Consider the following 72,089-nt stretch of genomic DNA (forward strand, 5'->3'; position numbering starts at 1 on the left):
AAAGGTGTTTTGTAACATACATCAACACGAACCAGGAGTCACAGGATCTGTTTACTGATTGGTTGCAGGTCCTCTCTGACCGCATTTCACCAGTAAAAGTTGAACTTTTCCCAACTTTTGTTTGGCCGCACTTCCCCGCATAATCAAACGGCCGCACCTCGCTGAACTCGGAGGCGGCCGCTGCAGCTTTATATTGCATGGCAGTTCACCGCACTGGTGTGAATTTGGCATTGCATTTAAGAGACTATAGTCAAATTTATTTTTGAAATATTCATCGAAAGCATTTTAGGAAGAAATACATTTTGATCCTGAATCCAGTTGTATGAACAAGGTCCCACAGTTTCATATTTTGCAGTTGCAAGACATATAGTCAAAGTTATTATTTGGATGATCACTATTTCAGCAACTGAGAGTATTTCCGTGAAAAGCTCATGTATTTAATATTAGAATGATATCAACAACAACATAAACTCTCACACACTTGTTATGAAAGGGCCATAAATATACAGTACATGGTAATCATGCTGACATGCTTTTCAAACAACAAAACATTTCAGTGGCAACTACATAAAGCAACCCGTCTTTGGCCAACTATTGTGTTTGTGTCAAACAACTTAACATCGATTTGTTATCTATTTAAAGACATTCTTCTTCTCATGTTTGCTTCACGTTTCATTATGCTCTTCATTTTCGTATTCTTCAGAAATCATTTCATATCTGGATGTTATGTTGCATTTTCATTTAACGTAAAACCACCGTGTGTGAGTCACGTTCAAAACACTATTCAAATAAAATGTAAAACATTCATGTTTTTTATTTAATCTCATTCTTTCCATGTGCATTATTGAGGTCATATGAGACGTGAGGTGATGAGACACTCATTGTAAGGTTTTGAAGTGGTGGACCCTTACAACCAGGACGGAAACCAGCAGGATTGAGGTGTATAGCGAGCGTGGTGGAAAAGTGAGCAGAAACCGACCAACCAGGATTTTTTTAGAGCTCAAGTTTTTACTTGTGACTATAGACAAGTTCCAAAAATCACAAAACTCTCACCAATGGTTAAGCTGGACATACACTGTATGATTTTAGAAATGTGTTGTTTAATTCCTACTCATACTGTACGAGTAAATCGTTTGCGATGTAAAGACAAAGCTCACGATTTATGTGCTCACACTGTACGGTCCGATCGTCAGCCACGACCCGAGTGCTCACACTGGACGTGTAAAATAGAAAAATAAAGACACGGCCCACAGGCCTCTGAGGGCAGCTCTGGCTGTGGACAGTTGTCAACGATTTGTTTGAAAGCTCCGAGGCTGGTCCAGTTTGTTTGCTAGCAGAGGTCTGTACGGGTCACAATGCTAACAAGGCAGATACGTGCTGCCTTGATCATCTGTGCCATCCTTTCTGCTGAAACGTCTAAAAAAAGAGGCCTATGTGGACTCGCAGGTGGGCTAGGAAGACGTAGACGGTATGGCTTGTCCATTTTGCAGAGAGATCTGGGAGGAGTTAATCGATCCCCAGTCCCCCCCATACATGGACAAGAAAACTGGGTAACACGTGTCACAGACACTCAACCTGATTCCCCACCCTCTCTCTCACACACACAGACTCACACAACACTGCTTTTCCCACATGGCATATATACCTGTGGTCTATACCAACAATGAAGGGCACATCCCCACTCCCACAATCAATTTAACTTAATGTACGCTATAACCTTAATATTTACATATACAACAACAACACATGAATACAGATGAAATAATATGCATGATAAATGGAATAAATATGAAACAAAAGCCAACTTAACAAGCAAACACCTCTATCCCACTCCCCTCTCTCTTCCCTGGCACTTGGTTCAGCCTAACAAGCAAAGTGAAATCAGCTGGAGACCTGTGGCTGAAGTTTCAGGTGTGCTCCCTGAAAACACTCCCCTGGAAGTACTGTAAGCCTGAAAGAGAGAGGAGTTCTCCAGAATAAAAACACAACATTACAACCTAAACGTTATCAGTCTGTTTTCTTGAACTTAGTTAATTGACATGTGTGTGTCTTTTTGCATCTTAGTGAGGGGGACGGTTTGCAGCTCCCTCACACTCATTTTGATAAATTAATAGTGATGAATTTTGCTGTATATTTGGACAAATTCCTTATTTGAACCATGCTGACATATTCAGGTGCACATAGCAATGTACAATAACTGTATGAAGATATTTCTGTAGGCCTAGTGTGTTTTATCTCTCTCTTTATCTCTTCTATCGCTTGTGTTACAGTAAGTAGGTGTCAGTTTGAACTTTAAATATGGCTTTGAGCCCAATCTTGACTGAACTATGCCACATCAAACCTCTCATATAAATACTATATCCTGCAAGGAGAAGCAGCACAAATCATTAAATTAATATAGACATTAAACATTTACAGACTAATTTGCTTTAATCACATCTTTTATCACTTTTTCCTTCCGCAGTTCTTCCACACATTGTGTGAGTGTGTAATTTATTTTATACAGGTTTTCACTTCATTATCACCAAACTGGATCCTTTCCACACCTCAGCTTTGATTAGATTATTTTTGCCACTCAGCAGAAAGAGGTGTTGTTTGGAGGTATTTATGCTGCAGAAATGAAAAGACGAGGAGGAGAAGAAAAAAGAAAAAGAAAAGACGGCCTGTATTAGTTTGAGCTGTACAAGTTGACACAGGTTCATATTTTCCTGGAATTTGTTGCATGGTGGTGCAGCAGAGACGGTTCCAGCAGTTGTGTTTAAGACGTGGAGAGGTAGGCCAAAGAAGAGGAAAATGACATGGGGCACTCATCTGCTCCTGTCTCCCCTATATCCTTTACCCTCTCCTCACCATTCCTCTCCTCTCCTCTTTTCTCCTCTCCTCTCCTCTTTTCTACTCTCCTCTCCTTTCCTCTCCTCTCCTTCTTTTTCGTTTTGTTTCGTTTCATTTCTTTTCTTTTCTTTTTCTTTTTCTTTTTCTTTCCTTTCCTTTCCTTTCCTTTACTCTCCTCTCCTCTCTTCTACTCTCCTTTCCTGTCCTCCTTTTTCGTTTCGTTTCGTTTCGTTTCGTTTCGTTTCCTTTATTTTACTTTACTTTACTTTACTTTACTCTCCTCCTTTCCTGTCCTCCTTTTACGTTTCCTTTCCTTTCCACTCCTCCTCTCCTCTCCTCTCATCTCCTGTCCTCTCCTTTCCTGTCCTCCTTTTTTGTTTCCTTTCCTCTCCTCTCCTGTCCTCTCCTTTCCTGTCCTCCTTTTTTGTTTCCTTTCCTTTCCACTCCTCCTCTCCTCTCCTCTCATCTGCTGTCCTCTCCTTTCCTGTCCTCCTTTTTCGGTTCCTTTCATCTCCTCTCCTCCTCTCCTCTCCTCTCCTCTCCTCTCCTCCTCTCCTCTCCTCTCCTCTCCTCTCCTCTCCTCTCCTCTCCTCTCCTCTCCTCCTTTTTCCTTTCCTTTCCTTTCCTTTCCTCTCCTCTCTTCTCCTCTCCTCTCCTCTCATGTCCTCTCCTTTCCTGTCCTCCTTTTTCCTTTCCTCTCCTCTCCTCTCCTCCTTTCCTCTCCTCTCCTCTCCTCTCCTCTCCTCTCCTCTCCTCTCCTCTCCTCTCCTCTCCTCTCCTCTCTGTCCTTAAGCTGTGCAGGCATTCAGTGCTGCATGGGCAAAGCCAGAGAAAATAGACAAGTGAGCAGATAGATTTATTAGAGCATTGGTATAAATCTGGTAGTCTGTCGACATCTGTGTGCATGTGGCTGCATGCGTCTGTCTTTGTCAGTCAGTGTGTGTGTGTGTGTGTGTGTGTGTGTGTGTGTGTATGCATATGTGTGTGTCCGTGGGAGTGCACGGCCAGGTTAGCGTGGGCGTATTTTTCCATGTGTCCCTCTGAGAGAGAAATAGTGCCTGAGGAACGCAACAGCGTCCCTACTAGAGATGAGCTTTGTCTCCACCTACAATGACTGTTAAGTGCATACACACATGCAACCTCCCACAAAGCATTAATGAGGGGTTGCCACTGTAAATGGATCTATACGCTGCAGACAGTCATTTCCGTAGATCAGTCAGATAAGTGGAGTCCTCCTATTTCTTATCTCCTACAGTGGAGTCTAGGTGGTCTGCTGCTTTTATTTACCATGCATTTCCTGCACATGTGTGTGTTCGCTTGCAGAAAAACAAGGACCATTGATAGGAGGGATGAGAAAATGAGAAATGAGTGGGCCAGCGTATAGGGAATGAGCGACAAGGGAGGGAAAGTTATTAATGAATAGAGGAAAAGAGAAAGGAGGGAAAGACTGAGAGATACAGTATAGATAACGAGAGAGAAAGAGACACAGAGGGAGAACTTAGAGGTAACCCGACACTATAATGCTCCTCCATTTGTGTGAACTCCTCCAATTCTCCATCAATCTAGCAGTGAGATGTTGCTTACACAAAGGGCACATCTCGAGATCAACTCTGTGTGGGGTTTCATCTGATACCACTGACTGTAATTATAGGAGTGGGAGACACACACACGCACGTGTTTAATACAGACCGTGAAATGAAGCAATCTTGCTTCTTTTACAGATGAAATATGCACTAAAAGTATCATTTATCATGCTTTTAAGATAGAGACACGCACATTTTCACAAATCCGCATGAACACCCGTGACCTCCACTTTGGCTCAGTGTGTTTGGAGGAGACAGTGATCTTTATGAGTTAATGCAGGCCCTGAAGGTGATGGCTCAGCTGCCGCCTGAGTTCCACGGGCCACCCAACTAGGCTGCTAGTGCTAAGAGATTTAGTAGTCTATTTTGTGCACGACATTGCATCTCCGCCTTTTAGGCCCAGCTTGCCTCAGGAGGGACCCTTAAAGGGTAACTTAAAGGGTATTTTTCCACCCTATTTTCACATGTTTTTGTGTCTAAGTGACTAATGAGGACAGCACTTTTTGAAATTGGTCCAGTATTGAGGGAGAAGTTTGCTGCTAAACGGGCTGGAGTGTAATCATTTGGGGCAACCTGGTACCGTCAGTTAACATCCTCTAAAAGTGCTTGTTAAAAGTGCTTTGTTTTGGCTCAGATTGTAGGTGTCTGAGAAATAAAAACGTTTTCTTTACCTTTTGCTTTCTATATGTCATCGTGTCATGTGACTTGTTGCCGAAAGAGACAACGGTGAAAACGTGAGTGAGAAAATGAGAGAAGAGTGCCACCGGTGTTGTCAGAGATTGTTGTGTTGGGAGTAAAGAAAGCGTAGCTTAGTGTTATCTAAAAGATTTTCAATGTCATGGCTGAATATTTAGATGATTTCGACAACGTGGATGCGACGCGAGATTTCAGAACGAGGCTTCTCCGAGCGAGACACACAATAACAAGCGGACCAGATCAAGCGAACGAAAGATAAGAGAAACGTTTCTCTATAGGGTCAATCCATCCATTATCTGTAACCGCTTATCCTATTCTGGGTCAACAGGGGGCTGGAGCCGATCCCAGCTGGCATTGGGTGAAGACACTTATAATAACCACCTGAGCCTGTCAGTGGCAAAGACAAGCACTTGGACGTAAACTAACAGTGCCAGGTTGCCCCAAATTGTTACACTACAGCCCGTTTAGCGGCTACAGCGTACTCCCTCAAGACCAATTTCAAAAAGTGTTGTCCCCATTAGTCACTTAGATCCTTTATCCTTTAAACAACATTTATAAAATCACATCCGGAGTATGACTTATCATGGGTTGTTCCCCCATACACGAGGTGAGTCGAGTGTTAATCCAGATAAATTGCTGTGCAGATAAAGCTTGTATAGTTTAATTCTGAAAATGTGTTTTTGCAATATCACTCTCCTCCTTGAGAAATATACCGCATGAGAAAATATGAGCGCTTTCCTCGAGGAACCTGTCATCATTGCAACATCCTGAAACAACACTTGCTGCCTTGAGAAACAGTCGTTGACCCCCATGATTGTCGTGGGTGGATAAACATTGAGATGAATGTATCTTTTACTCATCTCTTTCACCCCCGCCTAAATCTCCCTGCATCTGTCCCACATCCCTCTTCCTCTCTCTCTCTCTCTCTCTCTCTCTCTCTCTCTCTTCCGTCACGTCTTCCTCGCGATTGTGCCATTTATCAAACTCCGTAACTGTCTCCTCCCCTTCTCTCTGTTATCTTGGGTTGTGAAAACATGGCTGCCAGAGGTTGGTGGGAGACAGAGAGAGGGGGGGTCTGCTGTCTATAGTGGCTGCTTTGGCTCAGTGTTCCTGTGTGAAGACAGGGCAGGTCTCTCTCTCTTTAGGACAGAGACAATAAACATGGTTGTTTGTGCAACAACAGTCGCGGAATGCCTTGATGGGAAGCAGACAACCAGCTCGCTAAAGTGTGTGCATATGTGCAATATGGGCAACTTGTGGTCAGCGTGCAAAGCATCTTTACTGTTCGGGGAAGCTGAGTGAGAAATGATCTCACACACAGACATGAAGGCATCCTTTAATACGACCTTTGACCTCAGCAACATGTGAGCTTCTACAGTGTTAAAGCAAAGAGTCCCATACTGTAACATACATACTACCCTGTTTAGGTAGATTATGGCTCTAAAACAGTAATACAGGGCTAAGCATTGTTTACAGAACAATTTTACTACCTTTGGTTTGCAGGATAATGTATTTCTACACATAGTGGACTGAGATTCTCTATTCATTTTGGTTTTTGAACACAAGATGGCGTCCTTGGAGCAGAAAGTTGATTTGATCTACACCTCCGTTCTACTCAGACTACACTGAGAGGCCTGCTTGTAATGATAGCCAAGATCAAAAATGAAAATCAACGTCAAAGTCAAATAAAGTACATTAAAATCAAGTGAAATACGCTATAATAACATATTAACAATAAATCATAAATGACATGTACAGCTTACAACATCTGGCTTAGTTGCAATCAGCTCAACTTTTCAGCCTGTATAACCCTTTATGCTTACTTGTGTTTGTGTTTGTGTGTGCGCACGTACGTGAGCTTTAGTTTTTATGTGTTCCAGAAAAAGAAAGAGAGATTTTTATTGACATTTTTAGTTTAGTAATCCATATAATTATCCGACTGTTCTTCATGCGGCAGTCTTGCTCTGAAGCAACGATAAGGGGTTTGTAAACACAGTCTTGGGTCGGCTGTGCCTGCTACCTTGCATACCTCCCTAGTTGAATTACACACACACACACACACACACACACACACACACGCACACACGCACACACACACACACACAACAACATTTTGAGACAACAATAACAGGCAAACATGTTGTTATCATCCCCAATTAGAGATACCCAGGGGTTAGTGAGGCGGGAAGGAAAACAAGCACTTCTGATGCCGCTAAACAAAAAAGACAGAGTGAGTGCGTGTATTTGTGTGTGTGTGTGTGTGTGTGTGTGTGTGTGTGTGCGTGCGTGCGTGCGTGCGTGCGTGCGTGCGTGCGTGTGTGTGTGTGTGTGTGTGTGCAGTCTTTAAGTCTTCAGAATAGCATGATTCTCCCGTCTTATCCATCCTTTGCCAACACAGTTACAAAGACAGCTTCTTCAACTTCTCAGATTGAAAAAAACAAAACAGATGTGATGGGGTCCCTCGGTCTGGGGATCTGCTGGGTGTGTTAGATCGCTTGTAGAGTCGAGACAATGCAGTTTAAACTTTATAAAGTGTCCTTTATTGAGTAGTGGGTAAAGAAAGGGACAGTTTAGGAGGGATGAGGTTCTGCAAAGGTACTGGACTGATGGGCTCAAATGCAGTACATCATTGTCACACATACACCAGACCATCAGGGCACCTCATAAAAGTGTGAGTGAGTAAGATACTGAACTGCACTACCTGCCTCCAGGGACCAGACATGATGATTAGTGAAATAAACACCAGAATGTATGGGTGACTACATGCACAAAGTACATCATTCATAATACTGAATTTCTCAAAGGTTTTGTGTTTCCCTTTTGATAAAACATTTTCTATTTTCTTTTTATACTTTTTTGATGCCGCCCTTACAAAGTTTGAAGAACAAAATAAGTGGGATGACAGAAGTAAGCTAATACTAAGCAAGGCATTATTGTTACCCTATTCCATGTGAGCTGTTTTAAAATGAACAATTACTGTACCTTTGTTTGAAATGAGATACTAAAATATGACTCTTTCACTTCTCCCTTCCTCAAAAAATACAACCCAAGAAATATTTTCTTTTCCATTCACCGGGAGTTTTGCATCCCTCTTTGCCTGTTTTGTTAAAGGATCCTTTTTGGAAGTTTCACCTCCCCTCAGGCATATGTTCTCTGTGCATTCTGTGAATCGTCAGGATCATTCAAAATAAAGCCACTTCTCACAACCCCGGGATATTTTCATTCCTAGCAGTGATGGGTTAATTGATTAGAAGCACACCGGGGTCTCGGCATGGGATTGCAACACAATAGTAGGAAACAGCTCTGTGACTGCTCTAATAACATGCACGTGGAAACAAACATTTAGATGTACAGCAAAGCGTAGCATGAATGATTTGCAGATTTTAAAGGGGAACACCACCCAAATTAAGAGTTCCAATATGTTTTTTCCATGGCCGAGGAAAGGTCAATCAATATTAGAGAATATGAGCTCCTCTCTCTCAAAGCCAGAAACCAGAGAAGTAAGTCTCAAATTTGTGATGTCATAGGGTATAAAGTCTGGACCTGCTCCATAGACTGATTTCTTTTTTTATAACCAAATGATCTTTATTCAATTATAGTGTTCTCAGTAGTGGAACAGAAAATGTTTCCTCATACTGAGAACATCCTCCTGGGGGCTCTAAGTGTCGTCTATAACAGCTTTCTCAATGCATTGTCTTTTATTGTAGGTATACCTATGAAAAGTAATGCACTGTATTTGAGTATATCCCACAAAATCAATTAATAGTTATTACTAATAGTAGTTAGTTAGTAATTCACGTTATCGTGAAACATGTAACATAAAGAGCGTTGAACACTGCATAGGGAGGAGGTCGGGGTGGATGGGTGGGTCTAAAAATACCAGACTTTCGCCCATGAGACCGTCCCGTGTGAAACCAGAACTCAACAATGATTTTTTTTGTTGCGTATTTAAGTAACGCCACTTCCGGAGTTATTTCAGTCCAAACCACGATCTTTTCCTGAATCTAACTAAGTAGTTTTGTTGCCTAATCCTAAGGAAGTTGTTTCCTGTGAAGACGGATTTTGAAAAGACACAAGTAGTGGGCTGAAACTGACACGTGTTGCTGGATATTTTTAGGAAAACAAACTAAAATGGGGGAATAACTTTTTCGTAAGATAGGCATATACGAACTGTTGCATGAGAATACGTTGAGCAGTTCCACACTTTATACTTGATGACATCACAAATTTGAGTTTTAGCACTCTCGTTTTTGGCTTTAGGAGAGAGTTGTTCATGTTTACTAATATTTTTGGACTGCCTTAGACCATAAGAATAACATGTATGAACTTTGAAAATGGGCGTAGTTCCCCTTTAAGGTAAAGTGGTTGATTGTACAGTAACACTGTCAATCAATGTCCATCATAGTGAAGGAATCCAGAGCCCTGCTCATTTAACTGCTGATTTGAAAATGATCTTGTTCTGTAAGATAAGATAAAGCCAAAGTGCGTCATATAGTTGCTTCAGTCAAAGTGTCCTGGGCAAAAGGACTCAGACGAAGAAAGAAAAATGAAGTAGAGTTTCGAGGAAAAAGAGAGCCAAAATGCTTTCACATGACTACTTTTTGTTTTTAACTTTCTCTTTTTCAAGCACTTCAATCACAGATGCCATCGATCTGGAAAACTGATTGTCTAACTGGCAGCCCTGTCATTTGTCTCAGTTCCCTCTGGTGTAATTGCACAGCCGTCTCTTCCTTTGCACTTTGTCTTTCCTTCACTTTGTTTGTCCTGCCCTGCCGGCTCTCCACATTTCACACGAAATCCCAAAACATGTGTCCCTGCAAGCAAAAACATCCAAACGCCCGTGCTTATTGACAGCCTTGTGCACCCACACTCTGTTTTTTCCCTCCCCTCTCTCTGTCTCCTACGCTCACACAAACACACTCGCACAGAGCCAAGAATTTGCTTGTTAGAAGTTTGTTACTAGAGTTGAGCCTTGTAATTGACTAACCTCTGCTCTGCCGCGCTCTCCTCTGCTTTGCTCATTTTCGTCAGCACGGTCCAAAACTCTCCAAGAAACATGAACTTCGCCTGAACTCCCTTCTCGGAGAGACACAGAGGCCGAGGGTGTGACAAACATAACTTCTGTCAGCTAATATACTGCACACTGTACTGTCACAGTGTTATTGGTCCATGTGCTGAGAGGGAGAGTGAGGTAAAGAAAGGCCAAGACCAGCCAGAAATGCATCGAGAGAAGATGAGAAATGGCCGCAAGCTATCTTTAAATTACTATAAGTTGTAATTATTTCTGACCTTCTATCATAAATCCTATCAGAGAGAACCTTCTACTTAATTTGTTATACTGTATACGTATGAGATCCCAGGGTGACAGTAACAGTGGTTTGGGTTCACGATAGTCCTGTGCATGCATTAAATGGTGAAAGTAACCATGACACCCGCTCTGCTATTTCTGCAACAATGAAGTCAATCTTGAAAAGTTCATGGGAGCAAAAGGGGGTGACGCTGCACAACTAATGAAAGCTCAACACTGTACTGTGTGAAAATGCACCAAAGTCAAGACACAATGGGAACCCTCTACAGTGTAAAAGGCAGTAATATACTCCATCACATTTTATATATCACCTTTCAGTTTACAAGTGTGACAGAAGTAATCAGACCAATGTTGCCATGGTTTTCAGCCGAGTACGAAAGCAGCAATGCAGTTGAACTTTGTAGTTAACAGGAAAGAAATGATCTGGCTGCCGTTTATACTAAGTGGAGATTGGAAACAAAGTGTTGGAAAACAGTTTTAATCCAATTTAAGGCAATAGTTTGACATTTTGGGAAATAACGATTATTCGCCTTCTTGCCAAAAGTCAGATGAGAAGATCGATAGCAGTCTTAGTATGAAACTACGGCCAGCAGCTGATTAGCTTAGCTTAGCACAAAGACTGGAAACAGAGGGAAACAGCTAGCCTGGCTCTGTGCAAAGGTAATCTGTGTACCAGCAAGTCTGAAAATCACAATGTTTTCTCTTGTTTGTTAAATCCGTACAAAAACTGAAGCTGTACAGAACTGAAGCTACCTCTGTTTCCAGTCTTTTTGCTAAGCTAAACCAATAGGCTACTCAGCGTATTCTCATGCAACGGTTAGTATAATATCTTACGAAAAAGTTATTCCTCCTTTTTTGTTTCCTACGAATGTCCAGCAACACGTGTCATTTTAAGTGTTTCTTAAAATATACTTCTGTCTTCCCAGGAAACAACTTCCTTAGGTTTAGGCAACAAAACTTCTTAGTTAAGTTTCGGAAAAGATTGTGGTTTGGCTTAAAATAACTCTGGAAGTGGCGTTACTTAAGTAAGTTACGTCACAAATAAATCAACGTTGACTTCTGGTTTCACACAGGACACAAACACCGGTCTCCTGGGTGAAAGTCTGGTACTTTTTGACCCACCCATCCACCCCAACCTACTCCCATACAATGCGTTCGCCGCTCTTACATTTCGTGGTTCACAATTACATGAATTACACACAAATTGATTTTGTGGGATACACACAAACTACAGTGCATTACTTTTCGTATAGCTACAAACAGTGGGTGAGACCAGCCTTCATATTTAGCATACAGAAATGAGAGTGATGTTCTTATAGTGATCTTCTTATAGGTAAGACTGTCAAACTATTGCTTTGAATTGGATCCAAACAGTTTTTAGACACACTGCTACTTTTGCGCTTGATTAAAAACCATAACTTCTATCACACTTGTAAAGTCAATGGTGATATAATAATTTCATATGTAGGCATTACTGTATAGTGGATATTAATCCTAAATGTGTACCTTAGTAAGTAAGCAAGTAAACTATAAGTGTTTGGAGGGTAAAATCATTACTTGAACTTATGTTTGTGCATTTTGTCAAGAAAGACACAGTCAAGTATGTAAAGCACAATGATTTTGTCAAGCAAGAATTTACTTTACCTTCCATCATGTATAACTATAAGCTTTACTTTTGTTGCATCAAACATTTTGAATGTCACTTTTTCATAATAAGAAAAAAAGGTGTGGTGTGTGTCTCATTCGCTATAAAAGTGTCTTGCTTTGTATAATAACACATAATCTCAATTTGCATGGTAGCCTACAAGTTGCATGGCAAAGCATTTACTATTTATTACAGGGGAAAATCACTGGAAAAGAAGTGACCACTGTCTTGGTGCGAGAGAGGCCACATGACGAATCCAGTCTCAACACTTTCTGTATTTAGGCCCTAAGCCATGACATGAACTTCAAATTTTACAACTGGATTTGTCTGACGCAAACATAAAGATAAAATCTTGTATTTCCATGTTTGACATTTCAGCAGTAAATCACTGTCGTCCTGTGATACTGCCACACTAAAAGTTAACAGTCTGATTGCACAAGAGCAGAAACTATATATTCATAAATACCGTATGACCTAATGTGTTTACATGGCACTCGCCACCAGACTGTGAAAGCTTAGCTCGGCCGTGTCTCTCCCTGCAGGACAATAAAGTTTCAATTGAACCAGACAGTGCAACTCTACAAAAATACAGGCCGCTGTTGGGAAATCTCTGTGTTTTTGTTCATTATTGAATTAAATGTTCATATTTCATGTAGCAGAGCGAGTGAGATTGAGCAGCGCGAGATAAAAAATATTAAATGTTTTCGAGGGCTGCAGGAACATCATGTAAAAACAAAAACTGTTCAGGCTCAAAACAGGGAACTATGGAGTGAACCTGGCATGGGCTTTTGACAAAAATAAAGTCTTTATGTCTCTAGACACGGGAGTCAAGTTGAACTGGGACCAGCACTGAAATGTTTCCCATATCATTTTTAATGAATGTAACTGAGCACACACTCCGGTGAAGAATGGGAAACAATTAAAGGTGTGTGTGTGTGTGAGAGAGAGAGAGGGAAAAGGAGACACACACACACAATAAGAGGCAGGGAGAGAATAAGACGACAGACCCGACTCCTTGGCAGAGGACTCCGGTCCAGATGTGGAAGTTGTGTGTATTATGTGTCTGCATGTGCGCGAGTGCATGTGCACAATATCCTTTTCATTATGAATAATGTGTAATAGGTCCACAGCATGAATATGTAACGTGTGTGTAATAAAGTGCTGTTGCCTGCTGGGACCTGCACTTGTCATTCAAGTTTTTAAAAAAATTAGGCCCCAAAGTCATCGTCCCCGACACATTTAGAGAGTATTAATGTTCAAATAAAAACAGGCGGAGCTTATTAGTTCCTAATGAGATTTGTCAAAGCTATAATAACTCAATTTTGAGGTCAGCAACAACCAATCATGAGCACAAACTCCGACTTTGACTTGTGGATCGCATCAAAGTGGAAGCTCATATCCGCAAGGAAAATAAAAAAAAAAGATAAACAATTAGTCATGATGAACATTTTTAAAACATTTTCATAAGTATTTTGACTTGCTGTTTCCTAATTTTGACTTACTGTTTTATATTCTTTTTTAATGTCTCAAGATGTTGACTTAATTACTACGTCAAAATTTGGACTTAGTTGACTTACTAAGTCAAAACTAGATGAAAAGTTAGATGATAAATATATTAAAAAATTCACGATACGACAATAAAAGTGCTAGTTTTTGACTTATTGTCTCATATTTTTTTAGCTATTAAAGCCACAGTGGCAGCTGTTGAGCAAACGTTACTGTACATAGACCTGCTTTAAACAATATATGAAACATCACTTAAAGAGAGCCTATAAGTGACAATTACGGTATAAAAGTCATAAAGTCAGCACACAGACTCAGTAATGTCGGTTACAAAACAATGCCTATAAGGTTTGTTAGCAGAAGCTAACATTAGCCATGAAAAGCTACTGGTCATACCAGACCAAGTAAGGTCATAGCAGCAAAACCAGTCAGCATTTTGACCTCAGCAAAGGTGCATTTTACTGCTTATGGATTCAACTTTCCATTTTTTTAGGAGGAGATATGTGTCATTTCTTCTTTCAAACGTTACTTAGTGCTTTAAGTAAAGTATTTGACATATTTTTTCACAATTCTTACTTTGTAATTAAAAATTTTATCTCATAGATTTGACAATTTTGAACTATCATGAGCATTTTTATATTTATCATGACTACATATTTTTCATATATATTCATATTCATATATAATAATGTCTTTTTCTGGCAGTAATGGGCTTCCATAGGGAAAGAAATCACCCTCAACACCTTTTCATGATGTGGTTTATTGAGCTGCCTCACTGGGTCACAATAGCGTCACAACAGAGGTCCCCTCTGCCGATGTTTTTGATTCTCCAAGTGGAGACAGGGGAGTAATGTATGAGTCAAGTTTATAAGCAACTGTGATTCAGAAAGTCTTTTTATCATCAGCGATGATGAGAGAAAGAGAGACAGAGCGATCGGGATGACAGCATGCAACACATCCTGCTGCAGAACTGAACTCAAAGACACAAAAACCACTAAGTCGACTAACAAGCCTGCTTTCTTTACAGGCCTTGAAATAATTAAGCACAAAGTTTTGCCGTCCCTGCCAATTCTTCCAGCTCAGGGTGCTGTGATGAATCCCTCTGGGAGAAAATTTGATGTGGGATTGTGTCCCTGATCTTCTAAATTTGTGCACGGCAACTTAATTGCGTCTGAATGCTAAACTCGTGTAGCGTTTTACTGCTCTGGTGACTCCATGCTGGCAGAATGCTTCCTTCCCTCCACTGGTGGGGGGAAAACCTTTTTATTTGTGGTTTCTGAATCTTTATTCTAAGCTACTCATAAAGCTCTGAGATGAGTGATATCATGTGGTCTTCATCAACAAGGGAGCTTTTTGTTTTACTTTATAGTCATTTAAATTGAAAGATTAAAGGCTGTGACACACAAGGCAAGGTTAGAGAGGAATGGCAACTTCAGCCGACGGCTTTAACAAGCAGTCATTTTCTAACGATACGTTTTCTACAAGAGGGTTCTCCTCACACTGACATATTTCAAACTTTGCGAACCCACCGTTCAATACACATATTGATTTTAATAAAAGCGTTATTAACTCCACCAATTTTCCACAACAAAATCAGTTTAATTGTTTGCACCACTCATGTGCATGCGCATGTGAAAACAGTCATCTGATAAATAAACCACCCTGATGATGTAAGTGTAAGATCTTGACCCATATAGGGACTAAAAGTCAGGATATTTCAGCCTCTACTGCTCAATATTGACATTTTTTTTTATATTTCTCTTTAGAGTCCATCAACTTTATGGAAGTGAAACACAAAATGAATCAAATGTTCCCTTTAATTCGAGGCACAAGAGAGAGGAAATAAGCCCCAGGCTGACGATAATTGTGGTCAAGTACTAAAGTAAACAGTGACATGAAGAATTAAAGTTTAAAGTATATAATTCAATTTCCACAGTTGTCTTTTTGTCATTACAAAAAATGTGCCTTTGTACACAGATGCAAACACACACACAATAGCTAAAAATCATGGTTTGATTTGAGGATAAAACAGCTGCAATCTTATCATCTTTCAACGTCATTATGCGATCATCATGAATCATCTTTTTTATTTATTCAAAAAAGTCAGTCATCCCTGCAGTATGGACTTCCACTGATGATGTAAACAGAGGTTAACAGGAAGGGAGGGTGTCATGAAAATATGCTGTTGGAGCTTGGTTCATTTAGGAACTAAAACTCAGGATTTTTCAGCCTCTACTACTCAATCTTGACCTTTCTTTTTTTCTTTTTTTTTTTTAATAGAGTTAAGAGTCCAACAACTTTATGGAAGTGAAAGACAAAATAAATTTAATTTTCCCCTTTAATTCAAGGCACAAGAGAGAGAGGAAATGAGCCCCAGGCTGAGGATAATTGTGGTCAAGTACTAAAGTAAAGAGTGAAATGAAGAATTAAAGAATATAATTCAATTTCCCCAGTTGCATTTTTGTCATTGCACAGATACAAACACACACAGTAGCTGAAAAATGATGGTTTGTTTTGTGGATAAAACATCTGCAATCTAATCATCTTCCAACTTCATAAATCACCATTTTTTTTTATTAAAAAAAAAGTCAGTCTTCCCTGCAGTATGGGCTTCCTCTTACAACTCACAATCATTGTCCTCCTCCTCCATTCTCCTCCTCCTCCTCTTCAGAATCAGAATCAGAATCAGAATCGTGTTTATTGCCAGGTGTAAGAGGTATACACTAGGAATTTGCTTTGGTTTTGTTGGTGCAAGTAAACAGTATAATAACAAAATAATAGATAAAAACGTCAGAATAAAATAAGAATAATTTTTTTTTAAATTCTACCAATATACAATATAAAAAATAAGCTATAAACAAAAATAAACATGATATAAACAGATAGAGGGAGAGAGAGAGGGAGAGAGAGGGATACATAACCATCTTCATCTTTTCAACCAAAAATTCCAATCCTCTATTTTTTGTAGTCTTCACTTTTGTAATGTGTAGTCCACCTCCTCATCCTCAGCATCCAGTGAATCTAAATGTTCCTCCTCACAGAGAGGGTGCATGCTAAGTGTTTTCTGCTTTCCTTATCTAAAAGGATCTCTATCCTGCTCTACCGTACTCAAGTAAAGAGTGAAATGAAGAATTAAAGAATATAATTCAATTTCCCCAGTTGATTTTTTGTCATTGCACAGATACAAACACACCCAGTAGCTGAACAAATCATGGTTTGTTTTGAGGATAAAACATCTGCAATCTAATCATCTTTCATCTTCATAAATAAAAGTACTAAAGTAAAGAGTGAAATGAAGAATTAAAGTTTAAAGTATATAATTAAATTTCCCCAGTTGTCTTTTTGTCATTACAAAAAGTGTGACTTGGTACACAGATGCAAACACATACAGTTACTTTGATTTGAGGATAAAACAGCTGCAATCTAATTATCTTTCATCTTCATCATGTAATCATCATGAATCACCTTTTTTATTTATTAAAAAAGTCAGTCTTCTCTGCAGTATGGACTTCCTCTTACAACTCAAAATCACCATCATTCTCCTCCTCCTCCTCCTCTTCATCTTTTTAACCAAAAATTCCAATCCACTTTTTTTTTTGTAGTCTTCACTTTTGCAATGTGTAGTCCACCTCCTCATCCTCAGCATCCAGTGCGAATAAATGTTCCTCCTCACAGAGAGGTTGCAGGCTAAGTGTTTTCTGCTTTTCCTTATCTAAAAGGATCTCTATCCTGCTCTTAACGAGCCACTTGACCTCCCTCGGCGCTCCTCTGACGCAAAAATAAAGTGGGCTGGCGAAGCGCTAAGTGCCGGAGTTTAGAGGAGCGCACCGAACACATCACTAGTGGAGCAGACTTCATTTAGAGCGCCTATATCTCGGTTCAGCTCGTCTCTCTCTCTCGGATGTTATATACCAATGCAAATACCATCAGCAGGAGATAACCGGGATGTGTACGGATGTGTATGAGACAGACTTTTTTCCTCAAACTTGTAGCAACCTCCTCCATTCAGTGAGTTGAGAGGTGGATGAAACTTTTTTTTTTTTGTGAATGAGTATCCCACCACCGCTGGCTGGCACATCTGGACGCGTCGTCGGAGAGCTGTCAAGTCCAGTTTCCAACCGGACCTGACCTGACCCCCTTTTACTCTTCTGATTCGTCAACTTTAAAGGAGGAATACTGGACTTTAAACTCTTCTCTTTCTTTATTTTTACAACTTTTCTTTCATAATTACAAGGCACAAAATGGAACACTTGGTCCTCAGAATAGCATGCGTCTTGGTGGTTATCTGTCTCTTGGATAAAAGGTGAGTTGAATGAATTTACAGTAAAAAAAAAAAAGAATTAAAAAAAAAAAGTTAGTGTTGGTTTAATACACTGAAAGAGCATCTCTGTTGTTGTTGTTGTGTTTTTTTATAAAAATGTGTTCAACAACTTTATGTTATTTTCCTCATAGCCTAAATGATTATATTATATTAGATGTTTAGCATGCCTCTTGGTGATTATCTGTCTCTTGGATAAAAGGTGAGTTGAATGAATTCACAGTAAAAAAAAAAAAAAAAAAAAAGTTAGTGTTGGTTTAATACACTGAAAGAGCATCTCTGTTTTTTTTTGTTTTTTTTTTATAAAAATGTGTTCAACAACTTTATGTTATTTTCGTCATAGCCTTAATTATTAGATTAGATTAGATGTTTCAGAGAATTAAATAATAATCTAATTTCACAACATTAAAGTTTTCTGCATGCAAGCAAAAGTGAATCACAGTCACATTATTCTGGCTGACGTGCTTAGAGATGACATATAAAAACACAAATTAAATAATGAAACATCAGCTTTTTTTTTTTTACAAGGTTCCGGTCTATTGACAATTGCATGCTTCCCTTGCACCCCTCATTACCCAACATTGTTTCCAATAAATAAAAAGTTGCCCGTTTGGAATGACAGTTGTTGGAACAGGTCTACTCTCAAAGCAGGGAACAACAGGTAGCAACAAAAACTGGAATTACAGAGTCACACATGAAATGCCACCTAAAAATAGGGCACCACTACATGCAAATTTTAATTATAGACTAAAGCTGCTGGTTGCTTTTTCATTCAGAAACTTCTTTGTTAAAGAGGCAAAAGGAACTTACAGTTTCACATGTTGAAGAAACTATGGGAAGAAATAGTATGCAAAGTTTCTGCAGCTGTGCCTCCTGTGCGTGTTACTATACACTCCTCCCTACACCTGGGTATATGTGTGTGCATGCTTGAGCATGTGTGCATACAGATGTGCATGTGTGCCCACAGCCATACATAAACGCTGACTTGTGTGTGTCAGTCGTACCATGTGTTTTACTTGTAATGATAATGAAAAGAGAAAAAAAAAAGCCGGACACCTTTGAGCTCTGGAGCCTTCATCAGCGCAGCCTGTGTTTTCCTTGTTACTGCTGTTACTGTTTCTCTGTGAAGTAGAAATGAGCTTTGACTGCTGTCGGCTCAATTACTGTTGTTCACTTGATTGATCTGCAACAGAGGCAGCAGGCGGTTGAGTACAGAGACACACCTTGCAGCCAAAAAGTCAGTGAATTTACATGCTGACTGATTTCCTGAGGTGATTTTACATGTTCAAGTTGTTTTTCCCCCTGCTGTGTATCTGAAACTGTTACCAGAACTATTGGGTTCATGCCAACCGAGTGGATGCTGTTCCTTTCATTACCCACTTCAACTCACCTGCTGTACCACAATTATCTTGCACAGCATCAAAGTGAAGGTCAGGATACAAAACCTGAATTTAGCCTAATTTAACACAAATTGCAAGTCAACTATTGCAAGTTTCTGCACATGCATTTAAACCACAAATCATAGTCAACAGCTCTCTTTTTATATTGTTGACAACTTTGCATGATCATAAATTGAATCATGTGAGATCCGATGTGCGAGCACTTTTCTCATTGAAACCACCAGCATGTGGAGATGGTTTTACAGGAGTCAGGGTGTCTCTTTGGTACTGTGGGAACTGAACTCTTGCTGTAACACCCAAGGAACATCAATAGAAATCATAATTGTCCTGAGCAGACTTTAGTGAGCAACAACAGATTTATGACTTGTGCGTTTGTGTCGTCAATAACCTGACCTGTGTGCTCCATGCAGTTTGTCTCGTCAATAACCTGACCTGTGTGCTCCATGCAGTTTGTCTCGTCAATAACCTGACCTGTGTGCTTCATGCAGTTTGTCTCGTCAATAACCTGACCTGTGTGCTCCATGCAGTTTGTCTCGTCAATAACCTGACCTGTGTGCTCCATGCAGGGTAGACTCCAACGAAATCTTGGGCCTGAAGCTCCCCAACATCGACCCGATCCTGAATGCCAACACGGTGTGTCTCACGCTGCCAGGTTTGACGCGGCGCCAGCTGGAGGTGTGTATGCGCAACCCAGACGTGACAGCTTCAGCAATTCAGGGAATCCAGATTGCCATCCACGAGTGCCAGCACCAGTTCAGAGGACACCGCTGGAACTGCTCCAGCCTGGAGACGAGGAACAAAATACCCTACGACAGCATAGTCTTTAAAAGAGGTCAGTTCTACGGTCACAATATACAATGTACTATAGAAGTGTGGAATTTCATTTTAATTCACATCTGCTTTTCTTGGAAACACTTTGCATCTCTTCAATTAAAAGTCGCAGCAATGTAGAATTTAAATACAAAATGAAAAATCCCTTGCAAGATACCTTTAGAGCAATGAGGTGAAAGATCCCCACAGGGTACCTGCTGAAAACAAAACAATGAAGTACAGACATGCAGTTCTAAAGTTTTGGCCTTCAAACAAGCTGTGGTTTCATCCTCAAACACACTTTGATAGAATACCTTGAAAGGATAGGCTTAGAAAGATTAGTTGCGGTGTAATAATGTTCTCCAAACACCGTCAAAAGATTAGTGATCATATTCCGTCATAGATGCAGTTATTGAATGTTATCTCACAGGTATGAAGTCTCCCAGATGGTCAGGTTATCTCTAGAGACTAGCAGACATGGTATCTACTTTCTAACCCTCGCCGTATCTCCTCAGTAGCCCCGTACAAAAGAGCAGTAAACTTCAAAAGCAGTTAGTCACCTCAAGATCGCCAAACCTCATGCAGATCAGTTTTCTGTGACGGTTTGTGGAGCTTTGCAAGTAAGCCACAAAGGATGAAAGAGGATCTTTAGTGTTGGGAAGGCCTTCAGATGGACTCATCAGCGGTTATTGACTGGAAAAGGCATCAGTTTCTTACCTGGATGGATGAACAGCGCACAATGTGGTTGGTTGAGGAAGAAGATAGTGCTCAAAACTGAATTATTAATAGATCCCGATCTTTAGAAATGACTTGTCAGATACGGCTCTAAAATGTCAAATTATTATTTTCTGAAAGGACCCTGGCATGTTGGTACGAAGTGCGTCATTGTGCTCCAATGACGCTTATTGCATTTCATATTAATGTATTGCATTATAGTGTATTGGCTTTGGTACGACAACATCTATTTGTTAAATTCAATTTTGAGATTTTATTTTATAAAAAAATGTGCAAAGTGTAAAAAAGTATATAACCCAGGATTGAAGTATCATTTTAGACCCCGTCACTGAATTGTTGATGGAATTCCCCGTCATAAAAAGAAAGACAAACTGATTAAATGTGTCAGATCATCCCTGGAGGGGTACTGCTATAATTTATGTTCTCCTTAATCTGTGTGCAGTATATCACGAAACTCTAGTTTTGAAACCCTCGCTGAGGACTTTATACCCTGCCACCTCTGTGGATCTTAAAAGAAAACCTATTAGTAACTTCAGTATATGCTTACACACACCTCTGGACTTACTTTCACTTCTCACTGACTCATTGAATGCCTGTTTGCCATTATTAGTAGAGGCAGTTGCTGGTTGTCTGGCATCCCTGGTTTGCCTCGGGTGCAGAAACTCCAAACCACTGACATAAACAACCTCTTTAAATCGGATGATTCATCTGTTACATGTTGATACGTTCACAGAAGCTCCACAGAAGCTAAAAAATGGATACAAGTTGGTGTGCTGCAGCCGCTGTTGCGTGCAGCTCCTGCAGAGGGACAGTGCTTACATCGAGACAGGGTTACAGACAAGGATTAGGTGGAATTGTGGAGATTAACACATGTATTCAGTGTAACTGCCCATAGAAAAACAAATGAAAGGCTTATGTATAATACAATAACAAGTTTATCTATGTTTACACAAAACCTAGTAAAACGAGATACAAATTAAATACTTTTTGGGAACCTCGCCTGTTCAAATATTCTTGCAGAGCTTTCTTCCGATATTCTACAAAGTTTTGTAGTTGCGTATCAGGTGCTCTCTATCTCAATGTTTGTTTTGGTGTCTAATTTTACTACATCACATGCTGCTCGGATCCTCTCTGGCTCTGCCACGTATCTCTCTGCTGATGGTTTCTGATAACTTTTATGGGCCCATGTTCATTCCCGTTTAGCTTGCATCAAAAACTAGGCTAAAGAGGACGCCAGGCAAGACATGGATAGACAGAAATAGGAGAATCTCCCTCTCCTTCTCTGTCACTGTGTCTGCGTCCTCCCTCGCTGGGCTGCTCCTAATGCTTTTACTTCCCTTGCCAGTGCAAGTGCTTGTGAATTTGCTCTCAGCACTTTCCCAACTCTCGGCGGCAAAAGCATAAACCTGTTTAGTCGGTTTCTGTAACACAAAGTGACAGTTTCCTTTGAATCTTTAATTCATTTTGTCACTTCCTCTGCCATCAGTTCAGCCGGGCGTGTCGCTGCCGGTAAATTATTTGTTAGATTGATTTGTTCCCAGTCTTCCGGGGGAGCCCGGCGCAGAGCAGGGCAAGAGCTAAAACAGGCTTTCTATGTATGAGGATGTGCCTAAGTGCTATCCCGTTCACTTCCCCCACCTTGAGTGAGTCAAGGTGTGAGGGTGGAGGAGGGAGGGGCAGATTGAGAGTTATGAGTTTGTTTATTGCTGATATAAAACCGAATTAGTAATTGCTCTTAATTTGATGTTAAGATTTGATGGAACATTAAAGCTGCTATAACAAATATTCTTTTATGATAACAACGGATCAAATGACTACTTGTATGTTGTTAAATGGATCACTCACAGTGACGAATCCACAGAGAATTATCACCCAACTCTGCAGATCCCGTTTATAGAGCTCTATAGAGTCTTTAATCTCATTGTTTGGTTTTATGGCCAAACAGCTTCAGTGTTTTGGTTCAGTCTCACCGTTCTCATGTTTCCAGATGTAGCATGAAGCTGTATTCAGCAAATAAAGCTCTGATAAATCCGCTGTGTGCTACTTTCCCAGCACACAAGACAGAGCAGACAAAGTTATCGACTAGCTTGTGAACATATGTGGAGCATATAGCTGCTAAAGAGCCAGATATTTCCCTCAAGAGCTGGTGGAGACCAAAAACAGAGCTAAAAGGAGAGTGAATATCCAGCCCAGTCGCACAGCAGCTTGTGAAATAGTCACGGAATTTTATTGATTCGTGTGCATAGACACACATTTTTTTTTAGAGATGGTAAGCATGAAATAAGTTTGCACGTAACCCACATAATTCGGAACTGGGAAGTATAGGGAGGAGGTCGGGGTGGATTGGTGGGTCAAGATACATAGGACTTTCACCAAAGAGACCGGTATACCATGTGAAACCACAAGCAAAAGTTGATTTATTTGCCACGTAACTTCCGTACTCAACGTTATTTTAACCCAAAGCACGATCTTTTTGTAATGGTAACCAAGTAGGTTTTGTTCTGTAACTTCCGTACTTAAGTTACGGCACTTCCAGTGTTGTTTTAACCCAAACCAAGATCTTTTCCTAAACCTACTTAAGTAGTTTTGTTGCCTAAGCCTAACCAAATCGATCTTTTCCTACGCTTAACTAAATAGTTTTATTTTGAAAAGACTGGAGCGGAAATTGACACGTGCATCACGTGTTGTTGAAAGTCGTGCTGAGTGTCACGAAAAAAAAGGGAAAATCGAGTCTATGCAAACGAATCAAATAGATTCAATTTCGGGACTATTTCATAAACTGCTTTGAGACTGTGTTGGAATATCGGACTTTCATTAATCTAATATGACTCCATGTGAATGCTAATGTTGCTCCATTTCTGCTGGATGTGTTAATAAGCAACTTTTTGCTAACACGGTCGAAAAGTGATAATATGCACATATGTTGTATTTACAGCCTGTTTCCAATTGTGGCCCAAAAAAGTGATGCAGGTTTAAGGGCAGGTTGCGTGCAGAGAGAAACACTTTGGGTAATGTCGCCAGCTTGTTGAAATGAGGACTATCAACTTCCTTGCAAACTGAAAATCAAGTTGTTAAGCAGGGCTTCAAACTAAAACAGTCCTGCGTTAAAACAGTCCTGCGTTAAAACCGTGCATGGGGCTGCCTTGGCGGGGGGCTTGTTTAAGGCCTGTTTAGGGTTAATACGGCGCCTTGCTGGATTACATTGTTTTGCAGCAAAAGTTGAGCCTTTCCAGCTATTTCATGGACGACGCTGCGTTGTTTTGCCAGAGCCCCCTGTGGTGACCGACTGGCTCCATTCTAATGAGGGCGGTGGTTTTCACTGTGTTTGTTTCACACTGTGACAATAGTGTCACTTGGTTTATGCTGAATTTCTCGTTTTCTCGTAATTGCGCTGCCTCCGACTCTTTATGTGGCCAGTGTCGAGTACAGGCTACAAAAGTCCAGCATGACAACAAACGTGTCAAACTTTACATCATACCTCACAAAAACAAAATAATATGAAGTTTACTTAAATACACAAATAAGAACGTAACATCAAACAGTGCTAAAAGGGGCTGTTCCAGTTAATAGCCTTTTATTTGACTCCAACAAGCAGCCGGAATCATTTCCCCTTCAAGCAGAGCGCTATAAACTCCTGAGTGGCTTCTTTTCATGTTTTCTTTACAAGTTTCCATTATAATCTTCAGTGTTTTCTACACCAGTAAGTGACTGCCAGTGGGGCTGCTTTTATAGAACCTGCTCACAGGCAGTAAGCTGAGATCCAACAACAAACAGTGTAGAGGCTACGAGTGCAAGCGCTGTTGTCGCACTTCATCCTTCAATATTCACGGATTCCACAATTGGACATGGGGTTTTTTTTTGGTCACAGAAATATATCACCACGGACAGGGTGAATGTGTGCTGTATGTGTGTTTATATTGCCAGTGCGTGAGTGTAAGGAGAAGAGCACTGTAACATTAGTCTGCTGAATTACAGATCAGTTGTGGTATGAGTTGAACTCATTACATGTGCCGCGTGCAAGTTAGACTTGCTGTCGAGGAGAAAGGGATGTGTTTAGCTGTAAAGACTAAAGCAGTCGCACGTCGTATAGAGAGGTTACATGCACACGGCCATTTAACCGCCTCCTCTGCTTGCAGTCGTCCGTCTGAGGCAATTGGAAGTGATTACAAGGCAAAAGTCGCGGTGTGGCATGATCGGTCTCTCTAACCTAAACACATGCACGTACAGTAACACAGTTTGGTTCTGAACTTTCATTGCAAGATATGAAATGACAAAAAAGATAAAAGGATCAGCAATCTGATGCCACACAGCCAGAGAAGTAGGTCAGTGACCCCAGAATAGCAAAGGTAATGGGTGCCGACTGGATGGAAGATCTCTTGAAAGTGCATCAGGGACACTTGTGGAGGAAAGCATGGAGAAAGCTGGATATCGCACCATTCTACTCACTTACACAGATAGTACATGTAAGTGGACAGTAGTGAGTTGCACAGCCACATAAGGAGACACAGCCCTGTTTAGTGTGTGAGTCCTCTGTGAGTCCTCTGATGGGAGTGGTGGGGGTCTGTTCATGTTCACATGGTCCACAGAGACGAAGTACGCAAGTGTTTGGAACACTTAATTGCTTTTGTCCCAGATGTTTCCCCAGGTTTTATGACTCTTTGGCATGTGTGTATACAGTATAAACGTGTGAATAAACTTGTATGTGTGTCTTTGTCAAAATAGAGGAAGCTCCTTTGCTGCAGCGTTACTGATCGCGCATGAAACAAAGCGTGCAAACACGCAAATTTGATGCTAACAGAGGAGTAAAAAGATGTCTTTGTCTTGCTCAATTAGCTGTTGTTAAACTGAGTTTTAGGGTTAGGAAAATCACTTGACATCTTAAAGTTGTATGCAGCAGTTTTACAACAGAACTTTAATGAGGGGATTTAAATAGTTTCGTTGCTTATCCCGATGCTTTTTCTGTTAAAATTGAAAATGTAAAAAAACACTTGTAAACAGCAGAGTAATGTGAATTTGGATTGTTATCAAATGTCACCCTCCATCGACTTGATAATCCTCTCATTTCACCTGTCAGGTTCATGACGCACAGGTATGTTCTGCCTGCGGGTTATGGAAATTTTGTTGACATTTTACACAAACTCCATTTTAAAAGACACATGTCACATCGCTAAATATTGACACAGTCCTCATGTCAGCTTTTCGTGTGATGCCTGTGTCATTTTGGACATCGCAGTGAAGCACAGTGTCAGTTTAGAGAGTTTAATGTCCATCTTCCTCTTGGTAACTGCTGTTTCAACTGAAAACATGTCTTGAACTAAGTTGTGAACATGTTTCTTTAGACAAAATATCTAGTCTTTCCTTTCCCAAACTCTGTTTCCTGATTGTGACAGTTCTTATAACCTTCTACTTCCACATTATATAACACCACTATCCTGTCCTTTCACCCCACAGGTTTCAGAGAGAGCGCCTTTGCGTATGCCATCGCAGCAGCAGGCGTGGTGCACGCAGTGGCCAACGCTTGCTCCATGGGCAAACTGAAGGCGTGCAGCTGTGACGAGAAGCGGCGCGGGGACGAGGAGGCCTTTCGCATCAAACTGCACCGTTTGCAACTGGAGGCCATCCACCGAGGGAAGGGCATGGTACACGGCGTCATGGAGCACTTCCCCGCCGACCTGCCGGGACCCCAGGACTCCTGGGAGTGGGGCGGCTGCAGCCCCGACGTGGAATTCGGCGAGAAGTTCTCCAGGGACTTCTTGGATGCCCGTGAAACCTACAAGGACATCCACGCCCGCATGAGGCTGCATAATAATAGAGTTGGGAGACAGGTGAGTGGGGAGGGGATGTGGGTGTTTGAGTGTTTCTCCAAGTTTTATGGAGTTTGAAAGACGTGTGCATTTACCAGGCAGGGACGATCTAATGAAAGATGATATCCAGCTGCATTATGGGAATTGTAGGATCAAGAGTTTTTGGAGCTTGACCCATACCTGGGGCTAAAGGTCAGGCTTTTGTTGCTTCAATTGTGACCATTTAAAAATAAATCTCTCTCACAACTTTATGAAACTAAATCATTGACGTGCTTCTTTAAATTGAAAATAATTCAGTGTGAGAAGGTTGTTTGTGCAAAAACAATACTCTGTTATTACCATTATACTACCACTATCAACTTGAGTAGGCGTTGCTTATAAATCAACCGGGGTTCAATTAAGTTGACTCTGCTGTGAACCTGCTGTGCTCTATTTATCTACAGACGTGTGAAGGAAGCAAAACACAGTTAGCCTTCCTCGGCTATCAATGGAAATATTACACAATCTTTAATATGATTTATATAAGAAAACATAAAACAGGTGGAGAATGGGTGGGTAGAGTGCTACTGGGCCAACGATAACTCTAAAGAGCAAAACACTATCTGATTTTATTGGCTAGGTCAGCGTTGAACCTGCCATTATTACACTGCTGTTTATTTCTGCTGGCGGAGCCTCTGTGTGTGTGTGTGTGTGTTTATAGCCTAAGCTGATGGTTACTCTACAGTTCAAGTCTTGCAAAGTATAACAGTGAATCCGTTCTTTGAAAGTAACTTGAATCACAACGGGACTTTTATTATAACACTGTATATTTATTGCAACAATTCGGATAAAATGTGTTTCAAATTGTGATAATATCTAATCACAACTACGGTTGTATTCTGTCCCAACACACAGTAGGCCTAACTACTACTACAGGGTCCATTTCAAAGACTTTTTGTGGCACCGCAGGGCAGCAGAAGTTGTTTTTACGAGAGAAGAATTATTTGAAAAACAACCTTATTAATGGCGTAGATGCAGGGTGTGAGGCTGCTACCCTGGTTGTGTATTTTCTTTTAGTTTTCATATGCAAAAGAAGAAGAATGATATCGGTGCAGGATACCTAGGGAGGGGGGGAGAGGGAAGTGGCAAATCATTGTTTCATATCATTAAGAGCTTGGTGTCCAATCAACTGTCTTGTATACTCAACTTTATCTGATCTTTGCCCTTTTATGCTCTCTCGGTGCAATCCAAAGAGAGGTACATTTTTTTGTTAAAGGTGCAATGATCTGGCCAGATTTTAGTTTAAAACATTCAGATAATGAATTAACTTTATCAACAGAATGTGAAGAGGTTGACGTTATGTGTCAAAGACATGAATTGTGTTGCAGAGATGAGACTGAAATGAGCAGCTAGCCCCGGCACGTCCTGTCTTAATACCATTTGTATCTCGAGAGGCGATGGTGAGTCACTGTAGCGTCCAGTCTGTCGTTAGTCCAACATGAGAGGACGAAGGAATAGAGCTGCCCAGAGGGCTTTTCAATCATGTTGAAGGTACAGGGTCTGTGTACGCTTTGATAGTTTGTTTATTGGATTAAATCCAAAGTGGCAGAAAGGAGAAAACGACTCATGTTTTCGTTTCGTCCTCCCTGCCACTGGGAGATTACTTCGCCGGGTGGAGGGTGGGCGACGGCTCCGGGAGAATGACCTTCAGTTAGTGGTTAGCGCTTTGCTGTAGCATTCAGCCAGCGTAGTAGTGATGATGACTGTAAATACTGGATTGTTGGGACCCGGTAGTAGAGGTAAAATGCTGCCCCCTATTTGTTTGGAGCGTGTGACCAGATCTTACATATTGCACCATATTGCAGTCCCAATATGACTCTTCTTTAGGGTTGCCTTAAAAGCCTACACAGCCTTGGGGATTACATACTTGGGGAGTAACTTTTCACTTTATTCAAACTCTGACTTACAGTATAATATAATAATGATCATAATGATTGAGTGATATTTTGGAAATATTAATTCAAACACTTCTTGATGATGATGATGATGTTAAAGTTGAAAGAAGCCTTCGTGCAAATGGTTATTTTGGTGGCTTTACTTTGTTATTCTTTATTATTGTAAGATTAGACCACTTTTATAATTAGCTGTATTGTTCCCCCGTTTTGTTGTCTTTGGGCAAAACTCTAGTAATTACTCCAACTCGCAGGACATTTATGGATCAGTCAGTCTCTGTTTGACAACAGGAAGTTGCCAGTTTGGACTAACGTTGTTCTGTTATCATGGTTGCCGTGTGCTCGTCGTGTTCTGTCAGTTATTGTAGTGTCAGATCAGTCATGATGTTCAAGTAGAGTGACGGTGCTCAATACCGCAGGAATATTCGCCTTATGTATCTTTCCAGCTGAGAAGCAGGCTTTTCTTGTTTCTCATGTAGGTACACTGACATCAAAACACCCTATGACATAATCAATAATCATCATCAGCATCATTGTTGTTGTAGTTATATTGTGGGGTACTTTTGACTCGGTAAAAGGGTCAAATAAAGTACTTCAGGGTCAACTATTGATTGGAATCTAAATTGCTACTGTAGTAATTAACCATTTAAACACTTAACGGTTAAAATGTCCATATAATAGCACACTCCTATTGAGGTTTCTGCCTCTGGCAATGGGAGAAAAGAGATGTAAATGACAGTGATAAGGCCTTGACGATTCCCAGCACTGTGATGGAACAGAGACAAGAAGCGACCGTAAATTGCTCATTGTTCCCCGTTTCCTCCTGAGTAATTTGGGCCTGTATCTCTCCATCAGTTTACTTCTGGTTTCCTTGATTATGCAGACAAAACACAAATGTGGAGCGCGTCAGCCTGAATTCAACAACAGCTGGCCTCCCTGCAGTAGCTGTAATGGTAGAAAGAGTCACGGATGTAGAACTGGTGACTTCGATTCCAGTCAGTGCTGTGGACTTATGGGAGTATAAACTTTGGGTGGGGGCTGATATGACATGAGTAGTAATGAGTTCACGAGCCAAGGAAAGAGAGTAATTTGTCTTTTGGGTCTTTCTCGTTTTGTGTGAACATATGGTTGTGAAACTAACAGGCAGGGTCACAGTGTGGCCTCATGTATGTTGTCTTTACTCTGTCTGCTCTACCTCTTGAGGCGACGTTTCCCAATAAGTGATGGATGATGGCAGACTTATACACTGCCCCACATCCAAAACACGTTCGATCCTGCTTTGTCTTTCCTTGTTAGTAATTTTGCAGCAGTGTATCATGTCAAAAATGCCCTTGAGCAAGACACTGAGACATCTCTTCTTGCGAGTAGGAATGTGGAATTGAGTCACTAATATGTAAAAATGCTAAATAATAAGTTAAACATGAACTTCACGCCGCTGCTAATTCTGCTGTTGAAACATGAGACCTTCATTTCACAATGGCATGCGGAGATGGTCATATATCATTGTCACTGACTGCTGACTTTACATAAATCCTGTTTACTGAGGCATGATGACACAGACATCAATTAGCGTCACATTTGAATGTCACTTTTATTATACAATAGGCATAACCGGAATATGACACATGATACATGACTATAACAGTCACTGTTTGGCAAACCGCTGTCAAAGAACAACACAGTCTCACGGCAGTTGGTGAAATAGTCACGGGATTTAATCTATTTGATTCGTGTACATAGACACAAATTTCCCTTTTTCTTGTGCACGACTTTCAACAACGTATTTTTGTGCGTTTTCCTACGAATGTCCAGCAACACATGACGCACGTGTCAATTTCCGCTCCACTCTTTTCAAAAATAAAACTACTTAGTTAGCTTTAGGAAAAGATGGACTTGGTTAGGCTTAGGCAACAAAACTACTTATGTTCAGGAAAAGATCGCAGTTTGGGTTAAAATAAGTAACTTAAGTACGGAAGTTAGGTGACAAAAACTACTTAGCTTTAGGAAAAGATCGCGGTTTGGCTTAAGATAACACCGGAAGTGGCATAACTTAAGTATAGAAGTTACATGACAAATAAATCAACCTTGACTTCTGGTTTTTCACGCGGGGTACAAACACCAGTCTCCTGGGCGAAAGTCCAGTGTTTTTTGACCCTCTCATCCACCCCGACCTCCTCCCTTCGCGGCGTTTGCCGCTCTGTACTTCACGGTTTACAATTACGTGAATTACATAAGAATTGATCTCATGCTTACCATCACAAAAAAAAAGGAAAAAAACAATTCATTAAATTCCGTGACGAACTTTTCTATTTAGTGTCACGGCCATTCTACTGAGCCAGCATGCACAATGCCAGGGCCTTGGCCCACCTAAATGGAACGGAGCCATAATCAATGGTATTAATTACCATTGTTTACCCTGCAATGACATGTCAAGATGCTGTGAAAAGGGCATATTGACAGAATCATTATGAAGTTGCAGGGAGTCAAAATCAAGTCGTTTTCTGTTTTTGGCTTAGACTGTCTGGCAGTATGATGACTTGATGTCTGTGGTAAAAAAAAAAATACAATAGCCAGTCTGATGTGTTATGAATTTGATGGGCAAGAAAACTTACCTGTAGATGTGACCGAAAGCAAAAACTGACAGATGAAGTTCATTTGGGGGCAACTTTGCAATGTGGGAGAGTAATTTTCAAAGGCACAATATCAATTAAAGTAGTAAATTATGCAATTTCCCAAACAAGTTTATCAAAGCAATTCAGTTCCACCGTTTAGCAGGTGTAGTGCCCCGAGGTAAATCTTTCAAAATCGGAATATATAATTAATCACACCCTTTAAACTATGAAAAGACCAACAGTAGCTCAAAGAAAACAATCTACGACTGGCACTACTCCGCCAGTTTCACCTTTCCAGAAGGTTATTGAGAAAGACTAAATATTGGCTCACAGATTCTTCACCATAAATTTATCTTTCTGTGTGCCAGGCTGCAAAATTTCCAGCTAAGCGAGCTGAAGCATCAATCAAACAAGAGAGACTCAAAGTCCTCAACATCAAAGAGATTGTAAGTTTTTTTTTGGAAAAGCTTCTGGTTACGATCAACGACTAACGCTAAAGGACACCCACTGCTCCTGACCTTTACTTTTTGTATTTTGACACAAGCTCGACGACCCCTGATGACCTTGGTAGGGTTCAAAGCCAGAAGTCTTTCGCCTGCACACTTCTCTGATAAATCTGGTTATACATCAGTGTTGCACAGAAAAAAAAAAGCCTCTCCAAACTGTTAAAGAGGAGATGAGATAAAGGAGAATTCCCCTGCTATGCTGTTAAAATTACAAAATGAGCTTAATGGATGTCTTTCATGCAAAATTACTTTTAAAATTAGGGGACGATGTGAGCTTTCAGCACAATATCAAACCACTGTTTACATGGAGATGCTCGGAGTGCTGACTTGTTACGGCTCACCACAGGCTGGAGATCAATGCTTGAATGAGTGTGCGGAGCCTGTGGAGAAAGAGGGATGAGAAAGAGAGAGGGCACTGAAGGACAGAGAAAAGAAGAAGAGAGACAGAGAACAAACTCGGCATGAGTCATTGCAGAGCTGTTAAACTCTAAAATATCATGCACCTTGATGACTTCAATAGGTATAGAAAGCCGCAACAAAACCCCTCTAAGACCTTGAAACACACACACACACACGGCCCCTACAATCAAACAGAAAACACTGACAGGTGGGGCCTCAAAATAATACCTACCCTTCCCGTATCCCACCGACCCGCCGCTACCACCGCCTCACCTCCCTCCGCCCCGCTCCTCCCCCTCCGTCCCCTGCCCCACTCCCCCCTTTTCAGAGAAGTAGTCTTTAGGCAGAGGAATGCGGTGGTTTTTTAGCGGGGTGTGCATGTCGCCTCATGCCCACCCCAGGGTTCTCACGACGTTCCGTCTTGTTTTTAGCCCTAATTAGTGGCTGCTGGCAGTTTGGAAACAGATGTTTAAAACCCTGCAAAAGATTTTAGACTTCAAACACCGGGGCGGAAAGTAGAAAGAGATTCGCCCTTCCTTCCCTCCCCTCTTCCCCCTCTCCTGCGCTGCCTCCTCCAGCGTCGCTCCAGCGGGGCTGATTACACAAATAATACTGTACACTGAGGAGGCACAAGAAATTAATGCGGAGGGGAGGTTTATTTACATGTGATGTCAGCCTATCACTAACGTCATACATATGTAAAGTTCAATAAATAATATAATAATATAATAATATAATTAGAGTAATGGTGCCTTCAGATGGTGTCGTGTTTACCGTGTTCACGAGAAGAGTCCATATGAGTCCGTATTCACGACCGCTTACGTAGAGAGTTTCTGAAAGCTCCGAGTTCACGAGTTGTGATGTGCTTGTTGACTTTGTCAGAAATGGTGGAGGCCTTGGAAGTTCATTTTTCGGTACATAATAAGTTAATATATTGTAATTTTAGTCGTATATTCTTTTTCTACGTAATTTTATAATAGGTCTGAGGAAAATGTTGATACTCCAAACGGCCTCATCTTTTTCTTCTGTCGTTATGCCTTTGCATTTCCTGCATTATGTTTCCCACTTGCTAGCTTGCTAAATCGTCAGCCTCTGTGGCTTCTAGACGCCGACAGTAGCGTTAATATTGCGGTTGCTTAGCAGCGGTGCTATCACGACTTAACCACTTGAACGCCAAGCATATTGTGTACACAACTTCCCATGTTGTAAACACGAGTTCACGAGTTTTATTTGAAGGCACCATAAGTAGAAATATAAATAAAAACATTTCATGCGTCTACATCGTTAGATAAATCCCCTCTCAACAATTTTTAAAACATGAAAATTAAAGTTTTTGCTAATCTAACATTCACGGCTCTACTTAATGTGGAGGATGCTTTTCAAAGGTGATGAACGCCGTTTTATTCAACTGATTTATATGTCTGTTTATGCTGTGAAGATGGACCGTTGAGCCCTCGTTTCAGTGAACCAGAACGCACTACTGTTCAGTAGTTAATAAGAGTGGTTTTAACACGCCTGACTTCATGTGTAAAGTGGCTGCTTGTGACATGGAAACACTTCACCGGGGCAGTAAAATTCTTGGCCAAGTTTCTTTTTTTCCCTTGAGCGTTCTCCTCAATCGTTTAGAGAGCACACCTCAAAACAAAATGCTTGGCACGCTTCGCTGTGTTCATGTTGCACAGCTTAGAGCCACGCAGAGGTTCTGTTCAATCCTGTCTGTTCATTAGGCAGGTGGTGACAGTGCCGGCTCTGCAACAGTCTGTCATGTTACTGGCAAGGGGTGTCTGGTAATTACAATTTACCATCAGGGCCTGACTTCAGGGGAGTAAGGAGAGATGGTATCCCCCTTTTTCAGGAAACAAGCTATACATTTCAACTTCTTCTCACCCCCTTTCCAAATTTGTAATGAAGCCAAGCTGCTGTTCAATACTTGTTTTTACTTATTTTGAACATTTGAGACATTTGCACTCCCTCCAAATCATTTTCAAAGGTTATGTTCATGATGGCACTTGTGTCTTTGGCATTTTGTTGATCTTCACAGTACCAGTAAGTGTGGGTGGAGGTGCATGTGGACAGAGGGATTTAAATCAAATCCTTCAGATCTGATTGGATCACTCAGAAGTGACTGGCCTCTACCCACACATCCCTCACCTGTGTTGTTAGATCAGCAGCACAGAGAGATTAATACATTACAGAACAACCATGCTCTCACACACCTCCATCATCTACTATGACGTTGCTCTACTAGCTACTACGGCGGTCAAATGGTTCTACATGATGGGAGGGGTTAGCTAGCCGCAAATTGGATTTGATTGGATTAAGATGAGTCATCAAAATATTACGGGAAGAGGAAAGGGAGGGATTTTGATATAAGTGGTATATTTGCCAGTAGGGATACAGGCCTAGGATTTGGAAAATGTATTTTTATTTCATTTTTTCTTTAAGAATTGCTGGGATTTGTGTTTTCTCATTCAGCGCTGTTGTATTTTTTAAGCTGTCTTTGCAGCTTCAGGAAGTGATTCAAAGGCTCATTTAGATGGGCAGCGATAGAAATGTGAGTATATGCTGTGACACAAAGTCCAAATTGTGGAGGTGGCTGAACCCTTTATAGCCAGGCCCTCTATCGTATGATGGACTGGTTTGTGAATGCCCAATTGCAATATGCAAACGCCAGGGGTAACTGCAAGCTTTGTGGAGCAATGGTTCCCGTATAGCAGTGGTTCTCAACCTTTTCAAGTGGTGACCCCCCAGAATAATCAGGTCGGTGTTTGCGACCCCCCTTCCCCAAATAGCACTGGGGCATTTAACTCACAACATCCCGATGCAAACACATTGATCGCTCATTAAACAGTCTTGTCACTATCACATCTCTTAGTAAATTAGTTTTGTTTAGTTTTAACAGTTAGCACCGTCCTAGGCATTGTCCAATGTGCTCCCTGCAGAAACTCATATGCACGTGCACTTTGACTCTCACAAACAGACTCAATCAAATCTATTCTGAGGCAAATTATATCATTGGTACAGGTGATGTAATGTAAAAACCCTTCCCCAGTGGGCCAGGGTCTCGACCCCCAGGTTGAGTACCACTGGATAGGACCAAAAACACACAGCAACTGAATATGTTAACCCATCTAATTTAATTTATATATTCATATTGTACCAGTTGTACAAGAACATCAGCTTCCTCTTGGCAAAAGAGTGAATTCACTCACCCTACTGCACCAGCTATCGCCGTGTGCTGTGTGTATTGCTCAGTGGAAATGGGAAGGACTTGTGGTTTGAGTGATTAAAAAAAGAAATAACCTCAGCCACCTGCCATTTACACCTGAGAGAAATATGTTGAGAACTTAGATGCCGCCAACTGTAAATGTTTGAAAGCTGATGTTTTGTATGAGTCAAGGCGCAGCATTGCTTCACCAGAGCACTGAACATGATGTAAAAGTGATTTAAACCATAATGAGTCTGGAGCAGCACCCCCTCTAGCTTGATCCAAGCCAGTAACAGTGGGACTCCTAGGATCCTTTTATGCCTAATTTAACCCTTGAGGGATGATAAACGGCTCTGGAGAGCCCATTCACGCTAATTCATTGACTCAGAACCCACACGAAAAGCAAAGTGTGTTTGAACAAAAATAGCCACATTAGTGCGGGGTTGGTCCTGGGCTCCTCAGAGGCCATTTCATATCATCAGTGGTGTGCAGAGCATTCCTGAGTCCTGACAGTGCCGCGGCAGAGCATTTGATCTGACCCACCACATACTGTAACACATGCACACACACACATACATGCATGTGCATATGCACACGCCTCTCCTTTACTCACACATACACGTAAATATACATAGAGCCAAATGCTTCATAGTAAAAGCGCAGCAGGTGGAAGTGCTTATGCTGGTAATAACATTTTATTAGAGTCTCTAAATAAGAGCTGTGGACATTGTGTGCAATTAACAGTGAGTAAATACTACACGCACACACACACACACACGAACAGACTCGTTGTAATGTGTGCTTGTGTATTTGTCTGCGTATACGCTTAACTGTTCTTTTGAAGCGAGGCGTTTGATTTGTTTAAAGTGATGTCTGGGCTTAATGTGCTGCTGTGGGATTTGTTTGTGTGCTTTGATATCGCCTTGGCTTTCTGCTCGGCTTTAAAGGTCCTTCAGTAGATTGTCTTTGAACTGACGAACACAAGGCAGCATGCAGACTAGTCTGCCGTTTATCGGCAGGAAGGGTCGTTTGCGGGACACATAGACATCAGATTAGGATTTTCCCAAAAAGCGGTTAGTGTTGATGACACAGGGATTGGCCAACGATTAAATCCAATGCGCCCAACAAAGCAGGGAATAAGGCGTAAATTATGCTGGTACAGTGTAGCTGGTTATGACTGGCAATGAAGTTGCTCACCACATGGTGAACATTAACATAGAAGTCTCATATTTTAAAAAGTGGTGATTATTAATGTGGATTAACATTGAGACCAAAATTAAAGCACTAAATAACTCAACTTGTTTGGCCATATAAACACAGTTCAACTTAATCTCATACAACGGTTTGTATGATATCTTCCGAAAAAGTTATTCCTCCTTTTTGATCGTTTTCAAATGTCCAGCAAACTTCCGTCTTCACAGGAAACAACTTCCTTATGTTTAAGCAAGAAAGCTACTTTAGGCTTCATCCGAAATCGCACACTATGCACTACGTACTCAATATGTGTACTATCTTTCAACATACTTTTGTGTGAATAAACAGTAGTATGTATCTTTTCGGAAGCACTGAGCAGTAATTTACGTCGCCACTTCCTGAGAGCCTCTTTGCCGGTTGGAGACGTGTAACCATGGTAACCCGTGCCAACCTCATGTAACCAAAACGATGGTTTGTGAGAATCAAAGTTGGAATTAATTTAAAATATATTCTATGTCTAGCAAAGTGAAATCTTATACTTAAGAGTATGCAATTTGCACACTATTGGTTTCATACTATGATATCGGACATTCTAAAATATCTCACTAACTGCTTTCGCCTACTAAATAGCATGTTAGTATGGAATTGTGGATGCAACCTTAGGTTAAATCGACTTCGTTAGGTTTAGGTAATAAAACTATTTAGTTAAGTTTAGGAAAAGATTGTGGTTTGGCTTAAAATACCTCCGGAAGTGGCGTTAAGAACGTCAGTTACGTGTCAAATAAATCAACCTTGACTTCTGGTTTCACAAGGGACACAAACGGCTCTCTCCTGGGTGACAGTCTGGTGTTTTTGGACCCGCCCATCCCAGCGTCCTCCCTACACGCCATCCGCTGATATTTATATTTCCTGGTTCATGATTACAAACAAAATTGTTTTCGTGGGAATTACATTGTATTACTTTTTGTAGGTGTAGCTACGAACAGTGTATGAGACCAACCTGCACAGTTTGACAAATTACAGGGATGGATCACATTTTTGACAACAGGGACTATTTCGGGTGTGGGATTCCTCAGTAATGCTGTTACAAGCACAGACAGACAGACAATTGCTCAACTCCTCATTGGCTGTTTGTTCCCTCCATCAGAGATTGGTGGTGTTACTGTATGTGTGTCATGCCACAGGACTTTCCCTCCACAACAACCAAAATAAAAAAGCAATGCAGTAAGTCATCACCCACTCCTTCATTACCACTGAGTCAGTATTGACTCAACCAAATCTGGATATTTGGTCAGGATGACAAAATCAGGTGTAACACCAGGCTAAAAGGAGCGTGGTAACACCTAACCTTTAGCATGAGTCGATCATAGTTGTCAGTATGACACGGCTGCCACAGGCACTTGCATTCTTGAATGAAACACGGTGTCATTAGTATGTTCTAGAGAATTAGCGCTATAATTATTGACTGTTGCTACAAGGAAGATGTTAAACAAAAAAGTTGATTGACACATACTGTACTATTTTTAATCCATTTAAACACGAAGCAAAAATAGGTGTTGATTGACTCAAATAACCTGACAACCGACAAATGTACTACATCAAAACAAATAATCAAGAACAGGACAAAGTGTGAAAGTAGTCGCGGTTGTCAAATACTCCACGTAACTGAAACATTTGCGGTTCACTTCTGGCTGGCGAACTGGGACACATGTCGTCACCCTTTCATCCTCGGCTCTTGTTTTGTGGCTTCTGATTCTGCTGTTTGCTCTCCAGTAAAGCCAAAGCATCAGATTGTGGTACGAAGGCCAGACACTATAGCTCCAGTTTACTTCGTCCACACCTCTTCATTGCACGGTAGTCTGCTGCGCTCTACTACTTTACCCCCGGTCTACTGTATTATGTAGCCTGCAGTCCTAATCTGCCACCAACATGTTGTGTTTGATCTCTGTCTGGGGTTGTTTTATAGAAGCCTCTGTCTTACTCTCTAAGCCAATTAAAACTTGCCAGATGTTTGTTTCTAACTGTGGTCCGACCGCCATTGACTTTGAAGCAATTACATCTCTCAGTGTACGTGCGATGTAAGCCAAAAGACTGGACATATACTGCCTCATTGTCACTTGTTTCATCCATTAAACATCAGCTCTTTTCCTCGTTTAGTAACCTATTTTATTCTTCTCAAAACCCAGACGTCAGGCCACCGCTGAGTTTCTGGTCACATTAACATACACCACCGTAGCTGACTGTAAGTGTGTGTTTCAAGCAAGTCTTTTATAGCTTGTGCAAAGTGACTCAAGTTGTCTGAGACGTACAATATTTGTATATTTCACGGCTCAAACTGCCAAGACAACAGCAGTGGTGGAATGTAACTAGGTATATTCAAGTGAAGTACTGTACTTAAGTACCATTTTGACAGACTTGTACTTGAGTATTTCCATTTTATACAACTTTATACTTCCACTCCTTATATCTCAGAGAGAAAAGTGTATTATAACATTTAAAATTCAGGACTTTTACTTGTAATGGAGTATTTTTAGACTATGGTATTTCTACTTTTACTTAAGTAAAGGATCTGAGTACTTCTCCCACCACTGCAAGTCAATTTATATGGCTAATAGCAGCAGGACATGATGACTGAGCCTTGATGGAGTGTCAGCTAGACGGACAGGTGACGCCCTCACACACACACACACACACACACACACACACAAATAAACAGCCTTTGTGTTGGGACCGCAAAGAGATAATCCAAAGATCATCTCCCCCACCTGTCATCTTCTTTTCCTCTTTCGTTCCCTTCCCTTCACCTCCTCCACATGTTCTGTACACCCCCATACTTCAGCTTCACACCCAGCCCCTCCTCCAGTGTCCTCGGGGCTAATTCCCAAGATCCTTAACAAGGCAACAATAAATCAACGCATCACTATCCTTCCCCTTTTTCCACCGTAGTCAAGTTAGTAAACACAGACACAACATTTTTCGTTGTTGTCTCACTCTCTCTTTGTCAGTCATAGCCCCCGGGTATACAGATGATAAGCAACAGGAAGAAAGCAGAAACCTTTCATTTGATCATCAATAACCAGTCTGGATCTTCTACAGTCAAACTGATTTGGAGAGTCATAGGAAGTTCAATATATTAGATCAGTAAAGACTAAAAACGTTTCCAACTCTCATCTTCTAAACCTAAATCCACACGGCATTGGAAAAATACAAGTGAATAATCTGAGATCACTGTTCCAATGTGTTTCCGAGTTATTGGATTAAAAACAATTTCATGCATTTGAACTACATGCTTCATTTATTTTGCCAGACATTTACATTATCAGGTGCTTATTTGTGAATGTTTTTATTTTTCTCCTCTTGTACGAAATGTACTCCACTTTTCGCAGCTCTTTTGTCAGATGGATCAACGCTCCTCGTTTCATACTGACAGGCCACTTTTAATATAGCAAGAGCAGACAGCTTCCTTATTTCCTATAACCTGTTTAAGGGATTGTACCTGATTGCCTTTCAACTACGTGTGAAAAGAATAGTTGACAGTTTCCCAACACAAACAAACGTACCTGTCACCTGGAGTTATGTTCTTTTGTTGAGGGTTTTAGGAGCCTGCGATCTTTTATTAAGCTCTGCCCAGTCAGAGGGTGAGCAGCGTGCCTCGTGTGATTAACGGATGAATCCACTCTGAACTCACTGATGTTACTTCTTTGATGCTGAATGTTGTTATTTTTAAATGGTGTGGTATTCCTCTTTAAATCTAAAAAGATGTCGCAGGCCTCACCATTGGTACCAGGTTGGACTTTAACTGAGTAGCGACACGTTGTGAATCCTAACTGGCTGTGTCTGACAGAATAAATCAAACCTATAGGATACATCGTTATGCATTTATAATTAAGAAACCCGGGGCAAAATGTATGTTTTTCTAAGCCCTGCACCCCTTAGTAGTTACTGTCGCTATACCTCTCGAGCTTTCTGTTCTCGCACAGCACCTATATGCACTTTACAATTATAACAGTGGCAGATTTTTTGGCTGTGGAGTGTGTGTGGCTCATGATTTTAAAATGTTCGAATAGTCGTTAAATTATAAAAAATCGAACAGTTTATGAGACTATCGTCTTGTCATAAAAATATTTTGATTTCTATTCGCGCAGGTGTGTGTGTGTGTGCGGTGCGGCACACCCCATAGTTTCAGCTAAGGGTTGTGTTAGAGCGGCGGTGCAACGTAACACACACTTCAATTAAACTTGACAGAAGATAAAGATAAAAGATAAAAGATAAAACTCACTAAAACAGTCTTGGTTAGTCTTTCCACTGTTCCAACAATTTGGTCATTATAAACCTGTAATTCATCAAATTAGATGTGAAAATGTGCCGGCTCTACATGCTGTCTTTCATGCAGAACCAGGGTCCATGCAGTGGGGAAATATTAGATTATACATTATACAGTAGATTTCTTTTTTTACATTAGGCTACCTGTAGCCGAACACAATGTAGTTGTTGAATGATGTGCTGCTTGACCTTGGAAGTAACGCTCTGTTGCTACTGCAGGTAGTTAGGCTATAGCCAGACACTAATAATTTAACTTTTGCTCTTGTGTTTTGGAGAGGCTAAAACAAAGACACCATCCTCTAAACTCTTTAAATGCAGAGTTCTCACTACAGCCCGCATGTGGGGAAATCCACAGGCCTGCCATAGTTACGGTTGCTAAGCTATGATTGGACAATCAGTGTTCGGGGGACGAGTTTCGGGAACAGTAAATTGCATTTTTCTGCATTCTAAACATTATGGAAGCCAGACATGTTGCACCACTGGAGGCATCACAGTTTTAGTGAGAACATTTCCATATGCTGCTGAAACTATTTACTTTACTCTGAAACACATAAAAAAAAAGTTTGAGTCACGCTGCTGTGGTTCATAATCTCCCTGAACACTGAAGCTTTTTTTTTTTTATTTTTCCTTGCCAAAAATGACAAACTGTCATTAGAAATAACACTTTTCCGCTGTTTTTGTTGTTTTACTGTCCTTTGAAACCTCTATCCTGCTGTGAATGTACCTTCAAACAGAAGCAATGTGGATGCAATTATGACTCCTGGGTCAGTTTGTCCCTTTAAGGTTTAAGTGGGTTGGAGAGTTTTATGATTACAGACTTTGCTGTGTGTTTAAGGCCAGCACGTTTGTGATTCTGGGGTTGCCTCTGCCCTAAAAACTGAACCAAACGCTGCAATCTGAACTCAGTGCAAGTGCGTTTGAGCTATTATAATGTTGTTTACTATGAAACCTTACAGGCCTCTCCTCACCGCGGATCACAGCTTCTTTAAACGTTGTTTTCAACACTCTCAATAACAGTGGAACCATGTTTATCCAAAATGCATTTTAGTCACTTTCTGTAACGTTAAGAGCAGAACATGCAATGATGCAAAGACTGAAAAGATATTATTTTGCGTAATTGTTATAATACGCCATTAAAATGATTTAAAGCTGCAGCATCAGTGTTCCTAACATTACAATTTCTTAAATTCTCTACTGCTTACTGGTGGATTTGATGAGTGACACATAAACATATCTTAATGTAAGGATATATTTACAGATGGATGTCTCATATCCTTCACTGCATCACATGTTTTCGCATGTTTTTTAATTCTATGTCATTACTTTTATTAAATTTTTGTACAGTGCAGCAACATAAACATAACACAAAACCTAATAGGGTGTCTCAGGAAGGAGAGGGAAACAGCAACTGAGCTCCAACAGGGTTTTTAAAGGAGCTCTGGCACACAGGGCTCAGGGTTTGCCAGTGTTGCTGATGAGCTCAGGTGTTGCCATTTCGCTGACGACGCTCTGCCACGCCCATCTCCGAGACCTGCAGTCACTCAAGACAAGTCATAGGAGGGGGTTGTCACATTTACTGATCATCATCAGTGGCAAACGAGAGAGTTTTCTTTTGCTGCTCTTTTTTTCACTCTTTGTTCATGCCAAGCAGATGAGTCAAGTAGCTCAATTTATCATTTTTCTCTCATCCACCTCTGCACTCGTTCACGCTCCAGAACAAGGAAAGATGCATTATACTTCTTTTTTTACTCTGCACGCTTTCCTCAATTGGGAACCCAGCTTCCAGCACGCAGCGGAGCCTTACAGCACGCAAACTGTGTCCTCAACATCTTGTTCTAGCTCCCTCTGAGAAGAGGTGGAAGCAAAAAAAAAGGATATAGGACAAGTGCAATATCCGATTTTCAGCATCGGCCCGAATTAACCTTGACTTTGTGGAATTGTGTAACTGGATTGTCACGCTCAATAGATACATGATAGATCTCTCCCATCTCTATTTTATCCCTCTAGGCTTCAGTTCCTTCTGCCGCCTCTTTAATAGATGAGATCCTGGTTAAATAATGGAGGGGGTGCGACTATGTAACTTCTTACAAGGAAAGTAATCCGTGTGATGCTCTTATCGGGAGAGTTTCATGTTCTGAAAGCAAAACAAGCCGAGTCTACAGGATCATTCCTGCACACACAAACAGACGTCCAACTATAAGCAGAAACATCTTATCAATATGCACTGTCCCTATCAAATAAAGTAATAAACTCTAATAATACCTATGAAAAGTAAATGCATTATAATTCGTATACATCCCACAAAATCAATTTGTATGTATTTGTATGTAATCCTTTTCCTAAACCTAACCATGTAGTTTTTGTCATGGAACTTCCGTACTTAAGTTACACCACTTCCTTTTTGGCATAACTTAACCACGACCTTTTCTTAAACCTAATAAAGGAATATCTTATCTTATCTTAACTAACTAAGTTTTGTTGCCTGAATTTAACCAAATCGATATTTTCCTAATCCTAACTAAGTGGTTTTGTTGCCTAATTCTAACCAAGTTGTTTCCTGTGAAGACGGGAGTTTATTTTGGAAAGGCTGGAGCGGAAATTGACGCTCGACATTGGTAGGAAAACACACAAAAAATAAGGAATAACTTTTCGGAAGTATATCATACGAACTGTTGTATGAGGATATGATGCGCCATGTACACACAAGCATGAACATAAGGTATAGTGGACATGCTTACACATACATACACACATACACAGAAACTATAAACTCCTGAACTCATCTCTTTATATTGGTCATTTCTGTGGTTGGCCATATCTGTCTCGTTCTGCGTGGGTGACACAGAGCATGTGGGTGACAGTCATGTTTTGTGTGTGTGTGTGTGTGGAGATTAGCATTATTGCTAGCACATGTGTGGAAGTGTCCAGCAAGTGTGTGTATGTGTGTGTGTTTGTGTGCGTGTGTTGATAGGGGCGGCAACAGCAGCAGCATCTGTCAGTACACTGGGTGGCCTGCTGTTCCTGTTGGTAATTGGATCTTAAAGTTTAGAGCAGGTGATGACTGATAAGCACACACATACATAAATACATACATATAGCTTTGCGGAAATATTATTGAGATGGACAGGATTTATGCCATGTGGGATGTACGTGTGTGTGTGTGGGCTGAAGCGGTGGGTATCTTGCAGTGTTGGTCATGCTCTAGTGGGCCGTTTTGTGTTTATGCTTGTTTATGCATGTAGATATACTACAGGCATCAGCAATGTTCTTTTAGACCTGTGGCTCCAGATCCTCATGCAGCTCTTCAGCTCTTCTCCAGTGGCTCCCTGTGGCTTTGACAAAAAATGGCAAAAAATTGTAGCCTATACAACAAGTTAAACACATTTTAGTCAACTAAAATGTGCGTCATAGCCTTATCCTCTATTATCCTCTAATTTTGTCGAACCTCAATAGCGGTGGTTAGTCATTGGTTTCTGGTATGATTTGCGGGCTTACCGGCATGCTTGATCTGCAGCGACAAATTAGCAAACAACCAAAAAAGTAATTGAAAGTCATTTCCAGAACAAGCCCGCTGCATTTGCTGAAAAGCCAGCAGGAGCTTCCAACCAAATCTCCTGAGACATTTCTTCAGCCTCTCATTTGCACGTGCGGGTCCTCTCTGCATTAGACTAAAACGGCTCTTTTGATAGTGAATGTTGCTGACCCCTGTTTTGGACCTTAAAGGCCCTAAAGGATATTTAAATTACTTTGCTAGAACAGGGCCCAAAGCAAGTACATTTAGATGAACAAATCCATTATGTGAGTAAAAATTATTTTCACTAAGTTGCGCTTGTAATGTAATAAAATCACAAAATGTAATCTATTTTATTTGTGTACATAGACACAAATTTCCCTTTTTTGGTGACACTCAGCACGACTTTCAACAACATGTGGCACACGTGTTAATTTCCGCTCCAGTCTTTTCAAAATAAAACTGCTTGGTTAGGTTTAGGAATAGATTGACTTTGTTAGGCTTAGGGAACAAAACTGCTTGGTAAGGTCTAGTAAAAGACCGTGGTTTGGTTTGATATAGGAAGTGCTGTAACTTAAGTACGGAAGTTACGTGGCAAATAAACTAACTTTGACTTCTGGTTTCACACGGGACATAAACACCGGTCTCCTGGGCAAAAGTGTATTTTTTGACCCACCATCACGAAAAAAAATTGAAATTTGTGTCTATGTACACGAATCAATACTTTAAATTGTGTGACTATTTCACGAACTGCTGTGCGACTGGGCTGGTTGTTATCAATGTAGTTCCATTGGTCAGCATTAAACCATTAAAGTGAAAATATTAGGCTGTGATATAAATGCTCCAGTGTGCAGCTACACGTCTGTCATGCATGGAGACGTTACCTGAAGCCAAAAGATGAGTAATGACACTACTGTCTGTTTGGGTGATGCCTGCATCCATCTGTGATATCTGATATCAGTATGTTTGACAACAGGCTCAGAGACGGACCACCTGGCTTGTTAAATGCGGGACCAATATTCCTTCAGGGCATTAGGTGTCATTCACTATGCTTAGAAGAACAAACACATTTTTTAAAAAACAGTTTGAAATATGACATGCAGTCTGCAACAGCCTGGACCTGTATATGTTAAACTTCAAATGCAGCCAGTAATCAAGAAAGTCATTAATCCTTCTCATTTTTTTTCTCTCCCCCCCGCTCACTTCCTCTCTCCATCCCACTCTCTCTTTTTGTCTGTCTCCATCTGTGTTTTCCACAGGTGGTGCTCGACCACATGAGAAGGAAATGCAAGTGCCACGGGACGTCGGGGAGCTGCCAGCTGAAGACCTGCTGGCAGGTCACCCCGGAGTTCCGGGTGGTGGGCTCCATCCTCAAAGAGCGCTTCCACATCGCCACGCTCATCAAGGCTCACAACCGAAACACCGGACAGCTCGACCACTCCAACCACAACAACAACAACCACCACAGCCACCACAACCATCACAACGACCACAACCACCACCACCATCACCATCATCAGAGCAACCGCCACAACCACCACCACCATACACACAGGCGGCGGCCGAGCGTCAACGAGCTGGTCTACTTTGAAAAGTCGCCAGATTTCTGCGAGCGGGACCTGGGGTCGGACTCGGTGGGCACGCAGGGCCGGATCTGCAACAAGACCAGCCCCGGCATGGACAACTGTGAGAGTCTGTGCTGCGGGAGAGGCCACAACATCCTGCAGCAGACGCGGAGCGAACGCTGCAACTGCAAGTTTCACTGGTGCTGCTACGTGGTGTGCGAAGAATGCAGGATAACAGAGTGGGTCAGTGTCTGTAAATGAAGAAACACACACTAAAAGACTGTACACAACAAAGAAAACAAAGAAAAAGAGACGTTTTTAAAAATCAAGACTATTCATTTGAAAGGGGAATATGACTGTAATATATGTGCCCCATACCTTTTTGCGGTGGACTGCTGTTTTCCAGAAGAGCGAGGACAGAGTGTGAAGCAGTTGAGCCAGCAGAAAGATAGATATGCATGTTGGTAAAGAGGGTGCACATGCGGGGTATGTCTAAAGCTGCCACAACTCAGAGAGCTTGGATGTTTACTGCCTTCCTCTTGAGAGAAAGGAACATGTCAGATAAATATCTGAAAGCTCTGAATATGAAATCTGGGCTCAAAAAAACAACAACATTTATTGTTGTTTCATGTTGACTGACATACAGCTGCATGATATTCAGGTGAGCATAGAGGGAGTTGAGAGTAAGCAGATTGCATGCAGAAAGAAAATAATATTGCTTCCTAGCACCAGCAGTATATAAAGTGGAAAGGTTGAGACACAAATAAACCTTTTTCACACATCAGGATTCACAATGCACAGGATTTGACACAGCACAACACACCTGGAGCACTTAAGGATTTAGTGCCTTGTTCAAGGGCAGTTCAGTGTTTATAGCAACTATCATGTCACACCTAAAAAAGACAGCAGGGGATTGTCTGGTTTAACTGACACTGTGTAGATGTATCAGTCAATGTTGTATGCATAATGTGTAACCCTGCAGTAACAGTGATGACACCCCTGAATAAATACATTCACACGAGTCCCAAGACGGACTGGACTATTTAAATTAGAAGTTTCTGTAACACTTTATAATAACCATCATTTATAAATGGTAAATTGATAGTTAATTAAATTCAGTTAAGTTATTTTACTTTTAAAAAAACAACAAAGTTATAATAAATAATGTTTACTAATTATTAGTATAATTTATGTAATTTTATCATTAGTTTGTGTAATATGATGTGTGTATATCTTATAATGTATCATAGATGACACATTAGTAAAGTATTAATTATCATTTTATTGTTATTATTACAATATTTAATATACTATATTAAGTATTTGTTAGCTACAATTACCAAATGATTTGTAAACCTTTAAGAAATAATTTGTAAAATAATTAATTGTCTATCTAAATTATGTTAATAAATGCTTTACAAAGTATTTATTAACCATTCAACAAGCTATTATAATCATCAGTTGTAACTTTATAATCGCCATCCAAACATTTTTTTTACAGACGGTTTACAAACCATTTATTAACCATTAACAAAGTGTTACAAATATCTAATGTTTATATATGTTTTGCAAACAATTTCTTAAAGATTTAACAATTATTTTTAAGAAACAAATACTTATAATATAGTATATAAAGAGTTAGTATTAATTAATAAGTAATAATTAGTAAACATAAAAAATTATAATTTCATGTTTCATTGTAAAATAACTATTAACTGAGTTTAATTAACTATCAATTTACCATTTATAAAAGATGGTTATTATAAAGTGTTACCGAAGGCTTTTACAGGAGGACGTTGAATCAGAGCGGCTGAAGCTGAAGTCAATCAGTGACAGATCTAAAAGTCTGATTGTTAGTACGATTCCTCATATCAGACCCTCACAGCTGAAACCATTCCCTTCCCTCTAATAGAGGGCGTTGAAATAAACAAAAAACACACAAATCAGCTTTAGTAAGGACAAGCACAAGCCCTCCACACAATAAGGTCAGCCTCCCTAAAACAGAGCACAGATACATTGTCCTGATTTATCCAAAATGTCCCATGTGTTGTGTGTGTTGTGTGTGGTATGTAATGTAAGAGGACTGTCAGAGTACAGTGCACAGTTACACCTTCATTTATCAAGTACCATTTTCATCTTCAGCATGATCTCAACAGCATTGTAAATAAAAGCTGAATAATGCTGCACAAACACCATCAATAAAGTTAAAGTGCCTCAGGAAACTGAGCGCACGTGAACAAGGCTTCGGTTCCTCCCACTATAAACATCCTATAAGCTGCCATCAATCAAAGTGTTTCCTGTTTTGTGATGCAACGTGCGACACTGTAAGCTTCTTGTGATATATCCACACTCACCTTCTTCACACTTCTTCGACGTGTGCAAATAGGGATGTTCTGATGTCAACTTCGACGTATATAAAAAAACAATTTCTGTCTATGCACATTTTGAAGATCACATTTGGTCTCAAGAGACGCGTATGAGTGAGGCTCCTTATCAGACGGTGTAATTTATTTCAAGCAAATATGTTTCTGTGTTGAAAGCAGAGGGAGATAAAAAAAATAAATCTGGACTTGTGTTTCCAGTGATTATTTTGGTTCTGATAAGTAGTTTGCACATACAGAACTGTGTCCAGGAAAACTCTGGGAGATATCAGCAATATGCATTATTTTCATGTCATAAATGTAATGTATGTATGTATGTATGTATTTTTATGTTTTAATATGGTTATTATCTAAGTTATTTTATTTTTGTGGATAACTTAATATTTGTAAGACAATAAAGAAAGACCATAATATTGAAAGGGGCTTTAATGTGATGAATAATAAAATACATGAAAGCAGTGTGTTTGGTCAGAGAACAGTTTTATGTTTATTTTGTCACCAGTCTGCTGCCATCAGCACACTAATGATGATAAATCCTTTAGTCACTGTATGCTACTATAGTATGGTAAGGTTATCTCAGAGGTCATTAGTTTCCATCCTATGGGAACACATAGGCCATTGATTATCATTACTTTATTTTGTACCCAGGTAATTTGTATAAATTAGAAGAATAACAGCTTCCTCCTTGCAGATTACACTATTATTAGCCGATCTTTTAGTCGCAAACAAATCAGGCAAAGTTGTCATAAACACCGACACGCTGCATTAGTTACAGGTATGGTGTTGTAGCGATGATCAAAAGTCAACATTTAGTCGCACAGAGTGCTAATGCAGGAAGGTCTTTCCGACACACTATGTCCAACAAAGAGCATGAGTCCGTAACTGCGTTCCTTTTTGTTTCTTGCAAACAAATAAAATAGATTTACCTTACATGATGCTCTCAGATATTGTAGCAAAACTGGACTGATTGTAGATTGGTAGCGGTCAACAGAAAATAACTACTCTCGCCCTCTCTGTTACAAACCAAAAACTGCTAATCAGCATGGACGCAGGTGATTTTATTACCCTCTAGGCCCCGGTGGCTTACACAACAGAGACCTTGTGACAGGCATGCAACCCAAACAGATATGGATTGGTATAACATTGGATATTTTTGAAAATTGACTGTCTTGTTGTTCCTGATGCCTTTTTGAAAGGCCACTCCAGAGATTTAGTTGTAACAGCAGAGTATCCTGACTTTAGTCTCAAGTATGCCATCCACAACAGCAATTGCTATTAGAAATTGAAACCTCTACGATTATAATAAAGTAAAACAACAATTACTTTGTGCAGCAGTGCAGGTACTTATATGTATTCACCAAAGCTCTCTTCTAAAGTATTTTCTCAATGTAGCTGTAATCTCTACTGTCTATAAAACTTCTACAGCTTTCAGACCTCTCTGTCCTGCTGTTATGACAGACGTGTCGGAGATGGCCGAGACCCCTCAACTCACTCATGGACTCACTTCCTCTGTCAAGCCATGATATAGACATTGAATAAACAACGATATTTGTCCTTATTGACATATGAAGCGAGCCACACAGCATACTGTTGAGAAAGGCCATGCATGTACCAAGGCTGGATTTGTAGTCTGGATTAGTTATTAGTAGTTGCAAATGTGAATGGGATTCTGAATGAGGCTTTCTTACTTCTGGAACAAGACCCAGAAGTTCTCTTAGGGCGCTTTCACAACCCTTAGTCAGCTTGGCTAGTCCAAATCAGAGTGAAATTGATTTTTCACTTTGGCTTGGCGAAGCTCCTAACCTGACCCGCCAGATGGTTTGTTACACAGAACCATCTGAGAAGCCGTCATTGGAAACTGTTTGGAAAAGGGCAGGCACTTTCAAAAAAATACTTGGCAGGTGATTGGATGAACCATCTGTCAATCAAACTCTTGCTGAAGCCAGTCGGGAGAAGAGCGAAAACATCTTTCCCATCGAGGAAAGCCTTCAGTTCCTTCAGTTCTTTGCTCTTCTTTCAATGAAGAAATCTCCAGTTCTGATATAACTGATGCTATTGCAGCATCTACGCTAACCTCTTCAGGAGCCGCCATTGGTGTTTAGAACAAACAGTAGCATCTGTAGCTGCAAGTAGCTCCTCACAGGATGCAGATTGGTCTGTGCTCTGGCTTGCCGGGCACAAACGCATTACTTGAGGCCTGAAAAGATGGATTTTTGTGTGATATGTGATATGTGATATTACGAGAATCAAGGTAAGAAAACTTCTCCAGAGCCACAGAAGACAATATACAGACGTTTTCCAGGCTAAATAACACAATAACACTTTCTAGTCACACACTGTGACAAGAAAGCTTAACTTGACTGCTTACAGTATGTGCTCTGTTCTTGTCTGGGAATGCTATTTTTCAATAATTTAATCTTTAAAATGTAGATCTTTTAAATTTCTTACTTTTATTTTCCATATTTATACAATAAGGATCTAATAACTGGTGGTTGCCCTTTCTATTGGGAGGATATACTTGGGTATACAGTAGGATATAGGAGGGTGTAGTCTGGGAAGTGTTTCTCATACTTTAAAGAAGGTCTTTGACAGAAAGCTCAGTCAAATCTGCTGTGGAGAAAGTGTGCAGAAGCTTTTATTCTTTCCACATTGACTGAAAAACCAACAAAGAAGACCCATCATTGGAATAGTTGGCACCCATACTGTAATTACAGCTATTACAGTGATTGCTTTTGACTGCACATAGCCTGGATGTTTTGTTAGGAACCTTAAGATATACCCAGACCAGATAAGACCGCAAGTTTGTGGTCAATTGTAGACCCTCCCTTACCAGTTGCTGCTTGCGTGCAGAGAGAAATCCTGTTGAGCGTCCTGACTCACTTAAATATTCTGTGCCCTGAGGGAAGCAATGAAGTCACCAAGTCAAGTGTAAGAATGCAAGAGATACACTTTCAAAGTAAACAGCTGTGCAGTAAAAAGGTGCTATTTCAGAGTCCTGCGGTTCTATTCTTATCCAAACATACTGCTCGCTTTCAGGGGGGAGAAAAAAAAAGAAAGCTTCCTTCGGCGTTCCCGCCTCTCCTCTCTCCTCTCTCCTCCGCGGTGCACCATCTGTACGTTGAGCTTAGCGTGCATACTGCATCTTTTAGTGCACTGGTTTAAGTGAACACGCTCTTCATCTCTCTCTCTGTGTATAAATAGTTTATGTGTGGATCTGTTCTTGTAGTGACAACACCATGTGGGAATTGCATGTGCGTGTTTTGTTGTGTTTCTTTTCGCGGGCACATGTATTTAAGTGTCAGGGGGTGTGTTTGCATGCTCGCGTTGACAACAACCTGATGCCAAGGTTGAGAAACCTGCTGAGAGGCATCAACGGTCGCTATAAGCCCCATAGATGTGGGTCAATAGGGGCCTACTACGCCTACTAGTAGGTTCTATCATCTATTCACATGGTAGATCACCGAAAGAAGGTATGAAAGAACACGACAACAACGTCTAGTGACCGTAGTAATGATGACTGGAGCAGAAGAGGAAGTCAGGTGCTGTGGTATAAACACAGAGTTTTCACCAAGTAGACTGGAGTTCACATTCTGTGTGAAACCAACAATGTGTCTTTATGTTCGTAGTTAACCAAAAATACTGTGTTTTTCCCTAAACTTAACTAAGTGCTTTTTTGCCTAAACCTAAAGAAGTTGTAGTTTTGTTGCCTAAACCTAAAGAAGTTGTAGTTTTGTAACTTAAACCTAACCTAAAGAAGCCTTTTTGTTCTGTTAAAAACATAATGTTTCGTTCAGTTTTACATGTTGGAACGTGTTGCTTTTAAGTTTCACTTTCACTTTTACAATGTAAAGTAGATGTAGAAGGCCCCTATTGACCCACATCTATGGGGCTTATAGCAACTGATAACGCCTATTTAATGGCCTGATAACAGTCGAATCGAGTGGAGCATCCCTGCTGGGTTCTTCCACCAATAGACTCCAATGGCTGCCAAATCAAAGTTCAGCTCTATTTTATATAAGATTGCGTAAAATTCAATCAAAATGCTCACCTCTCTTTTTTTTCCTGCTTTAACAATTTCATCTGGCATGGAAAGAAATAAATGCCAAATGATCATATGACTATTCAGAACCTGAACAGATATTATAATCCTTGATAAATACTTGTTTAATATCAGATTACTCGAAAGAAGAAGGAAAAAAAACATTAATCTTCATGAGAATAGCTCTCGCCTGTGAAGAAACACCAGGCCTGGACTTGTGTGTTGAGTTTATTTGAACAGTGGCTGTTATTTTGATAGAGAGCAGGTCCCAAAGTGACTGCCGATTTGAGCTGAAACAACATTATGCTGGTGAATGAGATTTATTGTGTTATGATCCCTTGGCATGAACTAGCAGATCCGCATCACTTGTTAGACATTCTTTAATGTTTTCGAGGACATGGTCAGGTTGTTTTGCAATGATGCCTAAATGGACACTCACTATGCATGTAAATAACATGTAGTGACATGTGCGTCTTCACTGTGCGGAGCCAAATGGCTTCTAAAACCACTGTATTACCTTGTAAATTGAAAATGTGTAATTCTTCACCTTTTTTTCCTTTAGTGGGGAAAATACACCAGTTTCTCTGTTGTTCTGGTTTTCCCAGGACCCTTTGGCGCTGCATACCAAACTATCAACAGGTATATTAATGAATCTTAACCTTAATTGCTTAATTGATATTGTTGTTTTCTGAGATGACTGATAAAACGTTTTAATAACTCAGATATCCTCAGAGTAAACAAACTAATTAAAGACATAAATTGTGCATATTCCTGCAAGTAACAAGACCACAGCGTGCAAGCTGTAATCAGTGTTTCTGTAACTGCTGAGCACGTGTGCGAAAAATATGCAAGTGTGCAAGAGATAGCAGGAGAAAGCATACCTCTGTCTTTCTAGCGTACTGTATATTTGTGTATGAACATTTGTGCATGCAAGTGTTTGTAGGCATGAGTGATTTTGTTTGAGTGTGTTTGTGCTTTGAGATCGACTGATCTGGTACTTCTTGAGGTTTAAACTGAATCACTGGTACTAAACTGTATCACTGGTCACCTAAACAGAGGTTAGTATAACCAAAAATATGCAGAAACCAACCAAAAAGTAAATAAGCAATAAGCTGCAGAGCCAGAGAGATGGTAAGGCAGTGTGAAGTGTGGGGATGAAAAGAAAGACACGTAGGAAGCTGAAGATAAGAAGATAGACAGGCCAGCTAGCTGCTACAAGCTTGATGGGAAATAAACGTTCTCTTTGCCTTTTCCCTCAAGGGTGGTTTGAAAAAAACAAATGAGAGGGACCAGTCCCTACAAGTAAACTCAGGAGAAAGAACACTGAATACTGAATTATAACAGTAATCTTCATATGCTGTGGGCACATGCCACATGCCAACACATTCTCACTCCCACAAATACGACACTTGGTCAGTGGCCCGACGCTTCAAACCATGACGCTCCCCTGAAGGTATCCCTCCAGTGTCCGTTTTGGATGTGTCACGGACAATGTTGCAGTTACCGCTAGTTACATGCAAACGGTGTCTTTTCCAAATAAACTTTCAACGTACCTACGCAACAAACCACTTGGTTAAGCTTTGTAAAGGATTGTGGTTTGGGTTAATAAGTGTGTTTGTTAAGAGAGTGTGGTTGTTATTAGAGTGTGTAGGTTTTGGTGGCATCTAGTGGTGTGGTTGCAGATTGCAACCAATTGAGTACCCCTCCCCTCACTCCTCCCTTTCCAAGACTGCAGTAACGTGAGCCGCCGAGTGTAAAACCGCAGTAACGCCGTTCGCCTTGCTCAGAGGCCATCTTTACCATAATAACACTACTTTAAGAGCAAAGGAAGTCAGATGGTGGCAGGCGGTACCACGGTTTTGCACTCTGCGGCTCACGTTACTACAGTTTCACAAGCGTGTCAGAGAACTACAGTATGTTGGCCTTCAGGTAATGTAAAAATGTGAAAAGCTCTCTCTAGAGCCAGTGTTTGGTTTGTCTGTTCTGGGCTACTGTAGAACATTCTTAGTTTCAGGTGATTATACATTAATGAAAACATAGTTATTATATTCCATTTCTGCTAATAGATCCACCAAAATGTTAAACATCGTTCCTTTAACTAAAATAACTGTTGCGTAACTGGCGTTAGTTAAGTGTGTCTTATATAGACGCCAAAAGGTGCCCCGGTGCGTCGATATCAGACGGCGGTGGACACTGACCAAGAATCGGCATTTGACGAGTTGGGAGTGAGAACGGGTTGTCCTACAAGTCAGCTGACCATTGACGTAATGAATGACTTCAGTGTTCTGCCTGCACTAAAGAGATGTTACATTGGTGTTTAATGCTCTGGATGTTCTGCGCTGGATTAGGATATGTAACTTTTTTATCTACGCTGAGCTATAAATATCTGCCAGTTTTTGCTCCGATAGCAAGAGCATCATTCAAATGGTTCCATCACTCGGTTGTCCATAGGGCCTGCTTTCAATAAAACTAGTCATACTGAGCTGCCCAGAGTACTATCCAGTTATAAGGGGACTTATATCAAAGTAATATTAGCAAGTGCTTTTTCTGTTGCATGGCTTACTCTTAATAGATTGCTCATGACCAGTCACTCCAGATTCTGTAAGGACTGCTTAAAATGCACGTTAGTAAAGTTTGGAAGCACCGCAATCCCTCACTGTCATTTTGGACATACCACATCAGCATGCGTGGCTCTTTCTGAGGATAGATCAGAGAAGACCACACAAGTGGATAGTTTAATCCAATTACTGCCTGTTCTACTGAAGCAGAACAACCATCTAAGGTTAAATCAGTTCGAAATTATCTGCTATCGAGTTATTTGTTCATCAACTTTAATGATGTGAATGTACATTCTCCAGTACGCTGGAATATTTCAGTTTCAACTTTATGAAAACCACTTTTAAAAATTCTTTTCCAAGACATTTCTGTCTAAAGATAGGTCTTGCGTTTTGATAACTAATTCATCATTCTTATACCTTGTAGAATTGCTCCATTCCAAATTAAAATTCAATGTGACAGGAACAGGGTACATGCAGGAACATCCACATTATCTCATAGGACCTGTCTTGTATATAGTCCTTTCAGCTTCTTTACAAATACTTGATCTGCGCTAACACTGCAGTTTGATCTGTGTTACTAATTCATGCCCTCTTCCACCAGGGAAGGATCGAAGAGGAAACAGGGATCATTTTTTGTGGGCCTTCTCTCATGAATTATTGAGAGCGGAGGCCAACGAGTACATGCTTTTAACACCATTTGCAACATGTTCCGCTCGACCTAAGCTGACACTTGCTCCACTGGATTTGAGTTCCACTTTCTTGAAGCCTGACAGGGAATGAGATGGTGGGGAGAAATGCTACGGGCCTGCTGACGCATTCACTTTAACTCAAGTCTTACACACACACACACACACACACACACACACGGCAATCACGTCCTTGTCAGCTGGGGAGATGGGGAGTGACACAAGGAGCAATTTCCTAAAATATTGATCAGTGAGGGTCAAACATTTCCTCACAAGAAGGGCTATATATGGAAGAAGGCCAGCGGTTTTCCTCAGGAGGAACCTTTAGCTGTACTGATGCACCTAGAACTGGTTGAAATATTGCACTTTGAGCTCAGCTAAGTAGAAAACAGCAAAATGTTTGCAAGTATTTGTACTAGTCCTGCTTGGCTAAAATGCGGACTTTGAATCAGGACAGTACTTTGGCAATGACTGATGATGTTTCATATGTATGAGAAAAAAAGTACAGACAAGAATGCATAGTGAGAAAGAACTGTTTCAGGTGCATATTGATAGCTGCACAGCTCAGTAATCATCACCTCTTTAGCAGTTCAAAACATCTGTAATTAGTGATCTAGCTTGCAAAGCCATTTCCAGTGCAAAGCTTCCCACCATAAATTCCTTTTACAAGTGCATGACCAAACGTAAGCGAAGGTACATGATTACAGTAGTTAAGATATTAATAATTGTATGAACATGGCCTACGAATGTTTGATGCATCCAGTGGTGTTGTGGTGGTAAGACGGCTTAAATATAAATCCATTCCTTACCTTGCATCTACAGCAGGATTTTTTTATTTTTACTATACTAATACTAATTGCTGAAGTTGTTGATGCATTCAAATTGATCGACTGTCACAGGGCTGTCACATATATGTCACATCAGATTTTCACTAAACGATTATCGCGGGCAAAATAATTCACAATAACAATATTGACAGGATATCTAGAGAAATTTTGAAAATAATAATAATGTTATCAGTCAAATTCATCTTCAACTGTGTATATTGTGCGTTTCGCATATGAATTACACTCAAAATACGAAAGTAGGGAGGTGGAGAGAGAGTCTGTAATCATACCTGTATAAAAATGTACACAATATTATCATATGTGTATTATTAACATATCAATATTAAATTTTGCATATATCACGGTTATCGTCAATACTGTAGTTATTATAGAAAATTATTGCAGAACCTTGATTCTACAGAAGATCCTTCCTCTACGATCACATCTGTAAAGAATAGTTGGACTATTTATTGAATTATTAAACAATTCGTATTTCTTGGCCGGGTGTTTTCTTTAAAATGAAAATATTTTTGCACAAATTAAACAAATGAGATACAGAGTGTTAATTAGTGAGTTTTAACAGGTGGATTTTGTTATACTTTGGACAGAGCAGGCCAGCTTTTTCTCCCTATTTCCAGTCTTTATTCTCAGTATAGCTAACCAGCTGCTGGCTGTAGCTTCATATCGGACGAACAGACTCGTCTAACGTTCAGCAAGAAAGCAAATAAGTGCATTTCACAAAATGTCGAACTATTGCTTTAACCTCAAGAGACTGGCCTCAGCTGAATTAAAAGACACATGTGAGAGTGGCTGATATCTTGATTATTGCACCCAAACAAAGGAATGTACTTAATGTGCCATTAATCTTTGGTCTTTTCTGTCTGCATTCTTTCCTCATCTGTTATGCATTCTCTTTGTAATTGCTGGAAACCCTCTACCACCCACCGTCCCAACCACCACACATGAAGTAGTACAGCCATCATGGAAGTCCTCATCAACATCCTTCTGCTGTACTGAATTGGCATACCTGTTTTAATCTCATACTATTCATGCTTTGTCCATCAAGAATCTTGGCTGTTTTAGAAAAATTGTGACTCATTAGGCCAGGGCGCCCTCTATTCACTCGCACCGTTGACAGCTAGACAATATACGTGCCTTAGGTAATGTTCACTCTGTTCTTGTTGATCCTTATAGTTTTCAACTTGAAGGTCTTAATCTCACAAGTGGCCATTCTGACAAGTCACGCTATCTTTGTACTTACCACTTCCTCCAGCAAAACGAGTATGTTGGGGCAAGCAGTGCAAGCCTCCGAATGCTTTCCAAATAAACTTAATTTTGAATGTTGGCCTTGACTGAAAGCAACATAGAAATAAACCCACTGGATTAACACTAATAGCTAACTGCATAGGATTCTACTTCCATGGCAACTTGTCCCCTAACTACACTAACTGCCTATATGTGCATGCCTGGTTTTGTGCGAAGCTATGGGTAGCTGTCAGTTTAGTGCTTGCTCAATAAGTAGCAGCAAACAAGAGAAAGTTCAATCGGGAGAAACTCCATTTCGAATCAACAATAATTTATTACATGGTGCATGATAAGATGAATAGTGCAAAGTCTTTGGTGTTTAGATTCCATCGTGACGTAATGTATTAAAGAAGGTAATGATGCCGTGGTGAGACTAGGTACATTCGCCCTTGGAGTCCAGACACTGGTGCTGGTGGTGAAGGGAGTTGCTGAAGATCCAAAGAAGGGGTGTAGAGCAGGACTGGGCACTGAGTATGATGACTGGACTGGAGATGATAGGGTGGAGGTGGGTTGCATCAGTTCGTATACGTTTGAACTAGAGTACATAGACAAAGATCTAACTCAATTGGAAGAACAAAGACGAAGAATGGATTCAGAGGAAGAAAGGCAACATTGGACCGTCCCCCAGAGCTTAGTACCTCCGGAAACTGGTGGTGTTCCCGCGGTCATTACGCTCCAAAGCTTGCTGAACTTTGCTGCCGAAGGTGGGACCAGTTGATGCCAGACTTGGAATATATACTGTGGATGTGATCCCAGCTGCTACAACAAATTAATTTGCTGCTCTGATCAACATTGCCGTTGGGGATACTGTGCTTCACCTTCTAAAAATCAACTGGAAGAAAAGGCAGAGGCTGGCTTGACTAAACATTCAGCCCTTCATAGCAATTTACTCTGCACAATCATGCTATATTTGTTATTACTGCAGATGAATGGCAGCTAGCCGGCAAGTTGCCCTGGAAGCAAATTACATAATTTAATAAAGTTATTTGGAAAGCTTTATGAGGGTCGTGCTGCTTGTTGTAATATATATATTTTTTTGTTGGATATATGTTGTTTCTCCACGAATCTCTACAATGCAGCTGGTGAGTGCATTGCCAGTGCCACTTTAGTCTGAATGGCCACAATTAACTCCCAGGTTGGAACAAACCAGAATCTCCTTCAAACGAAGCACCTGCCATGGTTAGACTGAATTTTCACCCTTGTCTTTAGCTGTGTAGGCCCACACTCTGCCATCTTTAATTCAAGTAGCTTTAAAAAATGTTCTCATCAAACTTTTATCTTCAATAAATTATATAAATGAAATAATTTTACTTTGCTTTAACACGTCATACATGTACAGTATCTTTATTCGTCTCTCTCTCTCTCTTTTTCTATATTTTTCTCTGTAGTTGTATGGACCTCAGCCTTCTCCTTTACAACCCCGGCTAGCTTCCTGCTTTGATCAGTTATCTGCCCCAAACAAGTTAAATTGCTGCCTCAACAACCAAGCCTTAAAAACATCTGAGACAGTATACTTACTACTAATTTCGGCATTAATAACGCAACGAGGGACAAGCAGTGGTACCCTTTAATCTTAAGCTTTTCAGAGGCTTGTTTTTATGGCCCTTCTCCTTTCCACCTCCTACCTTCTTCTTTACTTTACTGACCCATGATGGACTGCAACCCACGATCTTCTACCAGACCAGACATTTAAGCCTCAGAGAAAGGGTGTGTATGGTTCTATAGTAAGATCTGACAACTAGTGGTTAGCCGAACGACTTCATTTGCGGGTAATTTCTCATTTGTAGTCTTTTAATGCCTTAGATATTCTCCTGTGACCTGTTGAGCATCAAAGGATTATAATGAACTCTAAGGATCAGCGGAGGAGTTAAAGTAACTCCGTGGAACTGTTGGTGGTCTGGCCTGATTCAGCATACTGTTTAGCTTGAGTTAGTGAGCTGCCTGTGTACATGGAACAAGAGTAACACTGTGTAACCTTTATTATGCCATCATACACAATGCAAATAGACAATATATGGGTCCTTTGTTTACAAAGAAAACCTTACATTTCACTAATTCACATCCCCATTAGGATACAGTTCTGCCCCACCGTCAGCGGGGCTCAAAGGGTACAGATGACCCAGGTCCAAGGCCCATGAAAAGGTCACAGATCTAAGGCTACAACTATTTGCTTACTGACATATATCACTGACAATACAAGTTACAAGAATAACACATTAATTAATACCACACCCTGCAGTTATTGTGAAAATGGTGCGGTTGAGTTGCAATATTTCCTCCGTGGTGGCTCACTGCGATTGGCTCTATGTCGGTCTGAAAGGCCTGTGGTGAAGGTGGCTCACTGCTCTGGCCGTGAGCTTTTCAGCAACCCTTATCTGGTCCTCGCCTTGTGGGTGTAACTTCAGTTTTACAGCTATAATGAAGATACTGGTATCATAGGAAACTAGATGACCTGGAGTGGGTGTGGAGGAGGGGCCCAATTGGGAAACCATCCATTATTCCTCATGGCTAGCCTGATACAGGTAGCCTATTGTTCAGGATGGACACCATCATACCAACTGATCATTTTTAGGACAGCACCGTTTAGACATTATGGTGCAGTTTTGCTGGAGATTCAACACAGCACAGGAATTCCAGTTATCCGTTCCAGTGAAGGTCAAAATCTTTATCATCATGGCCTTAGCCTCAATCATGGTCATTACCAAAACTGTTGTCAGCTGTATGCATAGCCTTGATGACGACTTAAAAGAGTTTTCCTCCTTGTCTTTATAGTTGGTAAATATCAGGGGCGGTATTCACAAAAAATATGAAGAATTAATGAGCATGTCAGTCTTAACTCCAATACGCCAAGCTTTCTAGCACTAAAACCAGCTCTTTGGTGTGTGAGAAGATAGAGGTAGTCCAGAGGATTCCTTTTATTATTATTTGCCATGCACCGTGAAGACCTAATCGCAATCGGTTGGCTGCTGCCAGAAACACTGCCATCTCAGCAAGCCATCTTGACGGTGCTGACCTTAGAGGGAATGAAGTCCAAAAAGGAGAAGGCTGTAACAGATTAGCTGTGTGGCATCACCCACTTTTATTTTACCCAAACTGCCCCATATGGAAACATTTTTTTACGAGTTATGAGACAGGAGTCGATGGTATAAGTACATCTTTTAATAAACTGTTAGTCAAGCTTGTTAACTGATAGGAAATGAGAGTGTGATTCTTCTTCTCTACGGATGGAGACAGTGTCAAAGAAAGGGTGTGAGAGTTGAATCGATGTAGGTTAATCAGTAGCAAGTTGAGCCGAGGCAGAGGCAAAGATGTGTCCTTAGGCCATTTCTAATACCTTACATAGAGTTCACCGCGCATGCTGTCTCTGCACAGACCTGCCGGGGCTGAGCTCACCCTTCATTCCTCACATTCTTCCCTCCTCCGTTCCCTCCTGTCCATCCCTCCTGTTTCTCTCCCATGATCCCGCAGGGCAACCCTGTCTGCAGACTGTGGTACAACGTGGGCAGATATTGCCGGGAACAGGCTGGATCACCTGGCCTTTATTTTATTTACTTTGTGCTTGTACGGTTCTGTCATGCTCTCTCTCACACAGACACTGGTTCTACTCATAAAGAATGTACAGTATACAGTATACTGTATAGTACTCTTACTTACATCATATGACTGAGAAATGCACTCAATAATTGATGTCTGAGTGCACTGGCACATCTCTACAGTATCTCTCGCAACAGCGTTCCAATTTTGGTATCACTTTGCTTTGCAACAGAAACAGACATGATCTGTTTGTCTGCAATGTAGCCTACATGTCTGTGCCTCTAACTGCTACCTCTGACACACACACACACACACACACACACACAGACACACACAGTTTCTCACTTTTTTGCAGACATACAGCATACAGTACATTCCATGTGTTTAACTAAAGGGAAGAGTGTAAGGAATGTAGCCTAAAACTTTCACCTTCTGTTTCATACAGGTGTGACCGGAGCTTTCATGTCCCCCACCACCCCAACACCTCCACCACATCACTTAACCCTGCAGATGCTGCTCCTTTTACCTCCAGTTTAACTCAAAGGTGCTTTATTGACCTCTAGTATTAACGTATATATAGAAGCAAATTAGAGAAGGGCACACATCATTTCTCTCTGCCACTCCTCCCTTCTCTTTTTGATGTGACAGACAGAGGCGATCAGGTGCAGATTAAGTGGAGAATCAGTGATGAGGACAGATTTGAACATGTCAGACGGGGAGTGCCAAGGCTTCACTGCTACCACAGTGTTCAAACCTGCCCCACGCTGAAGGCGGGTGTGCGAGTGCACATGTATATCTGCGTGTGCACACACATACAATCTTTTCAAAGTATGTATTTCTGCAGACCAGGGACCTCCCAGTGGATGAGACCTATAAGCCACAAGTAGACTTCCAAACGCAAAGTCTTTGGTCATTAATGATGGTCATTAATGTCTACACAAAAGGGGCTACACTCTTTATACACTAAATATGAAAAGACATTCTTTTTTGGCCTTTGGCCCATTTCAAAATGATGCTTTTGAAAACGAGGACATAATGCCTTCACGCCGTGGGTGCTGTGTAGCCGAAATGTTAAGAAACAAACATTCTGTGGCCTCCAATTGTGATTGCTCACTTCAAATGCCATTATAGCTACAGGGTTAATTGTATATACTGTATAAGAGTCTACAGCCATTTATCTTTCTGAGGCTGTACTTATGTGCAGCGGTGCTTTGAGCTGAACGCCTACATCAGCATGCTAACATGCTTCCAATGACAATGCTACGCAGGCATAATGTTCACCACATTCAGTATCTTAGTTTGGCATGGTAGCATGCTGGCATTAGTTCATTAAACACAGAACACACAGTACAGCTGAGGCTGATGGGAATGTCATTAGTTTATTTAGTCATACACCAAAGTGATGAATTGTGACCTGATTGTGGCGCTAAATGAAAATTCAAGTGATCACAACAGGGAGAGACGTTCATCCTTTTATTTCACGACAATCCATCCAATAATTGTGGAGTTATTTCGTTCTGGACTAAAGTGGTGGACAGACCGACGACAAAGCCACATTGCCATCCTAAAAAGTCAAGAACAGCAGTATTATTATCAGTTGTTTCAGCAGCATAATAATAGCCTTCAGCTACAGCCTATTTGAAGATCTTGTCATGGTATGACATTATGATCACCACAAAAGATTATTTACGAAACTGTAAGTTTCACTCTGAAAATCCCAATAAAAAGATTTACAAAAAGTTACCACGCCACCACCATTACCATTATTCAAAGATGTGTGGAATATTGTTTGTGGTAATCCATCTGGCAGGATCTCTCAGATGAATTTGTTCTGTCATTACATTTTCTTGAGTCACCATAATAGATTTACGTTATTACTGAAATGTAAGATAATTGAATGTGTGACTGCTCGTGTGTCAAAGAGAATGAGACAATTTGTGTAATTGTGTGTTGAGTGTGAAGCATGAGGTGTACGAACAATCCCCTTCTTCATCAGCAGCACCTGAACATGATGACATAATGTTTGACCACGCTACATCCCTACCTGCACCAGATGTCTTCTGAACAGCATTCCTTTATGTATGAGGCAGCCGCTGCTGGTGTCTCACCACCTCTCCACCACTGGCATGATCGCACCTCCTGGATGACGTGTGTGTGTGTGTGTGTGTGTGTGTGTGGAGGATTGTGAATTCTTTCTGATGTAGTGAGTGGGCATTCATCTTACGTGATCTGCCCAATACAATGACACACACACCAGACATCTGGAGGGCTGTGCTTTTATTGGGGTTATGACATAAAGAGTATACTCTTACAGGGATCAACTAACGGTGTACGCGTGCATGAATGAATGTGTGTGTGTGTGTGTTTCCATGTACTTGCATTCATTCATTCACTGGTGTGTGTGTGTATTTTCACTCATGCACGTGTGTGCCAGTATGTAGGGAACAAAGAGATCAGACACAGAGAGGGAGCATTTAAGAGTTCGCCTACCTCCCAGTGTCACAGCAATAGCCTTCATCTCACCCAGAGAAAACCACAACAGAGGATCAGGGGGGATACCTCACTGGCACATGACTGATAGCTCCCGCCTAAAGGGGAATTCCACCCTAAAAACTGATTTTTATGCACAGGTGGGATATACGGCAGCCACCTACTCTTTTATAGTAGTCCGTAGCAGCTGGCAACCGAATGGGGTTCAGTTTGAATACATGAAAACGCCACTGAGGAGGAGCAGCTGATGTGTGATGACTACCTCATCTCAGCTAGTCTAAATAATTGTTGGGTGGAAAGAATGAGCTTTTTAGACATCAATAAAAGGAGATATTTGGCCCGTTAAACTTTACTCAAGACTGTGCTGTACTATGTTATCAAAGGACAGGGAGCAAGGAAACTTATGTCCTGATTTTACTTGCATCAAGCCATAATACCTTAATATTTATCACTAAGCCAAATCAAAATTACATTTAGAAAAGCTAAAACACCAAATAAGCCGCTAAGCCTTTTTCCTATTCATTGACATTGTAATAATTTGTTTGCAGTTACAGTATTGTATCAGTAGCGAAGGTGGATAAGACTCTTGACTGAACTCTTGACTCTTGTTGAGACATTCAAATACACTGCACTGACAGAGATTAATGATAAGGAATTAAAATCCAGGGTGGAATTTCATTTACACCTAAACTGATTTACTTTGACCCTGGGGGATCTGAGGATGTAATTATACTGGCATGTATGAAATACGTCTTTATTGAACTTCTGTGGGATGGTTTAGTCATTTGGCAGTATTTAAGTGAGCTCAAATAACCCCTTATTTTTGTGGAAGTGTAATAGAATGGGTCTTTGTGTCGAGCTGATGTACAGATACAGTAACAGAGGAAGAGTTGTTTTTTGTTGCTGTTGTCAGGTGTAAAGAATGAATCCATCCATTTGTTACGTGTTGAACTTTAAGCCACTTTCAAATTAAACTTTCATAAAACTGACTTAGGACAGAAACATTAAGGAGAAATAAAAAAAGTATATCGGCGAAGAGCTGCCAAAAAAAGTTGCAAGTAACCCTACAGAGAGCAAGGACTCAATTAAGTTGGGCAAATCCCTTTATTCGACTAAGTAATGAATTAACTTTTGGTATTCATAGCCAAACTATTAACTAACTAAAATAATTTTAGTTGATTAGATTGATTCGATTTTGGCTATTATAAGCAACAATTCTTCATATCTAAATGGATCATTGTTCACCGTGCGGTGCATGCCGCATAACCACAATGTCTCAGGTTTGATTCCAAGGACCTCTGTAGCATCTGTCCCACCTCTCTCTTTCTTCCCTTTGTCTGCCTCTTCAATATGACTCTCCAACAAAGGCAAAAATGCACAAAAATAATATGTCTGTGGTCGAAATTAGGAAAACATCACTGTTATGGTATATGTGAGTTTGTCAAAGACAACTACCAACCCCGGACTCATTTCAAAGTTTTTGAATGTTTGAGGTTTGTTTGATGAATAGAGGACAGTGATCTAGACGACTACAAGAGGATGCTTGTCAGGAAAACATAAGTTGTTGGACGCATTTGAACAAATATCCAATACTGTCACATTTCTTAAAGTCATTTGATTCATCTTGTTATTATAGGCGTTACAGGTCATATTGGAAAAAGCTCTGTTCAGGACTATAGCACGCTGCCTGGGTGGGAGTTGCTCCTATCTCAGAGTTCAGGTTAACATTTGTGGCTTTGTCCTGCACTTTATTAGATTTGGGGATTAGATTTTCTGAGTATTTGTGCATCATTACTGTAAATCGGGCTGAGTTAGCATGATATCATGTACATCAAATGCATATTTTGCAGGTTGTTATATTCAAATGAGTCACCTGGAAACATTTCAGCCTGCAATATTGGCGAATTGAGAAATCTGCTTTTTTCTCCCTCTGTCTGAAAATTACGATGAATTTTGAGTTGTAAATGTCCCACCTTTATGATTGTATATGTGCCGTGCTAGAATGTAAAGCTTGGCAGGTGTAGCATCTTTAACTGAGAGGGTCTTAGTGAACGGTCAGTTCCCAACCTCTCAACATCATCCATCCATCCATCCATCCATTCATCCATCCATCTAACCACTCACTAAGGGCATCCAGTGCAGTGCAAGCCTCTAATCTGTGGGCCTGAGCAGCTGCTGCCTTGTGGCTGACAGGCAGCAGGGCTCTTATTATTGTACACACACACACACACGCACTCACACACATGCAAGCGCACACACATGCACATACACACATGCGTACACCAAAGTCCTCTAATGTGGTAGGCCAGCTGCCAGTGGCGTGCCTTCCCCTCACCAGTGTGACCCAAACACTGCTGCTGCAGCTCCCGGTGCCACTGCTAAACTCAGGGGACTTTCCAGTGGAGAAGAAGTGAGAGAGAGAGCGCCGGGATCAAGAGATGGGAGGGGGGAGATAAAGGCAGTGGGGAGAGACTGCACGGTGGCTTAAAGACAAATAAGGAGAGAAAGAACAAAAAGGGAAAAAGAAGTAGCGATAACATAAAAGGTGGGAAATGACAGCAGATGCGAAAAAGAGGATGAGAAGGGCAGAAGAGTTTTAGATGTTGAATATCCTGGAGAGCTCAGTCCAGATCGGATGATATTGACATGGCTAAAACAGGTAAAAGATTTGATCATTTTCAGGTGTAAATATATCACCACACCAACATGGGACAGAGTCTTCATAAACATGAACACTGGGCTGTTAGGGGCCAAATGTTATTTTCAGCAGTTCTCAAGAGAATCTGATCTGCGCTGTTGTCATAACTTGCTCATCTTTGTGCAGGCTTTAGTAATTACATCCTGTAGCACAGAGCAACTACACATTGATCCAGTGGTTTTCAATCAAGAACAGTTTGTCACATAGAAATATGCAGCACAAAGGACCGACATTCCCCCAGCTGTTGGTGCCTCATTCCAGATGTTTTGGATCTGGATCTTCGTCCTTTAGGATATTCAGCCTCTGCTCTCGTCTCTCTCTCCTTCTGTGTGCATGTTTCTTTTCTCCTATCTGTGTGAATGTTGTGCTTGTAGTCTGTCCTCTTCCAGGTCTCCGTGGTGCAGAGGAGGTCGTGTGGCTCTGGGAGTTGCTTACCATCTTCCTGGATCCATATTCTTAAAATTGTATGTTCACAATGTATCTATAATTGTGTCATCCTATGTCACTCTATTCTGTACACACAACATCTATTGCATGTCTATATGTCCTGGAAAAGGAATCCCTTCTCTATCTGAGGTTTCTTCCACCTTTTTCCCTGTTAAAGTTTTTTTCCAGGGGGAGTTTTTGAATACCTGGGTCTAATGGAGAAGACCTACTGGAAGCGAACAAATTGCCTCCACCACTACTCGCTTATCTCGCCTGGGCCTGTCAATGCTTGCAAGCTTGCAAGTAGCTTGCTCATTAAACATTATGTAAATAAGCAATAAAGTTAAAAAAATTTAAACTTTATGCAAATTATTTTTTTCGTTCAGTTCAGTCCCGAGTTGCCTGGAATCCCACAATGTCTTGCTAAGCGATTTGCTTGTCTCCCATAGGAAATGGGGTGAATTTTGCATCCCACCACCTTCAGTGGGTCTTTACCTTATAGGAATAGAGGGTGTTGTATGTTGCACAGATTGTAAAGCCCCTTGAGTTAAATTATTGATCTGTGATATTGGGGTATATAAATAAAAATGGCTTGATTTGACTGGGGTTTGAGTTCCGCGTCTCACATCTGGTTAGGCCTAGGCAACTCAAACACATTGCATTCTTGGTTTTCGTTTAGTTTTTTGCAACCAGAAGTGACTCGAGAGGGGGGAGCTAAGTACAACCGAGAGTAAATTTACTAAATGAACATCATGCTGTATTGAAGAAGACTTGAAACTAGTGATTGAGACCATAAACTCATGTTTACAATGTTTACTGAGGTAATAAATCAAGTGAGAAGTAGGATCAGACTTCTTTTTGCAACCAGAGGAGTCGCCCCCTGCTGGCTATTAGAAAGAATGCAAGTTTAAGGCACTTCAGCATTGGCTTCACTTCTCAGACCTGGATGTTCAGACCCAGCCCGTACATTAGCTTTCCTAACAACCCTAAAATAGATTTATTTCCCTCAGTATCATTGTACTAGCCGACTGTTCCGTTCTAGATCCATATTAAGGCTACATGGCCATTTAATCATAAGTGTACTGTACCAGCAAGATGACCATTCAATTACAAGCATGCTAGCTAAATGGCCATTGAAGAACTTGGATGGGAATGTCCATGTAGATGCATCAGTCCAACTGTTCCCTGCCCAACCCTGCAGCCCAGCCCAGCCAGCAGGCTGCACATCTGCTAGTGAGGTCAGCAATCTCTTCCCATCGCAGTAACATGAGCATGATGGATGCCTTGGCCACAGAGGTTTTCTCCGTGGTTTCCTCCTCTATAGAGCTCAGATCCAGACTCTCTCTGTCCGTCTCTCTGATCTCTCTATCGGTTATCTTCCCGCTTGCTGTCTTTAGCGAATGTGTCATGCTCAGAAACATGTATTAATTACTCCATCTCCTAATGCATTTCTCTCTCAGTGTGTCCCTCTTTGTGCTTGTCAGGTTTGGGACCATGAGGAAAGTGTTGGGCAGGGCTAGGCAGGGCTAGGTCTATATAAAGAAAGCCGGGTAATATCTGTCATATGTTCTACATCGCCATGGGTTGGCAGTGGCGGAAAAAGGGTTTTAACAGAGGCCTAAAATTCTCATTATGAGAATTGGAGAACATACTGGTTTGTAGCACTGTAGACTTCCACAAAGTGAAATGTAGGAATGTCATTATTAAACTTCTTTTCTCTTAGATTTGGCTATTTACTAGCAGGGAGCAGCATTTGTGAGTGTCACAACTGGCAATGCAGGGAAATGGATTGGACCCAAATGCAGACAGATGAAGAAGCAGCAGGATGAATTCAGTGTTTTACTCTTTTCAAGCTTACAATGATCAAAAGCCCTAAATGACAGAGGGTCCGACAGACAGATAACAGGCAGGTAGCAAGGAACTGACAACAGAACAAAGGAAGTGGACCGGTATGTGTAGTGTCTGACTAATGGGGAAGTGGGAACAGGTGAGCAGAGGTCTGGTGAGTGCAGGGCTAACGAGGGACAGGGGAAATTAATCAAGGAGGCGGGAAACACACTAGGGCAGGAACTGAAATGACAGGAGAAGTTAAGTCTTTCGAAATAAAACAAAAAAAAACATGAATACATGACAAGAAACAAAGAAAACATGAACTTAAAGCAGAGCAGATCATGTCAGTGAGAGCCTGTGAGGAAAACATTTGTCTCTCTCATACGAGCAGTGCTTGGCTGTGAGGTGATTTGGGTGTAATAACCACTTTGGATTCCAGCAGACAGACACACTGGCCCAACAAGCGTTTTTCAATGTTCCTGAGTGACACAAACACCCTGAAATGACTCTTTGTATTATTAATTTGATCCAGTAACATTTGGGAAGTCTAATAGAGCCATATGATTAGTTTACTTTAGGTGGTTTATGCCAAAAGGTAGTCATCCGGCTCGGCCAGGGGAAGTCTCTGATGAAGACGCAGTTGGTGTTGAAACGTTATTCTGCTAATTAAGTTGATTGCCTTAAATCCATGTGCTACAGTTTGCTTTGGATCTGGTCTCTGAAGTATCTCCTCCACAGGGACTTCTTTGGCATATGTGCTCAATTTTAATAGGAATGAATGGGGCGCCATCTTTGAACACGGTATCCAGTTCTCCCTAATACATCCAGGGTGGTGAACTGTTAAAGTGCACAAGTAATTCTTCTTGAAGAATCTTTAGCAGTTACCAAACAGCTTCGGTGCGTTACCACCATGCGGCAACCTCTGATTCTGAAAAGTGAAGCCAATGCAGAAGTGCCTTAAACTTGCACTCTTTCTAACAGCCAGCAGGGGGCGACTCCTCTGGTTGCAAAAAGAAGTCTGTTTGTATAGAAGTCTATGAGAAAATGATCCTAACTAAAGTTCTCACTTGATTTGTTACCTCAGTAAACATTGTAAACATGAGTTTATGGTCTCAATCGCTAGTTTCAAGTCTTCTTCAATACAGCTTGATGTTCATTTAGTAAATGATGGTCCCATTTAAAGTCAAATAGACCATAAAGCAGGGTATACTTTAGGGAGTGGCTACCTTGTGATTGACAGGTCGCTACCACGGCATTGTCCGGTCTGGGAGTTGTCCGTGTTTTTTCATTTTTGGTCACCTAAAAATGTCTTATTCAGCGCTCGGAAGCCAAAATGCTGAACTAGAGACTTCCAAACTGCAGTCCACAAATGAATAGGTGATGTCATGGTGACTACATCCACTTCTTACGTCTATTACCACCACTCTCCTGATTTGCATGTTGCCCGTTGAAAACTAAGACTGGTGAAATCAGATTTGTGATTATAGACATCGACAACAAGATGCATTGGATGAATGTTTTGCCTTGTATAAGTTCTTGATGACTCAGTATTAATGCATAAAATCAAGGCCGTATTGCCACATGTAGAGTATGAAACTATGAAGCTATGAGCAGTGGTGTGTCCGCTCTGTACTGTACTGTGTATTGCAAATTCCAGCAGCATAATGCTGCATTGAGGACACTGTTTACAATGCACCAGAGACCTTTGTATCTAGTTACAGTAAGATCGGTGCTAGAACAACTTGTAGATTTGTAAAAGCTGACTCACTTGGGCAAGCTTACCATGCAGAACTATGAAAACATTTGATAAGACTAACAAAACAGCTCACCAGTCATAAGCAAATGAAGCAGAGAAACGTTGTCTCTTGTCCTCATTGATGCCAAGAGGTACAAAGTAAATAATGAATTGCTTGAAATATGCTTTGTTTTGAGGCTTTTGTGGTTTATGAAATGAATGCCGGGAAGGATCAATGCCCCTTAATGTTTTGAAAAGGTCATGTTGAATCACACGTTTGTAACCTAACCTCAGTTTCACCGTTCCAGCTATTTGAAAACATGACATTGTGAAGGGTCAATGGGATGAGCATCCCCCTTCTTTTGTAGTACAAAACTCGTTGTCACTCTTGTTCACGCCATGTATTAGACTTCCATTCACATTTCATTCAAGTGGAGCGTGTACAATACACACACACACACACACACACACACACACACACACACACAAACAGCACGGTGGCCAGCTGTGTCTGTTCATGGGAGGTGACGGTGTGATCAAAGCAGTCGTCTTGTCATCCCACACCAGAACTGATCACACACACACACACACACACACACACACACACACACACACACACACACAGGCATCAGGATGTTGTTAATCAGTAGCAGTGGGAGCTGTTGAGGAGGGGAAGGAAGGAGAACTAAAGAAGAAAACCCTTTTTTACATGTGATGTTCACATGGCTGTTTTACGAAGCCTGGAGGCCTACAGGTGTCAGTGGTAATTTGTTTTTACCCAGTGCACACAAATTAGTTAACTGTGCTCTTGAATTAATAATGCATGACAGAAATACAACAAGAAAACGCTAATCTTTACAACTATAGCCAAGTCAGTTTAGCTACTTCTAAATTTCTGATACCTTTGTATACAGTATGGAGTGTGGTGGTATTAGATGCAAGAATGAAATCAATTATTTGAATTTGAATGTTTTAAATTAAGACACATGATTAGTTTAATTAAAAAATATCAGCTTAATTGCAAGATCTAATTAATCCATCGGGCTATTTCATCCAGAACCCTACAATCATCTACATTACACACACTGACTCTGCTCCCACTGCCTCAAGGGAGGGCCATTCACGTTTTCACATCAGCCACCATAGTTGTCCTAAACTTTTGTCACTTTTAGCTTCAGTTGGTTGCAATCTGCAACCTCACCGCTAGATACCACCAGATCCTACGCACTGCTCCTTTAAATACTGTTGATAAAAGGACAAAGACAAAGAACAAACCAGCTACCCCACTGGATGGTAAGCATTACCCAAGATTCAAAATGAGTCACAGGCCTGTGTCTGGTGGGTCACCACATGAACTGTATGATTCAATAGGCCTGTGTCCCACGATGAGACTATGTTTCCCAAATATCGTTGCCAGATTGAAGAACTTAAGGAAACCCTGTGAAAAACAAATCCTCTGCCCACCGCTCATCTGCTTTATTTACGAAACAAACTGACACAATGACCGGTCGAATATCAACTATATTTATACTGTGTCGCCAGTATAAATCTTTATGACCGTTAACATGTCTAAAATGCCCATAAATTTCTCTACATGTGGGATGAAGTCTTTGATTCTAGGGGCAGACTAAGTAATGACTTGGGAGTCATTAGATGAAGAAGTTAGTGCTGTCCCGCTCTGAGGGGGAAGGCCATGT

The 72,089-nt window shown here is 40.8% G+C and overlaps 2 protein-coding genes across 2 annotated transcripts in view; both read left to right on the forward strand.

Moving 5' to 3' along the window:
• wnt6b (wingless-type MMTV integration site family, member 6b) overlaps positions 1 to 805 on the forward strand; it is a 23,745-nt gene extending 22,940 nt beyond the window's left edge. Inside the window, exon 4 of the mRNA XM_074659789.1 lies at positions 1 to 805. This exon is cut by the window's left edge and continues 2,999 nt beyond it. The gene's annotated coding sequence lies outside the window, so the exon portion shown is untranslated.
• Positions 806 to 17,372: 16,567 nt separating this feature from the next.
• Positions 17,373 to 48,683, forward strand: wnt10a (wingless-type MMTV integration site family, member 10a). Its single transcript, XM_074659790.1, has 4 exons — positions 17,373 to 17,870; positions 19,852 to 20,117; positions 26,282 to 26,655; positions 45,578 to 48,683. Exons 1-4 carry the CDS (start codon positions 17,809 to 17,811, stop codon positions 46,142 to 46,144), a joined length of 1,269 nt encoding a protein of 422 aa, XP_074515891.1. The 5' UTR covers positions 17,373 to 17,808; the 3' UTR covers positions 46,145 to 48,683.
• Positions 48,684 to 72,089: the final 23,406 nt, after the last annotated feature.

Source organism: Sebastes fasciatus, chromosome 14, assembly GCF_043250625.1.
Source record: "Sebastes fasciatus isolate fSebFas1 chromosome 14, fSebFas1.pri, whole genome shotgun sequence".
NCBI classification, from domain to species: Eukaryota; Metazoa; Chordata; class Actinopteri; order Perciformes; family Sebastidae; genus Sebastes; species Sebastes fasciatus.

What these genes read in the sequence shown, in the direction of transcription:
- wnt10a (XM_074659790.1), top strand. Translation starts at nt 17,809, where the DNA reads ATGGAACACTTGGTCCTCAGAATAGCATGCGTCTTGGTGGTTATCTGT. An exon ending in ATCTGTCTCTTGGATAAAAG is followed by an intron (nt 17,871 to 19,851) that starts GTGAGTTGAATG and finishes TGCTCCATGCAG; the next exon opens with GGTAGACTCCAACGAAATCT. An exon ending in CAGCATAGTCTTTAAAAGAG is followed by an intron (nt 20,118 to 26,281) that starts GTCAGTTCTACG and finishes TTCACCCCACAG; the next exon opens with GTTTCAGAGAGAGCGCCTTT.